The sequence below is a fragment of the Chiloscyllium punctatum genome, chromosome 36 (genome assembly GCF_047496795.1).
Source record: "Chiloscyllium punctatum isolate Juve2018m chromosome 36, sChiPun1.3, whole genome shotgun sequence".
Lineage (NCBI taxonomy): Eukaryota > Metazoa > Chordata > Chondrichthyes > Orectolobiformes > Hemiscylliidae > Chiloscyllium > Chiloscyllium punctatum.
Genome location: NC_092774.1, coordinates 65581088 through 65653176, shown reverse-complemented (window position 1 = coordinate 65653176; position 72089 = coordinate 65581088). Strand labels below are relative to the sequence as shown.

Below are 72089 nucleotides of genomic sequence, written 5' to 3'. Positions count from 1 at the left end.
CGTTGTTTTCCTGTAGACGCTGTTTTGAATTTACCATTGCCTGTTCGCTCTACTGTGACATCTAGAAACGGCATTTTGTTGTTCTTCTCCTCTTTTGTGAAATTTAGCGGACCCAAAGTTTGGGTTGGGTCGTTGGAAGGGCTGTTTGTTCGAGTCTCTACATTATTGCTTCTGCGAGGGATCCTCATACTGGTGGTTTCATGGGTGTTCCTATGATTTGTTTGTTGGGCTCGTATTGAATCTGAAGTGGGTGGTAAGGCACAGTTCCACGAGCTTGACAGTGCTATCTTTGGTGATGAAGTTGGTGCTATGTTTGTGTCTTTGGTTCTTCCAGCATTGTCTTCAGTTTTCTTTGGCCATGTTGATGTTAATGGATGTGAACAGGGCTGTTATTTCAAAGGACAGCATTATTCCATCCTCTTCTATCTTAGTGTCTTTGGTGTTCAGGAATTCTTGGATGGAGTAAATGGAGTGGCGTGAATCTTCGACTTGGTGTTTTAGTCTTCAGTGGAGGCCTTTGACTAGTCTGTATATTGGTGTTCCAAGTAGTGAGATTATGGCCTGAGGGGGGCTCCTGGTTTGAAGAGGAGGAGAACAACAATAAACTGCCATTCTGAGATGTCACAGTAGAGCGAACAGTTAATGGGGAATTTCAAAGCAGCGTCGCCAGAAAAACAACACACACAAACCAAGTACTTAACCACAGAAGCAATCATCCCAACACCCACAAACGAAGCTGCATCAGGACATTATTTCAATGAGCCACTACACACTGCAGCACAGAGAAACTACAAAGAGCAGAAGAGAAATACGTATATAGTGTATTCAAGGAGAACGGGTACCCAATAAACCCATTCTGCCGATTTCTCATTGATGCTTCCAAGCTGACTCTCAAAAATTCGGTTTGTCCCTCCATTCTTTCCTGTTTGTTTTTTGTGGGTTTTGAAAGCTTTCCAAATCCTCTGACCGAGTATTGGAGTTGGGAAGTTACGTTGTGGCTGTACAGGATATTGGTTAGACTACTTTTGGAATATTGCGTGCAATTCTAGTCTCCCTCCTATCAGAAGGATATTGTGAAATTTAAAAGGGTTCTGAAGCACCAATGGATCCACAGAGGGGAAGAGACCCTTCTGCTGTCCTGACTGCAGCAAGGGCTTTGCTCTTTCCTCCGACCTGCTGGCCCATTGGTGTGTCCACATGGGGGAGACGTCTTTCAGTTGCCGTAAGTGTAGGAAGGCCTTCAGCAGTTACTCAGCCCTGCTGAGGCACGAGTCCATTCACAGCAGGGAGAAGCCGTTCTCCTGCCACGAGTGCGGGAAAGCCTTCAGCAATTCCTCCGCCCTGCTGAAGCACCAGTGTGTCCACACTGGGGAGAGGCCCTTCAGCTGGCCCGAGTGTGGGAAGAGGTCCATGTTTTCTTGCAACTTGCAGAAGCACTAGAGCGGGCACTGCTACTCATTCAGCCAGGGACTGCACATTGCCAATGAAATGATCCAAACAAAAAACCTAAGACCGCAAGACCATCGGAGCAGAGGTTAGGCCATTCAGCCCGTCGAGTCTACTCTGCCATTCGTTAGTGACAAAAGTAGTGCAGATGAGATTAGCTACAGTGTGGAAACAGGCCATTTGTCCCAACAAGTCCACACCAACCCTCCGAAGAGTAACCTACCCAGTCCCATTTCCGTCTGACTAATGCACCTAACTCTATGGGCAGTTAAGCATGGCCAATCCACAAGACCTGCACATATCTGGTTTATGGCAGAAAACAGGATCACCCAGAGAAAGCCCACGCAGATACTGGGAGAATGTGCAAACTCCTCACAGACAGCCAACCAAGGCTGGAATCAAACCTGGGTCCCTGGCGCTGTGAGGCTGCAGTGGTAACCACTGAGCCACGACATATTGCAACCCGAAGCTGCAAGCAGGAGGTTGGGAGAATACAGCAAGCCAGGCAGCACCAGGATGTGGAGTAGTCAGCGTTTTGGGTATTAACCCTTCTTCATGACTGAAACGTTGACTTCTCTGTGAGAAACGATTTACAGGAATGTTGCTGGGGGTTGGAGGGTTTGAGCTACAGGGAGAGGCTGAATAGGCTGGAGCTGTTTTCACTGGAGCATCGGCGGCAGAGGAGTGACCTAATAGAGGTTACAAAATCATGAGGGACATGGACAGGGTAATAGACAATGTATTTTCCCTGGGGTGGGGGTGTCCAGAACTAGAGGGCCTAGGTTTAGGGTGAGAGGCGAAATATATTAAAGGGACAACTTCTTCATGCAGAGGGTGGTATATATATGAAATGAGCTGCCAGAGTATATGGGTCAGGTGCTGTCAAAAGGGACTAGATTAATTGAGGACATCAGGTCAGCATGGACAAGTTGGACCGAAGGGTCTCTTTCCATGCTGTACGTGTCTCTGACTACTGGTCCTGATGTCAGTTTAAATTAGAGTCCAGGTAACTTTGAATAGTTCAGTCTTGTGGCGCTCACCTCCTGAAACGTTTCAGATGAATCCCTCCAAGCGATACTCTTTAAACATGCTGAGTTGGACAAAGTATCCCATCAAGTTCAACACAAAACTAGAGTTGAAGATGTCAGAAGTCAGAACACCAAGGGGACCAAAACTGATCACAATATTCCAGGTGCAACCTCATCAACGTCCTGTATAACGACAACATAACTTGCCAACATCTATACTCAATTCCCTAATTGATGAAGGCCTGAGAGCTGAAACCTTGCTTCACTGCCTTGTGTACCGATGTTGTCAGAGATATAAGTCCTTCTTTAAACTGATCCACAATGCATCTGCTGGGAGCCCAAAAGCAGAGAAGTGCTGCCTGAGTGCGCTGGGTAGATAACCCAGAGGTCGATGGGTCAAAACCATGTGATGCTATTGCTCAATGTCTCCTCATTTCCTCTCCCCCACCTTGTCCCAGATCCAACCTTCCAATTCGACACCAACCTCTTGACCTGTTATACCTGTCCACCTTGCTTCTCACCTATTTGCTCCACCCTCATCTCTGATCTATCACCATCAATCCCTACCTCCATCTACCTATTGCACTCGCTGCTACCTTCCCTCCAGCCCCACTTCCTTCCTATTTATCTCTCAGCCCCCTTGGGCCACCCTTTATTCCTGATGAAGAGCTTATGCTCTAAACCAAGACTGTGATGAAGCAACATCCTCAACAAATAGGAAATAGCTCCCAATTCAGATTTCATCCCCTCTTCTGTTTCCCAGTTCCTTCAGAAATAAGAAATGTCTTTTTCTTCCACTAGAAAGTGGTCTTCCCCTTTGCGCTGTCCGAAGTGTTATCCCTCACCACTACTTCAGACACCTTTTAAGAATTCTTTCAACCTGTTTTTCTAACAATTGTGGAGGTGACCAAAAGCAAACATTTCACTTCTCCTCAATGTCCCATTTCTCCTCCTATGAGCCATTTTGTCATGTTGTCTATGTTACAAGCAGCCGAGTGCACTTGGTTTCTGAATTGAAATTTGGCCATTGAAGTGAACAGGATTAATATTATTGATGGCTAGCTGTGTTTGCACTAACTGTAATTATCCACCAATACGATGTCTTTTGTTCCACCAAAACTGAAAACAATGATCTGTGTTTATATTGCATCGGATGTAGAAAATCATCCCAGCGATCTTCACGTTATTCTAGTTTACTGAGGCCATAACTGCATTGCGTGGCAGTTTGATGTGACTAAAACTTGGATGGAAAGAATATAGATTGATGAGAAGTCACAATGACAGAGTGTGTGGCCACAATCGATCTGTCTGGCTTGATTATATGAGTGGCGGCTCTTCAAGAGCAACTTCCACTCCATCACTTCAACCAGCAAGAGGAGATAAGTGTGAACACACATTCCTACTGTGACATATACGCATTGCTTCGATGTTATTGATCAAGATCCTGGAACTCGCTCCTGAGCTTTTATTATAGACCACATCATATTTGTGAAGCAATTTAAGAGGCAGCTCACCACCACTTTTTCAAGGACGGTTTGGGAAGACTTGCTGGCAGAGCCAATGATATTCACATGATATTGGAGACGCTCTGATCATATGAATAGATGATTGGCTAACCAATGATATAGTAGGGGTAAGGGTTATGTTCTGGATCGCAAGTTGTAACTAGCAATGTACCACAGGGATCAGTGCTGGGGCCAAAATTATTTACAATATGGATATGAATGACTTGGATAAGTGAAGTGAATGTCCTATTGCCAAGACTGCAGTAGAGACAGTTGATTGGAATGCAGGTGATGAGGATGACATGGAGAGGGATATCGACAGGTTAAGGAAATGAGCAAAACCTTGGCCGATGGAACAGAATGTGGGAAAATGAGGTTGTGCACTTTGCCAGGAGGAAAAGTGCTGAATGTTAAATGGAGAAAGCTGCTGAATAGGAGGATTTGCAAGCTCGCATCCATGAACACTTCATCCAAGTTCAGTGAGTAATAGGGAAGGCAAATGGGATGTTGGTTTTTAAATGGAGTATCAAAGTGGGGAGGTTATTATGAACCGAAATCAGACACCAATTAGGCCACAACTGAACACTGGGAACAATTTTGGGCCTTTTAGCTAAGGAAAGATATACTGGCATTGGAGGCAGTCCAGAGAAGGTTGACCAGGATGGTATCAGGGATGGAAATAATGTCTTATGAGGAGAAATGAGTCGGTTGGGCCTGTGCTTAATAGCAGTTAGAAGATTTCGAGGAAACATTATTGTCACAAACAAGATTCTGAGGAGACGTGACAGGCTAGATGTGGGACAGTTTCCCCTTGTGTGTGAGTTTAGAACCAGAGGGAATAACCTGCAAATAAGGGATTGTATGTTTCGGACAGCTGTTGAGCCTGGATTGTTATGTGCATTCAAAACTAAGATATATATTTTTTTAAATGAGAAAGGGAACTGAGGATTATGGGGAAACAGCGGGAAAGTGAAGTTGATGTTTACCAGAACAATAATGGGATACAAAGTGCGACATCCCATGAATGAATAAAGGAAAATATTCAGGAAAAAATTGTCATTGAAGGGAAGATTGGGATCTAGTGATAATGGTTGAGCAACCCACAGATCTTCTGAGAACACAAATTCAAATCTCATCATGGCTGCTCGTGTTCAACTCATAAAAAGACCTGAAAGTGAAAGTTCCTCTCGGTCCTGGCAACTAGGAAACAGTTATTCACTAAAATAATGAATTGCAGATGTTGGAGATCAGCAGCAAAAGGCAAAATTGCTGGGGAAACGCAGCAGGTCTAGCAGCATCTGTGGAGAGAAACCAGTTAATCTTTTGAATCCAGCCAAGTTTTGAAGGACCACTGGACTCAAAGCAGTAACACTGTTGTCTCTTTATAGATGCTACCAGAATTATTGTGTTTCTCAACAAACTGTCCTTTTTAGGGCAGGAAATCTACCATTCATGAATCCTGCATGATTGTATGCACGTCCTGCGTGCCCCCCCCACTCCCCCCCCCCGCCCCCACACACACACGCACACACACACACACACCCCTTGTGTCTTCAGACCTACTATAATGTGGTTGACTCTCAACTGCCTTCTAGCATGTAGTCACAATTCCTCTGTTCAAGGGCCATGAGGGATAATGAGCAAATGTTGGATGTGCTCGCAATCATCACATCCCACAAAATATTTTCTCATTACTGAAAAAAAAATAGATTAATGAAGGACAGCCAAAACAAACTGCTATGGGAAAGTCATACCCAAGTAACCTGATTTGCCTGTTGTTATCTTTTTTAAAGTCATCTTCAGAGAGGACATTGATTACACCCCTGTTGGAATACTGCAGGCAATTCTGGGCTCTCTGGTACAGGAAGGAGGTTATGAAACTTGAAAGGGTTCAGAAAACATTTACAAGGATGCTGCCAGGGTTGGAGGGTTTAAGCTACAGGAAGACGCTGAATCGACTGGATTGTTAAGTGCATTTAAAAACTATTTTTTTTAATCCAAAAGGGAATTGATGATTATGGGGAAACAGCGGGAAAGTTAAGTTGATGTTTACCAGAACAATAGTGGGAGACAAAATGCGACATCCCGTGAATGAATAAAGGAAAATAGTTAGGAGAAAATTGTCATTGAAGGGAAGATTGGTTGAGCAACCGAGAGAACTAGGTCTTCTGAGAACGCAAATTCAAATCCCATCATGGCTGCTGGTGGAATTTATGTTCAACTAATAAAGAGATCTGGAGGTGAAAGTTTCTCTCTGTCCTGGCAACCAGGAAACAGTTATTTACTAAAATAATGAATTGCAGCTGTTGGAGATCAGCATCAAAAGGCAAAATTGCTGGGGAAACGCAGCAGGTCTGGCAGCATCTGTGGGGAGAAACCAGTTAATGTTTTGAATCCAGCCAAGTTTTGAAGGTTCACGGGACTCAAAGCAATAACACTTGTTTCTTCATAGATGCTACCAGAACTGTTGTGTTTCTACAGAAACTGTCCTTTTTAGGGCAGGAAATCTACCATTCACGAACCGTGCATGCATGTATGCACGTGCGTGCGCATCCAGACACGCACACACACCCACACACACACACACACACACACACACACACACACCTTGTGAAGGGCTCGGGAACCATAAGAAATAGGAATTGGAAAATGCCATTCAACACCTTGAGCCTGCTTTTCCATTGAATAGAATTGTATCTGATCTGACATTCCCCACATTCACTTTCCTGCCTTTTTCCTGTAACTGTTCATCCCCCGACTCTTCACGAATCTATTGATCCTCGTTTTAAATGTGACATGAAGGCTGTCAACAGAGTTACTGAGATGGGGGAGGGGGTGCTCAGGTCGAACTTGGGGACTAAAACAATGGCTTCACACTTCACAATATTTAACTAAGGGAATGTTTATAGTTTATAGATAAAAATTCCTGAAGAAGGGCTCATGCCCGAAACGTTGATTCTCCTGCTCCTTGGATGCTGCCTGACCTGCTGCGCTTATCCAGCAACACATTTTCAGCTCGGATCTCCAGCATCTTCAGTCCTCACTTTCTCCTAGAGAGGCCCATGGAGTCTCACAGAGTGACACAGATGTACAGCACGGAAGCAGACCCTTCGGTCCAACTCGTCCATGCAGCCCAGATATCCTAACCTAATCTAGTCCCATTTGCCAGCACTTGACCCAAATCCCCATAAAACCTTCCTATTCATATACACATCCAGATGCATTTTAAATGCTGTAATTATACAGCCTCCACCACTTACTCCAGCAGCTCATGCCGTACATGCATCACCCTCTGCGTGAAAAGTTTGCCCCTTAAGTTCCTTCTACATCTTTCCCCTCCCTTCCCTAAAACTATGCCCTGTAGTTCTGGACTCCCCCATCCCAGGGAAACTAACTTGTCTATTTGCTCTATCCATATCCCTCATGATTTTATAAACCTCTATAAGGTCACCCCTTAGCCTCCGACACTCCAGAGAAAACAGTCTATTCAGCCTCGCCCTATAGTTCAACCCTCCAACACTGGCAAAATCCTTGTAAATCTTTTCTGCACCTTTTCTAGTTTCACAACATCTTTCCTATAGGAAGCAGATCAAAATTACATGCAATATTCCAAACGTGGCCTGACCAATGTTCTGTACAGTGGCAACATGAGCTCCCAACATCTATCCTCGATGCTCTGACCAACAAAGGAAAGCATACCAAACGCCTTCTTTTCTATCCAATCTGCCTGCGTCTCTACTTATAAGGAACTATCAACCTGAACTCCAAGGTCTCTTTGCTCAGCAACACTTCCAAGGAACTTACCATTAATTGTAAAAGTCCTGCTCTGATTTGTTTTTTCCAAAATGCAGCACCTCATATTTATCTACATTAACCTCCATCTGCCACTCCTCAACCCTTTGGCCCATCTGATCAAGGTCCCTTTGTAATCTGAGGTAACCTTCTTTGCTGTCCACTACACCTCTAATTTTGGTGTCATCTACAAACGTACGAACTATACCTCCTCCGTTTACATGCAAATCATTTATAAAAATTACAAAAAGTAGCGGACCCAGCATCGATCCTTCTGGTACACCATTGGTCAAAGGCCTTCAGTCTGAAAAGCAACCCTCCATCACCACCCTCTGTCTTCTTTCTTCTAGCCAGTTCTGTATCCAAATGGCTAGTTGTCCCTGCATGCCTTGAGATTAAACCTTGCTCACCAGTCTCCCATGAGGAACCTTGATGAATGCCTTCCTGAATTCCATATAGATCACGTCCATCGCTCTGCCCTCATCAATCCACTTTGTACTTCTTCAAAAAACTCAACCAAATTCGTGAGACCTGATTTCCCAAGCATAAAGCCATGCTGACAATCCCTAATCAATTCTTGCCTTTCCAAATACATGCAAATCCTATCTCTCAGGATTCTCTCCAAAAACGTGCCCATCACCAATGTCAGGCTCACAGGTCTCGAGTTCCCTGACTTTTCCTTACCACCTTTCTTGAATAGTGGCAGCACATTAGCCACCCTCGAGCTTTCCGGCACCTCACCTGTGACTATTGATGATAGAAATATCTCAGTGAAAGGCCCACCAATCACTTGCCCAGTTTCCCTCAGAGTTCTAGGGTACACCTGATCAATTCCTCAGGATTTGTCCACTTTTATGCATTTCAAAATATCCAGCAATTTCTTATCTGTAATATGGACATTTTTTCAACATGTCACCATCTACTTTCTCACATTCTATGTCTTCCATGCCCTTCTCCACAGTAAACACTGATGCGCAATATCCGTTCAGAATCACACACCCCACCCCCCGCCCCCCATCTACTGCAGCTCCACACAAAGGCCGCCTTGCTGATCTTTGAGGGTCCCTATTCTCTCCCTTGTTATCCTTTTGTCCTTAATGTATTTATAAAAACCCTTTGGGTTATCCTTAGCTCTGTTTGCCAAAGCTATCTCATGTCCCCTTTCTGACCTCATGATTTCCCTCTTAAGTATGCTCGTACTGCCTTTATACTCTAAGGATTCATTCGATCTCTCTGTCGACACCTGATATATGCATCCTTCTTTATCTTTACCAAAATCTCAAATTCTCCAGCCATCCAGCATTCCCTACACCTACCAGCCTTTCCTTTCACCCTATCTGGAATATACTGTGTCTGGACTCTGGTTATCTCATATTTGAAGGCTTCCCATTTTCCAGCAGTCCTTTAACCTGCAAACATCTGCCCCCAATCAGCTTTTGAAAGATCTTGCCTAATACCTGAGTCTTGCTCAATTTTAGAACTTCAACTTTTAGATCTGATATATTATTTCCAATCTCTATTCTAATGTTAATTGAATTATGGTTGCTGGCCCTTAGGTTTTGCACCCTCGCCAGTATGTACATCCTCATTGTGAATTAGAAAATTTCCTTGTGCACTCTTTACAAATTCCTCTATTTGGCGGATAGGTAAATGGGCAGGAGTATACCTTGGTTCCACTCTTCCTTCATTTCCATCAACCCTACCCCTATTCCCACCACAACAGTCCAACGACACTTTCTCCTGCAACTGCCGAATGTGTGACACCAGCCCATTTACCTGCTCCCTCCTCACTACACAAGGACCCAAACGTACCTTCCAGGTGAAGGGGCACTTTACCTGCACTTCCCACAACCCAGTCTACTGCATTTGCTGCTCACAATGTGGTCTAATCCACATTGGGGAAAACGAAGTGTAAACTGGGTGACTGCTGCACAGAACATCTACGTTCTGCCCGCAAAAAAGACCCTGAGTTTCCAGTTGCCTGCCAATTCCACAGCCCACCCTGTTCCCTGGCCAATATCTCTGTCTCAGGTTTGCTATGGTGTTCCATCGAAGCTCAGCACCAGCAGAACGAAGAGCACCGAATATTACACTTGGGGACCATACATCCTCCGGTCCCAATATCGAATTCAATAATTCTAGGGTCTGCAATCCATAGTATCCTCGTCCCTTCCACACACACCAAGCCTTGTTAGAACATAGTCTTTCATTATACACTACGTATTCTTAGCCACGAACAGTCTCCATTTACCATCCCACGCGGATCGTTATCAACTCCCTTTTCTGACCAACAGTTCTTCCCTCGCTTTGGGCTCTGTCCTGATCTGTCATTTACTGCATCCGCCTTCCTCCCACGGTATTTCCTGCATATAAACCAACGTTTTCCCGATCACCATCAGTTCTGTAGAAGGGTCACCCGCAACTCCTGTGATTTTTGTTTCTGATATACAGCATCCACAGTTCTTTCACCTTTTTATTGAGGTGGAGTTAGAAATTGTTTCGAGAGAAAGAAGGAGAGGGGGGAGAGACAGAACAGACATGAACTGTTGATCTCGGTTGTTCGTCATGACGTAAAATCATTGTTGTACGATCATTTCCCTTAAGCATGAATAGTGGGTGAATGCCATCCGTGAGCTTGTGGCGCCATCGTAGCGCGTCTGATTCCTGATCTGAAAGTTGCTTGTTCAAATCACGTCCAGCGCACTAATATCCGCTTCTTACATTGCAAATTAAGAAAGGAGTATTTGTTGAGCCAAGCCTTCCTTCCATGAACTTTCAATCACACGTGAAGCTTTGCTGTCAGTTTGATTTGTGAACACAGTGTCTGGGAGGTGGTATGCCCATTGTTTGGGTAAATGCTCAGCTCCCCCAGTTCATCACGGGATTCAAACACAGCCGCCTCCCTCTGGGCAGCCGTTTCATTCAGTTGGTGACAGCACGGTGAGAATAACATAATACCAATTTTTTTACAACATAATCCAGAGACTCCCAGCTTTATGTTTCAATCTATCAGGAGAGTGAATGCGAGTTCAGATAGAAATGTTTCCCACCAACAGCATATCCTTTCCTCTCACTGGACTCAGTTAAAATTATCTTTATTCAACAGAAGGAGCGGAAACTACAGTCTGACAGCCCCTCTCCACATTAACGGTGAGCCTGAATTTTATAAACGGTGTCAGTAAAATCCAATGGCGGACATTGATTTGGTTCAGTCGATATTTTTGCCAAGCGTAATTCACCGAGAGGATGCTGCTGTGTGAAACTGTGGGAATTACTGCAGGGCCTCCTGCGCATGGAACACACCACAACTGAGGTGTTTCACCTTCAACAGTTTATTCCTGTCTCGGAGAAGAGGGGTTTGATGATTTGGATCACAGCAGCCAGACAGAGAACAGCAGAAGAGCACTCACACCTTCACAAGCTTGTCACCACAGCTGGGTCACCGTGGCCCGTGTATCAGTATGGGATAGTAATCTGCATCTTCTGACTGGAAGCACAGCAAATTGGAGTGCTGGTTGGACTATCACACAGGAGAAAACGGCTTCGACCTATCAACTGGAATGGCTCCCAATGTGCAACTCCGCTCACCTCAACTGAATAACTGGAAACAAATTACTCAGTGATTCAAAGGAATACTCGGTTTTGAATCTGCATTGTGTCATGTACCTTCGAGAATTATGTCAAAACACCTTCATTGCTGTGATGGAGTATCCTGTTGGGCAGAATATATCCGTTGTCAAATTTCCTACGTTTTCTTGGTCCAACTCCGATTTCACTCAGAATCACAAAATGTGTGACAGCGCAGACTGAGGCCATGCAGCCCACCTTAGCTCTGCTGGTTCAACACAATATGTAAATAAGTGTCTCATTCTGTCGCCTTCTCCCTGTAAATCTGCACATTGTTACATTGAACATGCCCACCGATTTCCCTTTTGTGTCCATTGAATCTGCCTCTTTGTCACTGTCAGACAGCGACTTACTGACCCCACTCCCTGTGCGAAAACGGTCTTCCTAATGTCACTTTTACTTATTTTCCTGATGACTTTCAATCTCTGCCAAATTGTTCTCGATCCTTTCAGGCCTGGGAGCATTTTCACTGCGTTATTTCCTCTGTTTTAAACCCTAAATGACGTGGAAAACTTCAATCAGACTCGCTTTCAGCCTTCTGTTCTCCAAAGAGAGCTGCCCCAAACTATCCAATCTACCTTCATGACTGACAATCCTCATACACGGTAACATTCACTTCAACCTGTTCAGAGCTGTCTGCAATGACTTCCCTCCCCGCTTCCTGAAGTATCACCCTCAGAATTGAGCGTAATACAGGTGGAGGATTCATTCAGACTCGAATTGCGCGGGCGAAAAGTCTGCAATACTTGTTCTCACTTTGAGCAAGTGTTTCCATTCGCCGTGTTCACTGCAATGATACCTCTGTCCCATTCCTAATTCAGGCAGTCCGATCTGATTTAACGAAGCGGCTTTTTGAGAAAACTGACCCGGCATTTTTGCTCAGGTCAATTTAAGAAATGAGGGTTTGCCTGGAATTGGAGCCCGGCACCTCCCACCCGTCTGTATAAGCTAGAAAACCCAAAGCTAGCATCACACCCCGAGACCAACGAGCCAAAAGTCATGCATGCGCCCAGCTCCTGAAGCAACTGGGAGTTGCTCAGTACGAAATACATTGTACATTGCTCCCAGAATTACAAGTAGTAATGAGTTTCAAGAACATCTGCTTCTCTTTCTGTCTCGCTGCTCCCAGGACACTGCTGTTTGCCCCGTCCCGAGGGACCGGGCTCTCTCCACTGGTGGATAATTGAACCATTTCGTTTCTCCTTGCCAGCTGTGCTGGTGGAAGGCAGAGCCCATTCGCTCTTCTGCTCTCTCTCACTATGACGTGAGGCAGGAGAAGTCAGTTACAGTCATGCGTAGGAAATGGGCAACTTTGAACTTATTCCAAAGATGCTGTGATGCCGGCACAGAGAGAAATGGACACCGGAGACTCTTTCCTCAGGCAAATTGATATGAGTGTATTTTGGTGCAGCCTGTTTGGTGTTCAGAATTTGTCTTGACACAGCAATCCTGCAGAAAGTCTTTTATTACACGGACGTTGGTTTATTTACAAGAATGGACCAAACCAGCAAGTCATGTGTTACAACTTCATCGGTTCATTGCCATCAGAGGGAAGAGGTTTAAAACTTGAGTTCAGAACACACCGACAGAAAACTGGACAAGACAACTCAGAGCTCCGAAAGTGTGCAAGCGCAACTGTATAAATTTGACTTGTGTATCAATGTGACATATTTAAATCAGATACCCGACGTTTTGGGAAGCAGATGACAAGGCAAGGAACAGAACAGAGCGCCGTTATACGGGAAAGCTGTTATAGACGACATTAAGTGAAAAGGAGAAAATGGTTTCGCTTCTGGGTTATGATCCCAGCATGCACCCGCTGTGCAATTCTCCTGCTTTTCCAGAGAAGTATTCAGCTTTTCATCTGGCGTGTGACTTGCATGTTCGAGAATGACGTCAAAAGATCTTCACTGCTGTAGTGTCACGTGCTGTTGTGTAGACATGTCGCCGATGTGCAAATATAAACTCAGAGAGCAATGTTCACTGGAGACTCTGAGCCAGCTGAACTTGCTCAGTGTGAAATACATTCTACTTTGCTGCAAGAATTGCAAGCAGCAGTTTCCAGAACATCTGCTTGTCATTCTGTCCCCGGGGAGCTGATGTTTGTCTCATCCCCAGGAACTGGACTCTCTCCACTGGCGGATAATGAAACCAATTTGTTCCTACTTGCAAGCTGTTCTGGGAGCGGGATGCGGGGGGTGGGGGGGGGGGGGGGGGGTTGGTGGGTGTTGGAGGGAAGAGTCCATTCGCTCTTCTGCTCTCTCTCTCAATCCCTTGCGGTGAGAGGTATCAGTTACACTAATGCGTGGGAAGTGAGCTTTGATTGTGAACTTTCTCCAAATGTCTGATATCAGAGAGACAGAAAGATGCTGTGCTGGCAGGACAGAGAGAAATGAACACCGAGGACTCTTCGCCCAGGTAAATTCACATTGATGTGCAGCCTGCTTGGTGTTCAGAAATCGTCTTCACGCAGCAATCTTACGGAAAGTCTATTGCAAAGTGGGCATCGCTTTCTTTGCTGCGACCGTGCAGCAGTTAACATCTGAGCCCCAAGTGTCCCAGGTGAAAAGAATCCGAGTGAAACCTTCACTCACTGACAGCTATCCCCACGACCCTGAGCTGCAGGCAGTCCCCACGGGACTGCAGGCGGTCCAACACGGAAGGGACGGTTAAAAATGAACGTTATTGCTCCCTCAGTCTGTCCCAGAGGCAGGCAGTGGGACGGCATAAACGCGTAGCAGCATTCTCCAGCCGACAGAGGCGTTCAGCCCATTGAGTCACGGCGACTGTCTGTCACTTGTCTCTCTCTGAGGTTACTCACAATAAGTGATATCTGTCCTAATAGTAAGGAACTGTATCTGAGTGGTGATACAGTTTATGAAATGCTGATCGTCTTGTCATTCTCGTCCGACCCAGCGTGGTGAATTACTGCAGGAAATGGATGAAGCTGCAAGGCATGTGTTTCAACTTTATCAGCTCATTGGCATCGCAGAGAAGTGGTTTTGCGAATCAGTGCATAGGAAACCGACTACGAACAGGAATAGACCACTCAGACCTCCAAAAAGCATGTTACTGGAACCGTGTGAGTTACGCGAGTGTATCGGTATGATAGAGGGCATTCAGACACTCAGGAAGTAGGTGCAAAGGCAAGATACAGAACAGAGCACAGCACCATTACAAAAGGAAGCTGCTCAAGGAAGCATCGAGCAACAGCAGAGGATGGTTTCAATCCATCGACCGCTGGGTTACTCCCAGCACGAAACCGTTTTCCACAGTTCTCTTCAGCTTTTCGTCTGGCATGTGGCATGCACGTTCGAGACTGATGTCAAAGATCTCCACTGCTGTCGTGTAATATGCTGTTTCACAGACGTATGGAGACTGTGTAAATATAAACTTGTTTTCTAAATTCCCACATTCTGTTGTTCGAACTGTGATTTCATTTTGAATCACATCATGTGTCACAGCGCAGACGGACGCCATGCGGCCCACCTTCGCTCTGCTGATTCGACACAGTAAGTAAACGTGTGTCTCTATTCGTATCATTCTCTTGCCTTCTCCGTGTAATTCTGCATATTGTTACTTTAAGCATGAACACCGAATTCCCCTGTGCAGCTATTGAATCTGCCTGTTTGTCAATGTTAGATAGGGATTTGCTGACCCTAACCACAGCCTTCCGAATGTCACTTTTAGTTCTTTTCCTCATTACTTTAAAACTCTGCCGAATCATTACTGATCCTTTCAGGTGTGGGAGCATTTAAACTGCGTTACTTTCTCTGTCTGGATCCCGCATGACTTGGAAAGCTTCAATCAGGCCAGATTTCAAACTTCTGTTCTCCGAGGAGAGCTGTCCTAATTTTCCAATCTACCCTCTTCGCTGACATTCCTTAAACACGGCACTACTGACGTCAACGCAATATTCCATCATTTCACTCCCTTGCTTTATGCTCAGTTTGTACTCCAAGCAGCCCAACCGAGTTTAGCGAAGGTGCTTTTTGAGAAAATTAACCGGGCACTCTTACACAAACCAGAAATTGCGGGCTCGTCCGAGATTTGAACCCTGGATTACTTGCAAGCCTCCGCAGTAGAAGACCAACATCAAGAATCATACCCAGATACCAAGCAGCCACACCAACACCACCCACAGACACCTACTCTACCTCTTCAACCAGCTGAGTCTTGCTCAGTGTGAAATGCATTTGACATTGCTCTGAGAATTGCAAGCGGCAGAGTTTCCAGAACAGCTGCTTCTCATTTTGTCTCCCTGCTGCTGTTTCTCCCGGCCCCAGGAACCGGGTTCTCTCTACTGGCAGAAAGTTAAACCGTTTTGATTCTAAACTTTTCTCTAACACCGGAGTGACCAGTGACAAGCATTGCTCTCCTCAGCATAGGATACAGAGAACAACAGAAGACCACTCAGACCTCCACGTGGGTGTCATCTCAACTGTGCACATTGGGCCAGTCTATCAATGTGAAATATTTATGTCGAAGTGTTTTGGGAAAGAGATGAGAAGGCGAGGTGCAGAACACAGCGCCGTTATACGGGAAAGCTGCTAAAGACGACATTGACTGAACAGGAGAGATGGTTTTCCTTCTGGGTGATGCTCCCATCACGCACCCGCAGACATATCGCCGTCGTGCAAGTATAAACTCTGTCTAAATTCCCACATTCTGTTTTTCGAACTGTGATTTCGCTCAAAAGCACAAAATTTCAACATTCGCAACGTTCAAACTTTAACGAAGTGCTCATAGATATATTTAGCGAACACCTGGAAGAAATTCTTCCAAACTTACCTGGGGAATTTCGGTTTGAGTGCTCTTGAACTTTAAGTAAAAGGACGGGAAATTTGCCTCGAGGCTGTGTAATGTGCAGATGTGTTCCCCATGTAAACTGATAGTGGTTGACCATCCCAGTGCTTCCCGGTGCAGGGCTGCCCTGACCCACAGGGAGGTTTCTTTGATAATCTGTCCCGGGAGCTTTCAGCCGCACCGTGACGTCATAGGGCGAGCCCCCGCTGATGGCCTACAGCTGCTGTGACACAATAATGATGCTGGCCCCGGAACATGAATACAAATTAGTTCGTGAGTCACGTGGTACTGAATCATTCTATGGAATGTTCTTTCAACTTCACGGATTTATATATGAGAGGAGGTAAATGGGCAGGGCTTACACCTCGGGTCCACTCTTCCTTCACTCTCAACACCCCACACCCACCTCCCCTTGTCCCAAGGTACTTTCTGCTGGAACCGCTGAATTTGTAACACCTGCCCATTCACCTGCTCCCTCCTGAATATCCAAGGGCTCGAACATACCTTCCAGGTAAAGCAGCACTTTACCTGCACATTTACCACAATGTAGTCTGCTGCATTCGTTGCTCACAGTGTCGTTTCCCCAAAGTAGCATGAAGCATAAACAGGGTGACTGCTTCGCAGAACATCTCGGTTCTGCCCTCAAAAATAGGCCTTGAGCTTCTGGTGCCTGTCACTTTAACACGCCACCCTGTTCCCTGGCCAACTTCTCTGTCTCAGGCATGCAGTAGTGTTCCAGCAAAGCTAAGCTCCTCATGGAAGACCAACGCCTCATTTTCCACTTGGAGATCCTATAGTCCTTCAGTCTTCAACATCGAGTTCAATATTGTTTGGACCCGAGCTCCCCCATGCCCTTGACCCCGACCTCACCCACACGAGGCCTTGTTATCACATAGTCTGCTGTTACACACGACTTATTGTTAGCCAGGAACAGTCTCTATTAACAGTTAGTCACTCTCCTACACAGATCGTTATTCACTCCTTTGTCCCTCCAATGTTCTCCCTCTGAACTGGCGGCAAAGAGAGCAATGTGCACTGATATCCCTGAGCCAGCTGTTTGTCCCGTCTCCAGGAACCGGGTTCTCTACACTGGCGGATAATTAAACCATTTTGCTGTTGCGTTGACGTGAGGAGATTGTGTAAACATAAACTTTTTCTAAATTCCCACCTTCCGTTGGTCGAACTGTGAGTTCACTCTGAACCACAACACGTGTCACAGCGCATTTGGAGGCCCACCTTAGCTCTGCTGGTTCTACACAGCAAGTAAATGAGAGTCTCTATTCGTATCATTCTCTTACCTTCTCCCTGTAAATCTCCACATTGTTACTTTGAACATGACCACCGAATTCCGTTTGGTGTTCGTGAATCTATCTCTTTGTCACGGTCAGACAGGCATTTACGGATCCGAACCACTCCCTGTGCGAAAATGTTCTTCCTAATGTCACTTTTACTTTTTTTCCAAATGCCTTGAAATCTCTGCCAATTTTTTGGGAAATTGAAAGGATTCTCATTCCTGCACAAGAGGCTGAATTGATTTAATTTCTAACATAGAGGACAACGGATGCTGAGAATCTGAGACAGAAAGAGGAACTGCTGGAGAAACTCAGCAGGTTTGGCAGTACCTGTGGGCGAAAACAGAGTTCTGAAATATTTTCTCTGATTCTCATTCCACCGATGGTGCCTGACCTCCTCAGTTGCTTCTGCAATTTCTGTTTTTACTTTTAACTGAAAGTTCATTTCATCTTTCGGGATGAAACAACCAGACTCTCCATTTGCAGATATTTAACCCTTTCGAAACCTGTGAAGTGATTGGATTCAAACAAACCCAGCAATAATTTACTCCTTCTCAGCTCCACAGGCAGAGAGACCTGAGAAATGAAACTGTCAGTGTGGTTCTTTATTCGTGGGCCGAGTGGTTAATACGACGGACTTTAAATCTATTGCAGTTTTCCCACGCAGGTGTGAACCCTGCCGACTACAAAATGAGAAATGTCGTCAAAACGAAAGGGAGACTGTTCCCCAGGTTCTTCTTTAAGATTCAAATCAGTGGAGGGTGAAAGATGTTTCACTCACATTGGGAGTGGTCGGGAATCTGCAACCCACTGCCTGTCAGGGTGGTACAAGCAGATATCCACAGAGCTGCTTTTGAGGTGATGAGTCAAGTATTTGGAAATGAGACGAGAGCAGTGAGGGGCGTGAAGTCGTGATCGAAATGAAGCAGGCACCTGAGGATTAATATGTTTTATTTGCCAGAAAAAGATACTGCTTCACAAAGTTGGGACAATGGAAGGGAAGCAGTGACGGTGATTGTCTTTGGCTGTTCACATTGTGAATGTTCCCATTGCTGCGCATGTCCGCGTTAATGTCAGATTTCTACAGCATGGCGGCGTCAGGTACGCACAGTGCCAGGGATGCAATGGATGACGCATCTGACTCCACATACCTGTTTGAAATGCAGCTCACAGCTTCTTCACACACCCCAATTAATCTTTCTCATTGTCCTGAAGCCGGCATACGGTTTGAATTCCTGATCTGCGGGAATGAGACTCTTTTCACTGTCTCGCGTCAGTAAATGTCCCTGAGAACATCAGAGACAAGTCACAGCGCTGTCAGAGGAGAGGAAGCTGAAAGAAATCCACACGCTGCTCACGGGCACATTTCACTTTCTCCAACTCACCGCCCCAACCACTGCGGATGTTGGGAGTAGAAAGGAACAAACACCAAAACCCAGTCTCATATTTGTGACTCTTCCAAAAATAAGGAAACTGTTCATCCCTTAGGATCTTCCATCCTGGGCTGATAGGGGTGATTGTACATGGCTGTCCAGTCAGTGTCGATTCTTTTTGGCTGAAAATATCTTCCTTATCTCATCCCAGCATTTCTTGCCACAGAGAACTGTGCGGCAGAGTTCATGTATATATTTCCTTGTATGGTATTTTGTGAAATAACATTCGTTTGCTGGTTGTTTGTATCGGGTATTTCAGGTTCATTAGCCGCTGTTCAAGTGTGTTGGTAGGATTGTGGGCGACCATGATGCTGAGGGGTTTGCGTTGTCTGGACATCATTTAACAGATGTATTTATTGTCAGGTAATGTGGCTAGGGTTTCTGCAGACGTTGTGTCTGCTTGTGTCAATTTGTTGATGTGAAATCGTCACACTGGGTGTATTGGGTAGGCAAAAGTGAGGACTGGAGATGCTGGAAGCCAGAGTTTAGATCGGAATGGTGCTGGAAAATCACAGCAGGTCAAGCATGTCGCGAGGAGCAGGTAAATCGACGTTTCGGGCAAAAGCCTTTCATCAGGAATAGAGGCAGGACGCCTTCAGGGTAGAGAGATAAATTCGGGGTGGGTGTGTGCTGAGGCGAAGGTAGCAATGAGTAAAATATGTGAATGGTGGTGCGGATGGAGGTGACAGGTCAGAGAGGAGTGTTTAGCGGATAGGTGGGAAGGGAGATTGGCCAGTGGGACAGGTCATGAGATCAGTGCTGAGCTGGAAGGTTGGAACTGAGGTAAGGTGGGGGAAGGGGAATGAGGAAACTGGTGAAGTCCACATTGATGACCTGGGGTTGAAGTGTTCCGAGGCGGAAGATGAGGTGTTCTTCCTCCAGGCGTCGGGTGGGGAAGCAGCAGCGACGAAGGAAGCCCAGGACCTGCATGTCCTCGGCCGAGTGGGAGGGGGAGTTGAAATGTTGGGGCACAGGGCGATGGGGTTGATAGTTGCGGGTGTCCCAGAGATGTGAACTTGACTCTCCAGTCTCCCCAATGTTGGAGTGATCGCATCGGGAGCAATGGAGACATAAAATTACATTGGTGGCTGTACCGGTGAAAGTCTTCTTCCGACCCTGGCCTGGGTTTGATTCCCGGGCAGCGAAACAATTTTCAGCAGAGATACCAACATGTGCACATGTTTCCCTGGTGGTCTAGTGGTTAGGATTCGGCGCTCTCACCGCCGCGGCCCGGGTTCGATTCCCGGTCAGCGAAGCCATTTTTCGTGTTCGGGTCACTACTGTCGTGTGTGGGTGTGTGAGACTCTGAGTTTCCAGTCACATTGACGTTTAAAACCTAACTCAGCAGACCGACCGCCTCCTCCTTGTTGTCAAAGCCAACAATATCCAAGTCCTGGTGAATCAATCGACTGTCAGACTTCGATGTGATGTTTGGTCTGAGATTTCTGCCTCCAAATTCTTCTCTTGTAATATTCCTGTGGAAAGAGATTGCAAAGGTCACCGCTTTCAGTCCACAATAGAAAATCAAAACACACAATTCTAATTTCTGTGGATCATTCTGACCTCTCTTAATAACCAAGATCTTTGTGCTGATCTATTTGTAAATATATTCAGCAGGGAAATGTGGTGGATTGCATACTCCATGAAGAGTTCACATGGACTCAAGTTGTTGAATGGACATCTATCATGCTGTATTGACGTTCTTACTGAAGATATACAATATTCTGCGGTTAAATATTACGAGCCCAGAACCAACTGCAAAACAGGCTTTTAGAGCCACAAACATTCCATCAAATACGTACCATATACCCCAGACTTATCTGTCTTATATTAATGCACGGTTGTCTTAGATTCCCAGAAGACTCGGATTTAAGTATCAAGTGTGAATTTTTATAAAAGAAGCCATGTTGTTGGACTCCTTCCATGTCATACTAACTCTATTACTGGAAATACATCCATACTACACCGGGATTCGTGGATCAATGACGTGAGGCTTATCTTTACCCGCTTGTAATTTTCTGCTGCATAAATGTTTCGACAAATGCCAATATTTTTCACCAGCCATTGAGTCGGAGACATAAAGCACAGAAACAGACCCTCAATCTAAATTGTCCATGCCGATCGGATATGCAAAATTCATCTTGTCCCATTTGCCAGAACTTGGTCCATATCCCACTAAATCCTTCCTATTCATATACCCATCCAGATGCCGCCACCAGCCTCCACCACTTCCTCTGGCAGCTCATTCCATGCATGCACTTCTATATAAGTGGGCGGCACGGTGGCACAGTGGTTAGCACTGTTGCCTCACAGCGCCAGAGACCCGGGTTTATTTCCCACCTCAGGCGACTGACTGTGTGGAGTTTGCACGTTCTCCCGTGTCTGCGTGGGTTTCCTCCGGGTGCTCCGGTTTCCTTCCACAGTCCAAAGATGTGCAGGTTAGGAGAATTGGCCATGCTAAATTGCCCGTAGTGTTAGGTAAGGAGTAGATGTAGGGGTATGGGTGGGTTGCGCTTCGGCTGGGCGGTGTGGACTTGTTGGGCCGAAGGGCCTGTTTCCACACTGTAAGTAATCTAATGCACAATCCTCTGCATAAAAAGGTTGACTGCAAGGTCCCTTTTAAATGTTTCCTCTCTCGCCCTCAACCTATGCCCTCTAGTTCTGCACTCCCCCATCCCAGGGAAAAGACATTGTCTATTCACCCCATCCACGACCTTCAAGTTTTTATAAACCTCTTTGACAAAAATCACTCATCCTGCGATGCTCCTGGGAAAATAGCCCCATCCTATTCAGCCTCTCCCTGTGGTTTTAAACTCTTACCCTGGCAAAATCCTTGTGAATCTTTTCTCAATCCTTTCAAGTTTCACAACATTGAAAGTCCCCTTCTCGTCTCGAACCTGTTCCCTATTTTAGTTGACCTTTTCACCCTGGAGGGAAAAAAGCCTCTGACGATCATAGAATCCCTCCAGGGTGGAAACAGACGATTCAGCCCAACAAGTCAACACTGACTCTCCAAAGACTAACCCACAGGGACTCATTCTCCTACCCCTATTACTCTATATTTATCCCTAACTAATACACCTACGTACACATCCCTCAACACTGGGGCAATTTACACGCAGACAATCCAACTTAACCTGCTTATCCCTGGACACGATGGGTAATTTAGCATGGCTAATCCACCCAAACCTACACATTTTTGGAATGTAGGAGGAAGCCCTTGCAGACACGAGACGTGGCGTGCAGGAAGAATGTGCAAACTCCACACAGACAGTCACCCGAGACTGAAATTGAAACCGGGTCTCTGGCACTGTGTGGCATCAGTGCAAACCACTGAGTTACCCTGCCACCCCAGTCCAGCTATTCTGTGTCTCATCATTTTTTCGAGGTCTCCCCTCAGCCTCTGTCTTCCAAGAGAAAAAAAAATCAGGTTTATGCCACTTCTCCTCATAACTAGAGCCCTTCAGACCAGGCAATGTCCTGGTGAACCTTGTCTGTACCCTCTGCCAGAGCACCCACATCCTTCCGGTAGTGTGGCGACCAGAACTGAACGTAGTATTCCGAATATGGCCTGCATAAATAGCTGTAACATAACTCGCCAACTCTTAAACTCAAGGAAGCGTGCTGTGTTTCTTCTTGACCACTGTACCGACCTGCTTTACCACTTCCACGGATCAATACGCCCAAATCCTTCTGTATGCCAGTGCTGCTATGAGTTGTGCCATTTATCATACAATTCTGACATTTCCCACGTCTCTAGCTTTGGACTTCCTCTACCGTGGGGAATAGACATATAAAGTTGAGCAGCAAGACAAATTTCAACAGGAATAAAATGTCAAGCCACAGGGAAAAATAAAATTATGGCTCCAGCTTTTTTCTCCTATTGACATTTGGATGATTAAAACCTGTCAGTAACACCAGCCTCTCCCAGTGCGTATTGCACATGCTTCGTGGTGTCAGCTAGCACTGTGCATGTGCTGCGGTGTCAGCAAAAGCACTGAGCCTGCTCGTCACTGTCCGCGGAAACCACCCCTGACTTTCTTGTGGAGGACCAATGGTGAGACCTGGAGGACCGGCAGAAGCCTGGTCCTCCTGCCAATCAGAGAGACCCCTTTGTCTGAATGCGGAATGTGGGCCATGAGCTTCTGAACCTGCTGTTGCTCCTCTCTCTCTAAAGAAGATTGAACTTAGTCCCAGACTGCAACATCTTTCCTCTGTCCAACATCTGTGGGTACGGCACACTCTTTTCTCACCCACTTTTCCATTTATTTTTCATTCCAAGGCTATGTTTCAATTGGCAAACGCATGGCAAATGCAGTACCACAATGTAAAGTTATAGACTTTGCTTTGGGAAAAAATAAGCATGAAGGAGGTGCATGGTTTAAATGTTCAGATACTGGGATGTGGAGGAAGTGAGGACTGCAGATTCTGGAGATCAGCGTCAAGTGTGTCTCTGGAAAACACAACAGGTCAGGGAGCATCCCTTTGAACATTAAAGAAGTGGATGGTTATGGGGGAAAGCAAAAAAATGGTTTTGAGACTGGGATAGAACAGTTACAGAGTCATACAGTGCAGAAATAAACACTTCAGCCCAACAAGCCCAATGCTATGTTCTCATACTTAACCAATCACACTTGCCAGTGTTTGGCTCATATCCCTCTGTCACAAAGCTGGTCCGTTTTACTAAAAGCTGGACCTTCTTCTCAAGGATACTATGTCCTTGGCTTCATTTGGAGGGGTTGTAAAACAGTCCCGGGCGCCAAAATGACTGGTTTAGTACAGAGATTAAAAGTTTATCGGGAGGCCTTTTTGTTTTTATGTAAACAGATAAGACTTAATATCAAAGCTTTTATGTTTTTGAATTGACGTGCATAATAAAAGCGGAGGGGTCAGTTGTGAGAGCTGAAATCTTGTTTGAGTGAGTTCAGCAGTGGACTGTGTGGAGAAAAGCTGTTAAACCCTCTTTCCTTCCATCTTCCTAACTCTGACCTGTAAGCTTCTGTTTCAGTTTTACTCTCTGTTTAAGAGGTTTGTTTATTGGGACTGTTGTGTACATTTGGGACAGCATATTTAAGTCTAGTTTCGATAGACTGAGTTCTGTGGGTATTCTCTATTCTGTTCTTTGTGTTTCCTTCCACAATCTTGTGAATACATTTCTGTTTTAAAACCTGGCAGTCAACTACCTAACTTACTCTGGGTAATTTTCACTGTGAACGTACCGAAACAAATAGCAAACTTACGGTCTGGGCTACCTGCTTAAGAATGTTTTGAGTGGTCTAGCCTAGGCCATAACACCTCAGAATCTTTCCCATTCATGTCCTTATCCAAATTTAAACATTGTTACTGTGCCAGCATCCCATGCTTCCTCTGGATATTCATTCCACACACAAACCACTATTTGTGGAGAAAAAAAAATCGTGTGCCTCATGACTTTTTAAAATCTTTCTCCATTCACCTTCAAAGTTTGCTTCCTAATCTTGAAAACCCCGCTCTAAGGAAAGGACACCCGTCATTCACTTCATCTGTAGCCCCCATGATTTTTTTCAGTTTCAGGTCACCTCTCAACCTCCTATGCTCCGGTGACAAAGATTTCAGTCTATCCATCTAGATGTAGATATATTCATATCCAGTTATGATCTGTTCAATGTTGGTGCAGGCTCGAAAGACCGAATAGCCTATTCCTACACCCAATTCTCTCACATTGTGTCCAGGACATCAAGACACCATAAGAGATAGAAGTAGAAATCAGGCCATTCAGCCCATTGGTCTGCTCATACAATTTAATCAAGACTGATAAGTTTCTCAGCTGGAATATGTGTTGCTGGAAAAGCGCAGTAGGTCAGGCAGCATCCCAGGAGCAGGAAAATCGACGTTTCGGGCATATGCCCTTCTTCAGTAATGAGGAAATTTTGTCCAGCAGGCTAAGATAAAAGGTAGGCAGGAGAGACTTGGGGGAGGGGCGTTGGAAATGCGATAGCTGCAAGTAGGTCAAGGTGAGCGTGATAGACCAGTTTGGGGGTGGAAGCGGAGAATTCAGGAAGAAGATTGCAGGTTAGGAAGGCCGTTCTGAGTTCAAGGGATTTGACTGAGACAAGGTGGGGGGAGGGGAAATGAGGAAACTGGAGAAATCTGAGTTCATCCCTTGTGGTTGGAGGGTTCCTCGGCGGAAGGTGAGGCGTCCTTCCTCCAACCGTCGTTTTGCTATGGTCTGGCGATGGAGGAGTCCAAGAATCTGCATATCCTTGGTAGAGTGGGAGGGGGAGTTGAAGTGTTGAGCCACTGGGTCGTTGGGTTGATTGGTCCAGGTATCCCAGAGGTTTTCTCTGAAACGTTCCGCAAGTAGGCGGCCGGTCTCTCCAATATAGAGGCCACATCGGGTGCAGCGGATGCAATAAATGATGTGTGTGGAGGTGCAGGTGAATTTGTGGCGGATATGGAAGGATCCCTTGGGACCTTGGAGGGAAGTAAGGGAGGAGGTGTGGGCACAAGTTTTGCATTTCTTGCGGTTGCAGGGGAAGATGCTGGGAGTGGAGGTTCGGTTGGTGGGAGGTGTGGATCTGACGAGGGAGTCACGATGGGAGTGGTCTTTTCGGAATGCTGATAGGGGAGGGGAGTGAAATATATCCCTGGTGGTGGGGTCCGTTTGGAGGTGGCGGAAAAGACGGCAGATGATACGCTGTATATGGTGGTTGGTGGGGTGGTAGATGAGGACCAGTAGGGTTCTGGCCTGGTGGCGGTTTGAGGGGCGGGGCTCAAGGGCAGAGGAGCGGGAAGTGGAGAAGATGCGGTGGAGGGCATCGTCGATCACGTCTGGGGGGAAATTGCGTTCTTTGAGGAAGGAGGCCATCTGGGTTGTACGGTATTGGAACTGGTCCTCCTGTTTTGGAATTGGGAATATGGGATGGCGTTTTTACGGGGGGCAGGGTGGGAGGAGGTGTAATCTAGGTAGCTGTGGGAGTTGGTCAGTTTATAGTAAATGTCCGTGTTGATTCGGTCGCCCGATACTCTTCACCAAACACTGATTACTTTCCATTTCAGTTTCATTAACCAACTCTCTTTTGAATGCCATAATTGAATCTGACTGCAACACTCTCTCTTGCAGACCATTCCAAAGGTCGAAGATTTTCAATCATTAACGAAATAAGTTCTGGATCTCTCCCAAAACACAATTCATATAGATCTTGCTTCGAATCATTTGCAGGAAGTTCTTCACATGGACAAATTTGCAGCTTAGAGCATTTGTTCAAATTTAATATCATATTGGGGTGGCACAGTGCTTGGCATTGCTACCTCACTGCATGAGGGACCTAGGTTCAATTCCAACCAGAGGTCTGTGTGGAGTTTGCATGTTCTCCCTGTCTGCATGTGTTTCCTCCAACAGTCCAAAGATGTACAGGTTCGGTGGATAGAAATGGAAAGGTCTAGGAAGGGAAGGGAGGAGTCTGAGACGGTCCAGGTGATTTTGAGGTCGGGGTGGAGGGCTGCACGTTCCGAGATTGAGAGGTTGGAGTGGGTGAGAGGGGTGGAGAGTTTTAGGCGGTTAATGTCGCGGCAGCAGTTGGCTATGAAGTGATCGAGGGCAGGTAAGAGGCCAGCACGGGGTGTCCAGGTGGATGGGGTGCGTTGGAGGCGTTGGAGGCGGGAGAAAGGGTCGTCAGAGGGTGGGCGGGAATCCAGATTGAAGAAGAAGGCGCGGAGGTGAAGGCGGCGGAAGAATTGTTTGATGTTACGCCACGTGTTGAAGAGTAGTACTGGGTATTGTCGTGATTGTAATTATGTCAGTCAGCTGAGTTCCCTTATTGGGGTGTTCCCCTACTTTTGTTAACATTTCACATCGATAACGTTTAGATTCCCAATATCTGCAGGGTTCTTTCTCTACTTGAGTGATTCAGTGACTTTTTTTTTATGAATTGCTCCTGTGATATCTGATGAGAGGGTTTATGATATTAACAGTGCCATATAAATTGTTCTGGGTCACAATGTGCCCAAGTGAGAAAGAACTGACCATCCTTAAATATTTGTTTTTAAACAATGGACATAAAATTAATGATTGGAAAACACACAACTTGTCATATATTAAGATCAGAAGTAGGAATGGGAGTAGGCAGTTGACTGTTGAGATGCTCTGTCTTTCTTCACCAACCATGGCTGAATTCTCTCTCCATACTTTCCCACGACTTCATTTGATGAATGGTCTACGCTCCAAGAGCTTGTGAATTTAAAATAAACCTGTTGAACTATAATTTGGCGTTGTGTGACTTATGACAAAAAAAAATTTGATTGAGGATGTTATTACACATACTGGAGCAGTGGGATTTGAACCTGGGCCTCAGAGGCAGGGGCACGACCACTGAACCATTAAAAAAGCCTCTCTGCTGAATGAATGGAAACACCTTCCTCCTCAACATAGGACACGACCATTGTTCCCTCCGAGCCCATTATAGTAAATTGAGCCATTGTCTTGTTGAATGAATGATTGAGAACACCTTCCTCCTGAACATGGGACGTTACTTCTGTGCTCTTCGATCCCTTTGTAGTAAAGGGGCGGGGACAGTGAAGGGCCTGCGAACCTCTCCACCAATCCCCAAGCCTGAGGTCCGTGCGGACGAATCGGAGAGCGACATTCCAATATTGTCCGCATACCCGGTCGCCATTGGTCAGGTGGAATAACGTGCGCTCTGATTGGAGGGAGCGCGGATGACGCGAGTCACTGAAGGAGGAGACGGAAAGAAGAAGAAAAACAAAGATGGCGGCGCGAGGCTGCGGTTTTCTCATCGACTCAGCTGGCGGTTTCTGACGGAGGGAGGGTGGCAGACAGGCATCGTTTACCTCAGAAAATACCTTTAAAATACATTTCAAATTAAAGCCGGAACTTTTCAAGCAAAAGTTGTGAAGAAAAGGAGACAGTCCCCGGTGGGGTTTATTGTTCATTTTTGTATAATTTCCGGGGCCCGGGAAGGGGGAGGTGACGGTTACCGGGTGAACGAGAAAACAAATTAAAAATGTCGGCGGTGGAGGAGAGAGAGCCGGCGCCCGCGGCTTCTTCGGCGGCGGCCGGAGCCCAGGAGCTCAACAACCCCCTGGAGCTGGAGGAAGGTTCGAGAAGCCGGTCATGGTATTGGATCCGGGCGGGATAAAGGTCGAAACCAAAGTAAAAGTAAGAGATGTCCAACTGCATTCAACAAAATATTGTATTGGTGTGTGAGAGAGGCCGCTCACGGGAGTCTGATCCCTGAAGCTTTGCGACCTTGCCTGTAACCCTTTATTTTGTAAATATATTTATAAATATCAGTATAATAAAAAGATAAAAACACAAATCACAATACAACTACTGTCCATTAACTACTAACCTACCCTATAATACAAAACAAACCCGAACACTGTGCAAAGCAACACCAATAAATATATATATATAAATAATAGAGCAAAAAAACACAAGAATACAGAACAGCTGTGCTCGGCGCAATGCTCCCAAATAAAGGAACGGGAGCATTGTATATATAGCCGTATTAACTCAGGAGACCTCCTCCAGGGCCCAGGGTGACAAACCTAAACATCTTGGTTCAACAAATACCCTACTTAAGATAACTGACAAATCTATATCCAAATAACTCAAGTCGGGCAGTCATGTCTTATAACAGTGGTCCTTGGATTCTGGATTAGTGGTGGTGGAAGAGCACAGCAGTTCAGGCAGCATCCAAGGAGCAGCGAAATCGACGTTTCGGGCAAAATCCCTTCATCAGGCATAAAGGCAGTGAGCCTGAAGCGTGGAGAGATAAGCTAGAGGAGGGTGGGGGTGGGGAGAAAGTCACATCGAGTACAATGAGTGAGTGGGGGAGGAGATGAAGGTGATAGGTCAGGGAGGAGAGTGTGGAGTGGATAGGTGGAAAAGGAGATAGGCAGGTCGGACAAGTCCAGACAAGTCATGGGGACAGTGCTGAGCTGTAAGTTCAGAACTAGGGTAAGGTGGGCTAAGGGGAAATGAGGAAACTGGTGAAGTCTACATTGGTGCCCTGGGGTTGAAGTGTTCCGAGGCGGAAGATGAGGCATTCTTCCTCCAGGCGTCTGGTGGTGAGGGAGCGGCGGTGAAGGAGGCCCAGGACCACCATGTCCTCGGCAGAGTGGGTGGAGGAGTTGAAATGTTGGGCCACGGGGCAGTGTGGTTGATTGGTGCAGGTGTCCCGGAGATGTTCCCTAAAACACTCTCCTAGGAGGCGCCCAGTCTCCCCAATATAGAGGAGAGCGCATCGGGAGCAACGGATACAATAAATGATATTAGTGGATGTGCAGGAAAACTTTGATGGATGTGGAAGGCTCCTTTAGGGCCTTGGATAGAGGTGAGGGAGGAGGTGTGGGCGCAGATTTTACAGTTCCTGCAGTGGCAGGGGAAAGTGCCAGGATTGGAGGGTAGGTTGTAGGGGGACGTGGACCTGACCAGGTAGTCACGGAGGGAATGGTCTTTGCGGACGGTGGAAAGGGATGGTTAGGGAAATATATCCCTGGTGGTGGGTTCTGTTTGGAGGTGGCGGAAATGTCGGCGGATGATTTGGTTTATGCGAAGGTTGGTAGGGTGGAAGGTGAGCACCAGGGCGTTCTGTCCTTGTTACCGTTGGAGGGGTGGGGTCTGAGGGCGGAGGTGCGGGATGTGCACGAGATGCGTTGGAGGGCATCTTTAACCACGTGGGAAGGGAAATTGCTGTCTCTAAAGATGGAGGCCACCTGGTGTGTTCTGTGGTGGAACTGGTCCTCCTGGGAGCAGATCCGGCGGAGGCGGAGGAATTGGAAATACGGGATGGCATTTTTGCAAGAGGTAGGGTGGGAAGAGGTGTAATCCAGGTCCCTGTGGGAGATGATGGGTTTGTAAAAAATGGCAGTGTCAAGTCGGTCGTCATTAATGGAGATGGAGAGGTCCAGGAAGTGGAGGGAGGTGTCAGAGATGGTCCAGATAAATTTAACGTCAGGGTGGAATGTGTTCGTGAAGTTGATGAATTGCTCAACCTCCTCACGGGCGCAGGAGGTGGTGCCAATGCAGTCATCAATGTAGCGGAGGAAGAGGTGGGGAATGGTGCCTGTGTAATTACGGAAGATCAACTGCTCTCCGTCGCCAACAAAGAGACAGGCATAGCTTGGGCCCATCCGTGTGCCCAGGGCTACCCCAGCACACTACTGCTGCACCACTCTGAGCCCACGCGCCGAGTGCTATCCACAGGTCCCTTCGAGATTGATGTCGAAGATCTCCACCGCTATCGTATCATCTGGTGTTGCGCAGACGTATGGAGGCTGTGTAAATATAAACATGTTTTCTAAACTCCCACATTCTGTTGGTTGAACTGTGATTTCATTCTAAATCACAGCATGTGTCACAGCGCAGACTGAGGCCATGCGGCCCACCTTCGCTCTGCTGATTCGACACAGTAAGTAAACATGTGTTTCTTGCCTTCTCCGTGTAATTCTGCACATTGTTACTTTAAACATGACCACCGATTTCCCTTTTGCGTCTATTGAATCTGCCTCTTTGTCAGTGTCAGTTAGGGATTTACTGACCCCAACCACTCCCTGTACGAAAGCGTTCTTCCTCATGTCACTTTTCGTTCTTTTCCTCATGACTTTAAAAGTCTACCTATCCTTTCAGGCGTGGGAGCATTTTGACGACATTACTTTCCCTGTCTAGAGTTCGCATGACTTGGAAAACTTTAATCAGGCCAGATTTCAAACTTCTGTTCTCCGAGGAGAGCTGTCCTAATTTTCCAATCTTGTTTCATTGCTGACATTCCATCAACACGGCACCACTCACGTCAACGCAATATTCCATCATTTCACTTCCTTGCTTTCTGCCCAATTTGTACTCCAAGCAGGTAAAATCAATGACTGCAGATGCTGGAAACCAGATTCTGGATTGGTGGTGCTGGAAAACACAGCAGTTCAGGCAGCTTCCGAGGAGTAGTAAAATCGACGTTTCGGGCAAAAGCCCCGACTTTAGAGAAGGTGTTTTTTGAGAAAGTTAACCGGGCACTCTTGCACAAGTCAGAAAACGTGGGCTCGTCCGGGATTTCGCGCATGTCTACGTAGTAGAAGACCCAACGCGAGAATCACACCCCAAGACCAACGAGCCACACTGAGAGCACTCAAGCAGCCCCGCATCATCTCTTTAACCAGCTGAGTCTTGCTCAGTGTGAAATACATTTGACATTGCTCTGACAATTGCAAGCGGCAAAGAGCTTCCAGAACAATTGCTTCTCATTTTGTCTCCCTGCTCCCGTTTGTCCCGGACCCAGGAACCGGGCTCTCTCCACTGGCAGAAAATTAAACCGTTTTGTTTCCACACTTTTCTCTGACACCGGAGTGACCCGTGACAAGCATTGACCTCCTCAACATAGGGTACAGAGAACAACAGACGATCACTCAGACCTCCACAAGGATGTCATCTTAATTGTGCACATTGGGCCAGTATATCAATGTGAAATATTTATGTCGAAGTTTTTTGAGAAAGAGATGAGAAGGCGAGGTGCAGAACAGTGCGCCGTTATACGGGAAAGCTGCTAAAGACGACATTGACAGAATAGAAGAGATGGTTTCCCTTCTGGTTGATGCTCCCATCATGCACCCGCAGACATATCGCCTTCGTGCAAACATAAACTCTGTCTGGATTCCCACATTCTGTTTTTTCAAACTGTGATTTCGCTCAAAAGCACAAAATTTCAACACTCGCAACGTTCAAACTTTTCTAAATTCTCATAGATATATTTAGCGAACACCTGGAAAAAATTCTTTCAAACTTACCTGGGGAATGTCGGATTGAGGGCTCTTGAACTTTAAGTAAAAGGACGGGAAGTTTGCCTCGAGGCTGTGTAATGTGGAGATGTGTTCCCCATGTAAACTGGTAGTGCTTGACCATCTCAGTGCTTCCCGATGCAGGATTGCTCTGACCCACAGGGAGGTTTCAATGATAAACTGTCCCGGGGCTTCCTGCCGTACCGTGACGTCATAGGGCGGGCACCCAGTGATGGCCTGTAGCTGCTGTGACACAATAACAATGTGGCCCTGGAACATGAATACGAATTAGTTCATGAGTCACGTGGTACTGAATCATTCTATGGAATGTTCTTTTAACGTCACGGATGTATATATGAGAGGAGGTAAATGGGCAGGGCTTACACCTCGGGTCAACTCTTCCATCACTCGCAACACCCCACACCCATCATCTCCCATTGTCCCAAGGCACCTTCCGCTGCACTCACCGAATGTGTAACACCTGCCCATTTATCTGCTCCCTCCTGAATATCCAAGGGCTCGAACACATCTTCCAGGTAAAGCAGCACTTTACCTGCACATTTGCCACAACCTAGTCTACTACACAGTGTGGTTTTCCCAAAGTAGCATGAAGCATAAACTGGGTGACTGCTTCGCAGAACATCTCGATTCTGCCCGCAAAAACAGGCCTTGAGCCTCTGGTTGCCTGTCAATTTAACATGCCACCCTGCTCCCTGGCCAACATCTCTGTCTCAGGCATGCAACAGTGTTCCATGAAAGCTAAGCTCCAGATGGAAGACCAACGCCTCATTTTCCACTTGGAGATCCTATAGCCCTCCAGTCTTCAACATCGAGTTCAATATTGTTTCGACCCGAACCCCATGCCCTTGACCCCTACCAAACCCACACGAGGACTTGTTATCACATCGTCTGCTGTTACACACGACTTATTGTTAGCTAGGAACAGTCTCCATAACAGTTTCCATTAACAGTTAGTCACCCTCCGATACAGATCGTTATTCACTATTTTGTCCCTCCAATATTCTCTCTCTGAACTGGCGGCAAAGAGAGCAATGTGGACTGATATCCCTGAGCCAGCTGTTTGTCCCATCTCCAGGAACAGGGCTCCCTCCACTGGTGGATAATTAAACTATTTTGCTGTTGCGCTGACGTGAGGAGATTGTGCAAGTATAAACTTTTTCTGAATTCCCACCTTCCGTTGGTCGAACTGTGAGTTCACTCTGAATCACAACACGTGTCACAGCGCAGTTGGAGGCACCTTAGCTCTGCTGGTTCTACACAGCAAGTAAATGAGAGTCACTATTCGTATCATTCTTTTGCCTTCTCCCTGTAAATCTCCACATTGTTACTTTGAACATGTCCACCGAATTCCCCTTTGTGTTCTTGAATCTGTCTCTTTGTCACGGTAAGACAGGGGTTCGCGGATCCGAACAGCTCCCTGCGCGAAAATGTTCTTCCTTATGAGAATCCGAGATAGAAAGAGGAACTTCTGGGGAAACTCAGCAGGTGTGGCAGTACCTGTGGGAGAAAAGAGATTTCTGAAATATTGTCTCTGATTCTCTTTCCACCGATGGTGCCTGACCTGCTGAGTTGCTCCTGCAATTTCTGTTTTTCCTTTTAACTGAAAGTTCATTTCATCTTTCGGATGGAACAACCAGAATCGCCATTTGCATATATTTAACCCTTTCGAAACCTGTGAAGTGATTGGATTCAAACAAACCCAGCAATAATTCACTCTTTCTCAGCTCCACAGGCAGAGAGACCTAGGAAGTGAAGCTGTCAGTGTGGTTCTGTATTGGTGGGCCGAGTGGTTAATGCGATGGACTTGAGATCCATTGCGGTTTCCCAACGCAGTTGTGAACCCTGCCGACTAAAGTTGAGAAATGTCGTCAAAAAGAAAGGCAGATTGCTCCACAGTTTCTTATTTAAGATTCAAATCAGTGGAGGGGGGTTGAAATATTTTACTCACATTGGGACTGGTAGGAATCTGCAACTCACTGCCTGTCAGGGTCGAACAAACAAACACCCACAGAGCTGCTTTTGAAGCGATGAGCCAAGAGGTTGGAAATGAGACTAGAGCAGTGAGGGGCTTGCATTGTGATCGAAATGAAGCAGGCACCTGAGGATTAATATGTTTTATTTGCCAGTGAAAGATAATGATTCACAAAGTTGGGACGATGAAAGGGAAGCAGTGGTGGTGATTATCTTTGGCTGTTTCTCTTGTGAATGTTCCCATTGCTGCGCATGTCCGCGTTAACGTCAAAAATCTGCAGCATGGCGGCGTCAGGTACGCACAGTGCCAGGGGCGCAATGGATGACGCATCTGACTCCACCTACCTGTTTGAAATGCAGCTCACAGCTTCTTCACACCCCCCAAATAATCTTTCTCATTGTCCTGAAGCCGGCATACGGTTTGAATTCCTGAGCTGCAGGAACGAGAATCTTTTCACTGTCTCGCGTCAGTAAGTGTCCCTGAGAACATCAGAGTCAAGTCACAGCGCTGTCAGAGGAGGGGAAGCTGAAAGAGCTGAAACAGGCTGCTCATGCGCACATTTCACTTTCCCCAACTCACCGTCCCAACCACTGCGGCTCCTGGGAATGGAAAGGAAACTAACACCAAAACCCAGTCTCACCTTTGTAAATCTTCAGGAAATAAGAAAACTGTTCATCCCTTCGGGTCTTCCATCCTGGGCAGACAGCGTTGATTTTAAATGGCTGTCCAGTCAGTGCCGATTCGTTTTGGCTGAAAAAATCTTCCTTAACTCATCCCAGCATTTCTTGCCACAGAGAACTGTGAGGCAGAGTTCATGTATATATTTAATTGTATGATATTTTGTAAATAACATTCGTTTGCTGGTTGTTTGTATCGGGTACTTCAGGTTCATGAGCTGCTGTTTAAGTGTGTTGGTAAATCTGTGGGCTACCATGATGCTGAGAGGGTTGAGTTGTCTGGACATCATTTCCCAGATGTCTTTAATGTAAAGTAATGTGGCTAGGGTTTCTGTAGACGTTGTGTCTGCTTGTGTCAGTTTGTTGATGTGAAATCGGCACACTGGGTTTATTGGGTAGGCAAAAGTGTGGACTGCAGATGCTGGAAACCAGAGTTTAGATCAGAGTGGTTCTGGAAAAGTAAAGCAGGTCAAACAGCTTCCGAGGATCAGGAAAATCGACGTTTCGGGCAAAAGCCCTTCATCAGGAATAGAGGCAGGACGCTTCCAGGGGTGGAGAGATAAATTGGAGCGTGCTTGGCCGAAGGTAGCAAAGAGTACAATAGGTGAATGGGGGTGGGGATGGAGGTGACAGGTCAGAGAGGAGGGTGGAGCGGACAGGTGGGATGGGAGATTTGGCAGGTAGGACAGGTCATGGGGACAGCGCTCAACTGGAAGGTTGGAACTGAGGTAAGGTGGGGGGGGAGGGGAAATGAGGAAACTGGTGCAGTCCAGATTGATGTCCTGGGGTTGAATGTATCCGAGGCCGAAGTTGGGGCGTTCTTCCTCCAGGCATCGTGTGGTGAGGGAACGGCGATGGAGGAGGCCCAGGACCTGCATGTCCTCGGCAGAGTGGGAGGGGGGTTTGAAATGTTGGGTCATAGGGTGATGGGGTTGATTGGTGCGGGTGTCCTGGAGATGTTCCCTCAAGCGCTGTAACTTTATTCTGCGAGGAGTCTCCAGTCTCCCCAATTTGGAGGAGGCCGAATCGCGAGCAATGGATACAAGAAATGACATTGGTGGACGCACAGGTGAAAGCCTTCCACTTACGACGGCCCGGGTTCGATTTCTGGACAGAAATGTAATTTTCTGTAGAGCTGACCGCGCGCGTCCATGTCTTCCTGATAGTCTAGTTTTTAGGATTCGGCGCACTCACCGCCGCATCCGGGGTTCGATCCCTGGTTAGGGAAGCAATGTTCAAGGGGACTATTCGCTGCCCATCCTTTCTCAATGCGTTCTACTGTTGCTTATTGGTCTTCTTAGTTTCTGGCTGCTGCAGTGTGCAGTGGCTCGTTGCAATAGTGTCCTGATGAAGATGTGTTTGGATGTGCAGCGATGATTGCATCTGTAGTGAAGTCCTTGGTTCATGTGTGTTGCTTTCCTGTATACACTGTTTTGAATTTACCATTGACTGTTCGCTCTACTGTGACATCGAGAAATGGCACTTTGTTGTTGTTCTCCTCTTTTGTGAATTTTATGCCAGTAAGGAGATTGTTGATGGTGTTGTAGGTTTCCTCTAATTTGTTTCATTTTGTGATGACAAAAGTGTCATCTCTGTAGCAGACCCAAAGTTTGGGTTGGATCGTTGGAAGGGCTGTTTGTTCAAGTCTCTGCATTATTGCTTCTGCTAGGAATCCTGATACTGGTGGTTTCATGGGTGTTTCGTTAATTTGTTTGTAGGGCTTGTTACTGGATATGAAGTGGGTGGTAAGGCACAGTTCCACGAGGTAGACAGTGATATCTTTGCTGATGAAGTTGATGCTGTGTTTGTGTCTTTGGTTCTTCGAGTAGTGTCTTCAGTTTTCTTCGGCCACGTTGATGTTAATGGATGTGAACAAGGCTGTTATGTCAAAGGACAGCATTATTCTATCCTCTTCTATCTTAGTGTCTTTGGTGTTCAGGAAATCTTGGATGGAGTAAATGGAGTGGCGTGAATCTTCGACTTGGTGTTTTAGTCTTCAGTGGAGGCCTTTGACTAGTCTGTATATTGGTGTTCCAAGTAGTGAGACTATGGCCTGAGGGGGGCTCCTGGTTTGAAGGTGAGGAGAACAACAACAAAGTGCCATTCCTAGATGTCACAGTAGAGTGAACAGTCAATGGGGAACTTTAAACTAGCATCGAGAGGAAAACAACATACACAAACCAAATACTTAACCATAGAAGCAATCATCCAAACACCCACAAACGAAGCTGCATCAGGACATTATTTCAACGAGCCACTACACACTGCAGCACAGAGAAACTACGAAGAGCACAAGAGAAATACATATATAGTGTATTTAAGGAGAACGGGTACCCAATTAACCCATTCTGCCGATTTCTCATTGATACTGCCAAGCTGACTCTCAAAACCTAGGTTTGTCCCTCCATTCTTTCCTGTTTGCTTTTTGTGGGTTTTGAAAGCTTTCCCAATCCTCTGACTGAGTATTGGAGTTGGAAAGCGATGTTGTGTCTGCACAGGACATTGGTTAGACCACTTTTGGAATATTGTGTGCAATTCTGGTCTCCCTCCTATCAGAAGGATATTGTGAAATGTGAAAGTGTTCTGAAGCACCAATGGGCCCACAGAGGGGCAGAGGCCCTTCTGCTGCCCTGAGTGTGGGAAGGCCTTCAGTGATTCCTCTGTCCTGCTCACGCACCAGATGGTCCACACCGGGGAAGGCTGTTCTCCGGCCCCAAGTGCGAGATGGCCTTCAGCAGTTCTTCCCACCTGCTGAGACACCAGTGGGTCCACACAGAGGTGAGGCTGTTCTTCTGCCCCGAGTGCAGGAAGGGCTTTGCTCTTTCCTCCGACCTGCTGGCCCATTGTTGGGTCCACATGGGGGAAGATGTCGTTCAGTTGCCCTAAGTGCTGTAAGGCCTTCAGCAATTCCTCAGCCCTGCTGAGGTACCAGTCCGTTCACACCAGGGGGAAGCCGTTGTCCTGCCCGAGTGTGGGAAGTGCTTTACCCTGTCCTCCACACTGCTGAAGCACCAGCTGGTCCACACGGGTGGGGGAGGGGGAGGCCATTCTGCTGCCCTAGGTGTAGTCGTTCAGTTGCCCTAATTGCAGGAAGGCCTTCAGCAATTCCTCCGCCCTGCTGAAGTAACAGTGTGTCCACACCGGGAGAGGCCTTTCAGCTTGCCCGAGTGTGGGAAGAGGTTCATGTTTTCCTGCCACTTGCGGAAGCACCAGCGGGGGCACCAGCGCTCCCAGCAATCACATCCCACCAGTGACGCTGCCTTCGGTCACCTCCCAGGACTGAACATCCTGCCAGTTCTGACGGTGGGTGCAGTGGGAGAATAGGTGGGCTGTTTTTGTTTTCTGCTGGACTGCAATTGCCTCCCGTGCACCCCACAACCACAACCCCATGGTAGCTCAAGGTTAGCACTGCTGCCTCATGGCACCAGGAACGCAGGAATAATTCCACTCTTGGTGTCTGTATGCAATTTATGGAGAGTAGGAAAATGGATCTGAATGGGTTAGTCTTCGGAAGATCAGTGCAGATATGTTGGGCTGACGGACCTGTTTCCACATTGTAGGAGTTCTACGATCCTATGAGCTTTGCTTTCGGTGGACACTGCTGCTCATTGAGCCAGGGATAGCACATTGCCAATGAAATGAACCAGAGAAACCTAAGACCGCCAGACCATCAGAGCAGAAGTCAGGCCAATGGGCCCTCGAGTCAACTCTGACATTCGTTAGATAAAAAAGGAGTGCAGATGAGATTAGCTACCGTGTGGAAACAGGCCATTCGTCCCAACAAGTCCACACCGACCCTCCGAAGAGTAACCCATCCAGAACAATTTCCCTCTGACTAATGTACCGAACTCTATGGACAATCAAGCATGGCCCATCCACATGACCTGCACATCTTTGGTTTATGGAAGAAAACAGGACCACCAGACAAAACTCACTCAGACATTGGGAGAATGTGCAAACTCCTCACAGACAGTCACCCAAGGCTGGAATCAAACCTGGGTCCCTGGCGCTGTGAGGCTGCAGTGGTAACAACTGAGGCACGACATATTGTAACCTCAAGTAGGTAAGCAGGAGGTTGGGAGAATTCAGCAAGCTAGGCAGCACCAGGATGTGGAGTAGTCAACGTTTTGGGTATTAACCCTTCTTCAGGACTGAAACGTTGACTTTTCCATGAGAAACGATTTACGGGAATGTTGTAGCGGGTTGGAGGATTTGAGCTACAGGGAGAGGCTGAATAGGCTGGGGCTGTTTTCACTGGAGCATCGGAGGCAGAGGAGTGACCTAATAGAGGTTACAAAATCATGAGGGGCATAGACAGGGTAATAGACAAGGTATTTTCCCTGGGCTGGGGGAGTCCAGAACAAGAGGGCATAGGTTTAGGGTGAGAGGCGAAATATATTAAAGGGACAACTTCATCATGCAGATGGTGGTACATATATGAAATGAGGTGCCAGAGTATATGGGTCAGGTGTTGTCAAATGGGAGTAGATTAATTTAGGATATCAGGTCAGCATGGACAAGTTGAACAGAAGGGTCTTTTTCCATGCTGTTAGTGTCTCTGACTACTGGTCCTGATGTAAGTTTAAAATACAGTCCAAGTAACTTTGAATAGTTCAATCTTGTTCAGCTCACCTCTTCAAAGGTTTCAAATGAATCCCTCTGAGAGATACTGTTTAAACATGCTGAGTTGGACAAAGTATCCCATCAAGTTCAACACAAACCCAGAGTGGAAGAAGTCAGAAGTCACAACACCAAGGGGACCAAAACTGATCACAATATTCCATGTGCAGCCTCATCAACGTCCTGTATAACTACAACATAACTTGCAACATCTATACTGAATTCCCTAACTGATGAAAGCCAGTGTGCTGAAACCTCTCTTCATTGCCTTGTGTACCGATGTAATCAGAGGTATAGGACCAACATTAAACTGATGCACAATCCAGCTGCTGAGAGCCCAAAGGCTGAGTAGTGCTGCGTGAGTGTGCTGGGCTTGAGATATTGACACCACCTCCCCACACTTCTGGAGACCTCAGGTCTGTAGCTTACCTTCTTATCCTTGAGGGTTTTCCACCTGTTTGAAACAGCCTGTCCTGCAATTAACCCCTTTACGCCAAGGCCTTCCTTCTACAGGCAGAATTAATTGTCCTTTTGTCACACAGTTATTAAACACCATTATCTCATCTGTCCAAAGGAACAGCTCATTGTTTTGCCTCCTCCTGCCGAGCGATGGTTAATGTATGTTATTTATTAACTCCCTTGTAGCAGTTTCTCATTGGCCCTTTTGTTTCTTGGCCCAGAAGGAGTTATTGCTCACTCATGAAGTTATCAATGTTCTGGAGTTTACAGGACCACACCACATTCCTCTCTGCCTCCTCCAGGAATAACGATTGGTCCTGAGATACTCGCAGTTCCTGACATGCCTTGGTATCCCCAAATACAATTCATATGTCAGGAAATTACTGGTGCTGCCCTGACATACATAGTCACTGTTGGAACAGAAGGATTATTGGGAGAAAATGCAGAAATCCGAAGTGCAAAGAGACTTGAGAGTTCAAGTCCAGGATTTTCTCAAAGTAAACTTGCAGGTTGAGTTGCACTTTCCCCTGCAACTGCCGAAAGTTTGACACCAGCCCATTTACCTATTCCCTCCTCGCTATCCAAGGGGTCAAAATTACCTTCCAGGTGAAGTGGCACTTTACCTGCACTACCCACAACCCAGTCTACTGCATTTGCTGCTCATAATATGGGCTCATCTACATTGGAGAAACCGAAGCATAAACCGGGTGACTGCTGCACAGAACATCTACGTTCTGCCCGCAAAAAAGACGCTGAGCTTCCAGTTGCCTGCCAATTCCACACCCCATCCTGTTCCCTGGCCAACATCTCTGTCTCAGGTTTGCTGTAGTGTTCCAGCAAAGCTCAGCACCAGCAGAACGAAGAGCACCGAATATTACACTTGGGGACCATACATCCCTCCGGTCCCAATATCGAATTCAATAATTCTAGGGCTGAACTCTATAGTATCCTCGTCCCTCCCACACACACCAAGCCTTGTTATCACATAGTCTGTCATTCCACACTATGTAGCCACGAACAGTCTCCATTAACCCTCCCACGCAGACCGTTATGAACTCCTTTTTCTGTCCAACAGTTCTGCCTTCTCTTTGGGCTCTGTTCTGATCTCCACCTTCCTCCCACAATATCTCCTAAATATAAACCGACATTTTCCCAATCACCATCAGTTCTGTGGAAGGGTCACCGGCAACTCCTGTTTTTTGTTTCTGATATAAAGCATCCGCAATTCTTTCAGATTTTTATTGAGAGAGAGTTGGAAAGTGTTTCGAGAAACAGAAAGAGAAGGGGGAGAAACAGAACAGACATGAACGTAAAATCATTGTAGTGCGATCACTTCCCTTAAGCATGAATAGAGCTTCCGGGTCATCAGTGAGCTTGTGGCGCAACGGTAGCGCGTCTGACTCCAGATCAGAAGGTTGCGTGTTCAAATCACGTCAGGCTCACGACAATCACTACATTTCGAATTAAGAAAGGAGTACGTTCACTCCGTATGTCGGTTGTGTCAAAAGTTCTTTGTGGAAACTTTCGATCACACGTGAATCTTTGCTGTCAGTTTGATTTGTGAACACTGTGTCAGGGAGGTGGTGTGCCCATTGTTTGGGTCAATGCTCAGGTCCCCGCAATTGAGAAGTCAAACACAAACTGTTCATCACGGGATTTAAACACACAGCCGCTTCGTTCAGTTGGTAACAGCGCAGTGTGAATAACATTATACCGATTTTTTTACAACATAATCTAGAGATTGCCATCCAGGTTTTAGTCACATCAAACTGCCACGTAATGATGTTATGGTCTCAGTAAACTATAATAACGTGAAGATCGCTGGGATGATTTTCTACATCCGACTGCAATATAAACACAGATCATTGTTTCCAGTTTTGTGGAACAAAAGACATCATATTGGTGGAAAATTACAGTTAGTGCAAACACAGCTAGCCATCGATAAATATTAATCCTGTTCACTTCAATGGCCAAATTTCAATTCAGAAACCAAGTGCACTCGGCTGCTTGTAACATAGACAACATGACAAAATGGCTCATAGGAGGAGAAATGGGACATTGAGGAGGAGTGAAATGTTTGCTTTTGGTCACCTCCACAATTGTTAGAAAAACAGGTGGAAAGGATTCTTAAAAGGTGGCTGAAGTAGTGGTGTGGCATAACACTTCAGACAGCACAAAGTGGAAGACCACTTTCTAGTGGAAGAAAAAGACATTCCTTATTTCTGAAAGAACTGGGTGACAGAAGAGGGGATGAAATCTGACTTGGGAGCTATTTCCTATTTGTTGAGGATGTTGCTTCATCACAGTCTTGGTTTAGAGCATAATCTCTTCATCAGGAATAAAGGGTGGCCCAAGGGGGCTGAGAGATAAATGGGAAGCAAGTGGGGCTGGAGTGAAGGTAGATGGGAGTGCAATAGGTAGATGGAGGTCGGGATTGATGGTGATAGGTCAGAGATGAGGGTGAAGTAAATAGGTGAGAAGCAAGGTGGACAGGTATGACAGGTCAGGAGGTTGGTGTCGAATTGGAAGGTTGGATCTGGGACAAGGTGGGGGAGAGGAAATAAGGAAACTGATGAAATCTGCATTGATAACAAGTAGTTGGAGGGTCCTAAAGCAGACGTTGAGGTGTTTTTCCTACAAGTGTCGGGTGGCAAGAGTTTGGCAGTGGAGGAGGTCCAGGACTTGCAGGTCCTTGGTGGAATGGGAGGGGGAGTTAAAGTGTTCAGCCACAGGGCGGTGTGTGGGTTAGAATTAGAGTCCAAGAGTTGTTCCCTGAAATATTCGGTTAGTTGGCGTCCAGTTTCCCCAATGTGGATGAGAACATATTGCGAGAAATGGACATAATCTTACAAATAGATTGCATAAGTATTAGCCTGCCAGAATTATTTTCTTTTATTAAATTAAAGAAAATTTTTATTCAATTGGATGACTGCATGAAACGGTTTGTTGGTCAGATTTGAATCATCACTCCCAAATGAGACGATGCCATGAATAACAGTGAACTGCTCTTTTTGTTAAAAACCACAAGTTCTTGATTTATTTTCACAACTTATTGGTATTCACACCTGCACATTCAATGTCAAACTCTGACATCAGAAATTAAATTACAGCATTAATTTTGACTTGAACTATTCGAACAAACAAATTAATAGCACACAGTGAATCGCAAGTCTGATTAATCTGAAATGAAATTTGACCAAAAAAATATAAAATCAAGATGGGAGATAAGAAATGGGGGAAGGGCAGAAGGCAAGAAATGCAGCATCATAGAAAGTGCTCCTCCAGAAAGTGCATTTTACCAACCACCACTGCTAAATATAAACACTCTGATATGATCCTTCGGTTTTAATGTAAACCATAGCCCCATACAGTAGGTACCATTTAAATGAGTTAAAAATACAAGCATTGAGCAGATCCAGCTTCCAGCCTTACACCCCCCCCCCCCCCCACCCCGCTTCTTGGAGCTTGGACCTTCCTCCAGCTCCAGGGGGTTGTTGAACTCCTGGGCTCCAGCGGCCACGCCTCCACTGAAGAAGCTTTGGGAAGCAGATGCAAAGGCAAGATACAGAACAGAGAACCTTTGTATATGAAAGCAGCTTACAGAGACATTGAGCAATAGAATCACATGGTTTTTACCCATCGACCTCTGGGTTATCTACCCAGCCCACTCACGCAGCAATTCTCTACTTCTGTGCTCCCAGCAGCTGGATCGTGGATCAGTTTAAAGTAGGTCCTATATCTCTGATTACATCAGTACACAAGGCAGTGAAGAAAGGTTTCAGCACACTGGCCTTCATCAGTTAGGGAACTGAGTATACATGTTGGCAAGTTCTGTTGTAGTTCTACAGGACGTTGATGAGGCCGCACCTGGAATATTGTGATCAGTTTTGGCCCCCTTGGTGTTCTGACTTCTGACTTCTTCAACTCTGGGTTTGTGTTGAACTTGATGGGATACTTTGTCCAACTCAGCATGTTTAAACAGTATCTCTCAGAGGGATTCATCTGAAACATTTCAGGAGGTGAGCTCAACAAGATTGAACTATTCAAAGTTACTTGGACTCTATTTTAAACTTAGATTAGGACCAGTAGTCAGAGATACATACAGCATTGAAACAGACCCTTCGGTCCCACTTGTCCATGCTGACCTAATATCCTATATTAATCTACTCCCATTTGACAGCACCTGACCCATATACTCTGGCAGCTCATTTCATAGGCATACCACCCTCTGAATGAAGAAGTTGTCCCTTTAATTTGTTTCGCCTCTTACCCTAAACTTATGCCCTCTAGTTCTGGACTCCCCTGCTCAAGGAAAGGACATTGTCTATTATACTGTCCATGCCCCTCATGATTTTATAACCGCTATTAGGTCACTTCTCTGCCTCCGATGCTCCAGTGAAAACAACCCCACGCTATTCAGCCGCTCCCTGCAGCTCAAACCCTCCAACCCCCAGCAACATTTATGTAAATCTTCTCTCATAGTTAAGTCACTCTTTCAGTCATGAAGAAGGGTTAATACCCAAAACGCTGACTACTCCACATCCTGGTGCTGCCTGGCTTGCTGTATTCTCCCAACCCCCGGCTTGCCAACTTCGGGTTTCAATATGTAGTGGCTCCGTGATTACCACTGCAGCCTCACAGTGCCGGGGACCCAGATTTGATTCCAGCCTTGGGTGGCTGTCTGTGAGGAATTTGCACATTCTCCCAATGTCTTAGTGAGTTTTCTCTGGGTGGTCCTGTGTTCTTCCATAAACCAAAGATGTGCAGGTCATGTGGATGGGCCATGCTTAATTGCCCATAGAGTTAGGTACATTAGTCAGAGGGAAATGGGTCTGGATGGGTTACACTTCAGAGGGTCGGTGTGGACTTGTTGGGACAAATGGCCTGTTTCCACACTGTAGCTAATCTCATCCAATACTTTTGTTACTAACGAATGGCAGAGTAGGCCAAACTTCTTCACCGATGGTCTTGCGGTCTTAGGTTTCTCTGGATCATTTCATTGGCAATGTGCAGTCCCGGGCTCAATGAGCAACAGTGTCCACTGAAGGCAAAGCTCATAGAATCATAGAACCCCCACAATGTGGAAACAGGTCCTTCAGCCGAACACATCTGCACTGATCTTCCGAAGACTAACCCACTCAGATCCATTTCCCTACCCTCCATAACTTGCACACAGACTCCCAAGGGTGGAATTATTCCTGGGTTCCTGGTGCCATGAGGCAGCAGTGCTAACCTTGAATCACCATGGAGCTGTGATTGTGGGGTGTCGGGAAGGCAATTGCAGTCCAGCAGAAGTCTAAAACAGCCCACCTACTCTCCCACTGCACCCACTGTCAGAACTGGCAGGAGGTTCAGACCTGGGAGGTGACTGAAGGCATCATCACTGGTAGGATCTGATTGCTGGAAGCGCTGGTGCCCCCGCTGGTGCTTCTGCAAGTTGTAGGAAAACATGAACCTGTTCCCACACTCGGTCCAGCTGGAGGGCATCTCCCAGGTGTGGGCACATTGGTGCTTCAGTAGGGCAGAGGAATTGCTGAAGGCCTTCCCGCACTTAGGGCAGCAGAATGGCCTCCCCTCCTCCGCCACTGTCACCCCCCCCCCCCCAAATCCCCGTGTGGTCCAGCTGGTGATTCAGCAGTGTGGAGGAGCAGGTAAAGACCTTCCCACATTCGGGGCAGGAGGATGGCTTCTCCCCAGTGTGGATAGACTGGTGCCTCAGCAGGGCCGAGGAATTGCTGAAGGCCTTCCTGCACATAGGGCAACTGAACGACCTCTCTACCATTTGGACACACCAATGGGCCAGTACGTCGGAGGAAAGAGCAATGCCCCTCCTGCAGTTGGGGCAGAAGAACGGCCTCTCAGTGTGGACCCACTGGTGTCTCAACAGATGGGAAGAACTGCTGAAGGCCATCTCGCACTTGGGGCCGGAGAACAGCCTTCCCTGGTGTGGACCAACTGGTCCGTCAGCAGGGCAGAGGAATCACTGAAGGCCTTCCCACACTCAGGGCAGCAGAAGGGCCTCTTCCCCTCTGTGGACCCATTGGTGCTTCAGAACCCTTCAAATTTCACAATATCCTTCTGATTAGAGGGACACCAGAATTGCACACAATATTCTAAAAGTGGTCTCACCAATGTCCTGTACAGCCACAACATAACTTCGCAACTCCAATTCAGGCAGCATCCAAGCAGCTTCGAAATCGACGTTTCGGGCAAAAGCCCTTCGTCAGGAATAAAGGCAGTGAGCCTGAAGCATGGAGAGATAAGCTTATCTCTCCATGCTTCAGGCTCACTGCCTTTATTCCTGACGAAGGGCTTTTGCCCGAAACGTCGATTTCGAAGCTACTTGGATGCTGCCTGAACTGCTGTGCTCTTCCAGCACCACTAATCCAGAATCTGGTTTCCAGCATCTGCAGTCATTGTTTTACCTTCCCAACTCTAATAATCAGTCAGAGGATTAGGAAAGCTTTCAAAACCCACAAAAAACAAACAGGACAGAATGGAGGGACAAACCGAATTTTTGAGAGTCAGCTTGGAAGCATCACTGAGAAATCGGCGGAATGGGTTTATTGGGGACGCGTTCTCCTTAAATACACTATATACGTATTTCTCTTGTAGTTTCTCTGTGCTGCAGTGTGCAGTGGCTCGTTGAAATAATGTCCTGATGCAGCTTCGTTTGTGGGTGTTGGGATGATTGCTTCTGTGGTTAAGTATTTGGTTTGTGTTTGTTGTTTTTCTGTAGTTGCTAGTTTGAAGTTCCCCATTAAGTGTTCACTCTACTGTGACATCTAAGAAAGCAGTTTATTGTTGTTCTCCTCTTTTTCAAACTAGGAGCCCCCCTCAGGCCATAGTCTCACTACTTGGAACACCAATATACAGACTAGTCAAAGGCCTCCACTGAGGACTAAAACACCAAGTCGAAGATTCATGCCACTCCATTTACTCCACCCAAGAATTCCTGAACACCAAAGACACGAAGATAGAAGAGGATGGAATAATGTTGTCCTTTGACATAACAGCCCTGTTCACATCCATTAACATCAACGTGGCCAAAGAAAACTGAAGACACTACTCGAAGAACTAAAGACAAAAACACAGAACCAACTTCAGTAGCAAAGATAACACTGTCAACCTCGTGGAACTGTGCCTTTCCACCCACTTCATATTCAGTAACAAGCCCGACAAACAAATCAACGAAACGCCCATGAAACACTTCTGTCATCAAAAAATGAAACAAATTAGAGGAAACCTACAACACCATCAACAATCTCCTTCCTGGCATAAAATTCACAAAAGAGGAGAACAACAACAAAGTGCCATTTCTTGATGTCACAGTCGACCGAACAGTCAATGATAAATTCAAAACAGCCTCTGCAGGAAAGCAACACACGCGAACCAAGTACTTAGCTACAGAAGTAATCATCCCTACACATATAAACAAATTTGAACGAGGGCACGATTTCAACGAACCACAACACAGTGCAGCACCCAGTAACTACGAAGACCAATAAGTAACCCTGCAGCGCATTTAAGGAGAATGGGAAGCCAAAATGACACACTGCAAATAGCTTCCCTGACCGGGAATCGAACCCAGGCCGCAGCGGTGAAAGCGCCGAATCCTAACCACTAGACCACCAGGGAGACAGCAGCAGAGTTTGACAGCTCTACTGAAAATTGCTACCCTGCCCGGAAATCGAACCCGGGTCACGGTATTTAGAAGGCTTCCACAAAAGTTGTTTCTTGTATCCATTGCTCCCGATGAGGTCTCCGCTCCAGTGGGGAGACTGGAGCCCCGTCGCAGAGTCAAGTCACAGCGTTTGAGGGAGCATCTCCAGGACACCCGCAATAATCAACCCCATCGCCCTGTGGCCCAACATTTCAACCTCCCCTCCCACTCTGCCAGGGACATGCAGGACCTGGGCCTCCTCCATCGCCCCTCCCTCCCCACCCGATGTCTGGGGGAAGAACGCCCCAACTTCTGCCTCGGATACATTCAACCCCAGGACATCAATGTGGACTGCACCAGTTTCCTCATTTCCCCTCCCCCCACCTTACCTCAGTTCCAACCTTCCAGCTGAGCGCTCTCCTCAGGACCTGTCAATCTCCCTTCACACCTATCCGCTCCACCCTCCTCTCTGACCTGTCACCTGCGTCCCCACCCCCATTCACCTCTTGTACTCTTTGCTACCTTTGGCCCAGCACCCCCCAATTTATCTCGCCACCCCTGGAAGCGTCCTGCCTCTATTCCTGATGAAGGGCTTTTGCCCGAAACGTCGACTTTCCTGCTCCTCGGAAGCTGTCTGACCTGCTGTGCTTTTCCAGCACCACTCTGATCTAAACTCTGGTTTCCAGCATCTACAGTCCTCACTTTTGCCTACCCAATAAACCCAGTGTGCCGATTTCACATCAACAAACTGACACAAGGAGACACAACGTCTACAGAAACCCTCGCCACATTACTTTACATTAAAGACACCTGGGAAATGATGTCCAGACAAATCAACCCTCTCAGCATCATGGTAGCCCATAAACCTACCAACACACTTAAACAGGGGCTAATGAACCTGAAATACCCGATACAAACAACCGGAAAACGAATGTTACTTACAAAATACCATACAAGGAAATATATACATGAACTCTGCCACACAGTTCTCTGTGGCAAGAAATGCTGGGATGAGATAAGGAAGATTTTTTTTAGCCAAAACGAATCGGCACTGACTGGACAGCCATTTTAAATCAAGGCTGTCAGCCCAGGATGGAAGACCCGAAGGGATGAACAGTTTTCTTATTTCCTGAAGATTTACAAAGCTGAGACTGGGTTTTGGTGTTTGTTTCCTTTCCACTCCCAATAGCCGCAGTGGTTGGGGCGGTGAGTTGGGGGAAAGTGAAATGTGCCCGTGAGCAGCGTGTGGGGCTATTTCAGCTTCCTCTCCTCTAACAGCGCTGTGACGGGACTCTGATGGTCTCAGGGACATTTCCTGACGCGAGACAGTGAAAGGATTCTCATTCCCGCAGATCGGGAATTCAAACCATATGCCGGCTTCAGGACAATGAGAAAGATTAATTGGGGTGTGTGAAGAAGCTGTGAGCTGCATTTCAAACAGGTAGGTGGAGTCAGATGCGTCATCCATTGCGCCGGCGCCATGCAGCAGGGGTCTGATGTTGACACGGACATGGGCAGCAATGGGAACATTCACAAGAGGAACAGCCAAAGATAATCACCGTCAATGCTTCCCTTCCATAGTCCCAACTTTGTGAAGCAGTATCTTTCACTGGCAAATAAAACACCCTTGTCCTCAGGTGCCTGCTTAACTTCGATCACGACTTCACGCCCCTCACTTTTCTAGTCTCATTTCCAAACTCTTGGCTCAGAGCCTCAAAAGCAGCTCTGCGGGTATCTGCTTGTTCCACCCTGACAGAGAGTGGGCTACAGATTCCCGACCAGTCCCAATGTGATTGAAATATTTCAACCCCTCCACTAATTTGCATTTTAAAAAAAACCGTGGAGCAATCTCCCTTTTCTTTTGATGTCGTTTCTCAACTGTAGTCGGCAGGGATCACACCTGCGTGGGGGAACCGCAATGGATTTCGTGTCCATCGCATTCACCACTCGGCCCATCAATACAGAACCACACTGACAGCTTCATTTCCCAGGTCTCTCTGCCTGTGGAGCTGAGAAAGAGTGAATCATTGCAGAGTTTGTTTGAATTCAATCACTTCACAGGTTTCCAAAGGGTTAAATATCTGCAAATGGCGATTCTGGGTGTTTCATCCCGAAAGATTAAATGGACGTTCAGTTAAAAACAAAAACAGAAATTGCAGGAGCAACTCAGCAGGCCAGGCAGCATCTTTGGAAGGAGAATCAGAGACAACATTTCAGAACTCGTTTTTTACCTCATCCAAGTACATCCAAACCTGCTGAGTTTCTCTTTCTGTCTCGGATTCTCAGCATCCGCAGTCCTTTACGTTACAAATTCAATCAATTCAGAAACCCCTTTGCACTGCCTCAGTGGAAAAGATTTCCGTTTGGGAAACATTTTCCTGAAACCATTAAAAACGTGCAGTTTCGCAGCCAAGAAAGTGGTAGAAGCGAGAACAAGAAACACACCGCCCCTGGGTGGTCTCGAACCACCAACCTTTCGGTTAACAGCCAAACGCGCTGACCAATTGCGCCACAGAGACAGGCCCGAGAGCTGCCCGCACAGTGTCTTTGAGGAATCTACTCTTCAATTCATAATTCAACCCGCCGAGCCAAAAATTACCATTGTCTTCTATCAGTTTTACTTTCCATAATAAAGCCTTGGACATTCATTATGGAGACATGGGGACAGCCTGATCCCACCATCTGCAGGCACATCCATGTCATGAGGAACGAGCTCTCCTACACCGGGGCCATCGCCCTCCGAGCCTTTTAGTGTTTTGCCTCTTCCCGAATTTTCTCATTGGCCCCGAGCCGAGAATGGGTTTGAATTCCTGATGTACAGAGAATTCTTTCAATGTCTCGGGTCAGTTCATGTCCCGAGAACATCAGAGTCAATCAGCCTCTTAAACAAGGAGACGGTGTGTGGACTATCTTTGCTCAGTCCGTCAGTTCATCCTTCATTCTCCTCTAATTCCACTTCCCAAAGAGTTTCTAAAGATTCACAAAGCTGGAGACTGGGATTTGTGTTTTACTTCCTGAACACTTTTCCACCTGCTAACTGACAATATTTTGCCAAAACCTCTTCCCCATTGTAACATTTGCATCATGTCCAGGGATGAGCAATTTCCATTTTGTGGAGACATTCCCAAGTTTGGGAATGTTCTCTTTGGAGCAAAGAAGGTTAACTGGAGATTTCCAGGGGCTGTTGGCAATGATGGGAGAAGACGTGGTGGGAATGGGCAGGTTAATGATCAGAAGAACCTATTGCCACTGATTCGGGTCAGTTACCAGAGGACAGGAATTAAAGTTCTTTAATGGAAAGCAGCATTTGTGTCGAATAAACACAGCGAATACTGCAGAAAGCCAACGGGTCGAGCAGCATCTGTGGAAAGGTAAACAGAGCCGACGTTTTGAGTGTGCTACGGTTTTTGTTCAGAACTCAGTCTTTTACCTCTTCCCGAAGTTGGTCCAGGCCTGTGTCTCAATTGGCAAACACATGGCAAGTGCAGTGCCGCAATGTGAAATTATAGCCTTTGCTGTTTAAAAAAAAAGCAGTGCATTGTTTAAATGGTGATACATTGGAATGTGGAGAAAGTGAGGACTAGAGGTGAAAGTCGAAAAATGTGGCACTGGAAAAGCACAACAGGTCAGGCAGCATCTGAGGAGCAGGACAGGGGACGTTTCGGGCACAAGCCCTTCATCAGGAATGATGTATGGATGTACTAAGGGGTCTCAGAGTCCCCCCACACCAGTCAATGCCAGTTGTCGGGCAGATGCAGCAGGCAATGAGCGAGGCAAGTGATATATTACGAAGAGGAATTGAGTTCAGAAGTGGGGTCATTGAACATATTCAAGGCGAAGTGCATCTGAGTTTTGAACAACAAAGAATTGGATGCTTATGGGGGGAGGTAAGAAAATGGTTTTCAGACCAGTACAGATCAGTCACAGAGTCAGACAGCACTGAACAGACCCTTCATCCAACTAGTCCATGCTGAGTATGTTCTCAAACTAAACTCGTCCCACCTACCAGTGTTTGGCCCATAAACCTTCGAACCTTTCGTATTCATCTACTTATCCAAATGTCTTTTAAACGTCGTAACTGTACGTGTATAAAATCATGAGGGGCATGGATAGGATAAATAGACAAAGTCTTTACCGTGGAGAGGGGGAGTCCAGAACCAGAGGGAATGGGTTTCGCGTTAGAAGGGAAAGATACAAAAGAGATCTAAGGGTCATCTTTTTCACGCAGAGGATGGTACATTTATTGAATGAACTGCCAGATGAAGTGTTGAAGGCTAGTACGATGGCAACATTTAAAAGGCATTTGGGTAGGTGTATGAATAGGAAGGGTTTGGAGGGATATGGGGCCGTGTGCTGTCAGGTGGGACAAGATTGGGTTTTGATAGGTGGTCGGCATGGACAAGTTGGACCAAACAGTCTGTTTTTCTGCTGTACATCTCTATCTCAATGTGAAACATACTCAGTGACCTGGCCGCCACAGTTTTCTGTGACAATGAATTCCATAGATTCACCACTCTCTGGCTAAAGAAATTTCTCCTAATCTCCATTCTCCCTTTATGCTAAGGCTATGCCCGGGGTATTAGTCTCTCCTCCCAATGAAAACATCTTCCCAATGTCCACTCTGTCCAGACCGTTCAATGTTCTGTACGTTTCAGTTAGATCTCAAATATTGATTGGAAGCTCTTTAGATCAAGTAGATTGGATGGGGCGGTGTTTGTGCAGTGTGTCCAGGAAGCTTTTCTAACGCAGTATGTAGATTGTCCAACCAGAGGGGAGGCCATATTGGATTTGGTACTCGGTAATGAACCGGGACAAGTGGTGGGCTTGTTAGTGGGTGAACATTTTGGTGATGGTGACCACAATTCTGTGACTTTCACCTTGGTTATGGAGAGAGATAGGTACGCACAACAAGGTAGATTTTACAATTGGGGGAAGGGAAATTACGATCCTGTAAGACAGGATTTGAGGAGCATAAGTTGGGAGCATAGGCTGTCAAGGAAGGATGTGGTGGAAATGTGGAACTTTTTCAAGGAGCAGATACGACGTGTCCTTGATATGTATGTACCTATCAAGCAGGAAAGAAATGGTCGTGTGAGGGAGCCTTGGTTGACGAGGGAGGTTGAATGTCTAGTAATGAGAAAGAAGGAGGCTACATAAGGTTGAGGAAACAAGGTTCAGACAGAGCAGTGGAGGGATACAGGATAGCCAGAAGGGACCTGAAGAAAGGGATTAGGAGAGCTAAGAGAGGGCATGAAAAATCCCTAGCGGATAGGATCAAGGAAAACCCCAAGGCATTCTTTGCGTATGTGAGAAACCTGAGAATGACGAGAACGAGGGTAGGTCCGATCAAGGACAGTGGTGGGAGACTGTGTATTGAGTCGGAAGAGATAGGAGAGGTCTTGAACAAGTACTTCTCTTCAGTATTTACGAACGAGAGGGACCGTATTGTTGAAGAGGAGAGTGTGAAACGGACTGATAAGCTAGAAGAGATACCTGTTAGGAAGGAAGATGTGTTGGACATTTTGAACAACTTGAGGATAGACAAGTCCCCCGGGCCTGACGGGATATATCCTAGGATTATGTGGGAAGCAAGAGAGGAAATTGCAGTACCGTTGGCAATGATCTTCTCGTCTTCACTGGCAACTGGGGTGGTACCAGGGGACTGGAGAGTAGCGAATGTTGTGCCCCTGTTCAAAAAAGGGAATAGGGATAACCCCGGGAATTACAGGCCGGTTAGTCTTACTTCTGTGGTAGGCAAAGTAATGGAAAGGGTACTGAGGGATAGGATTTACGAGTATCTGGAAAGACACTGCTTGATTAGGGACAGCCAGCACGGATTTGTGAAGGGTAGGTCTTGCCTTACAAGTCTTATTGAATTCTTCGAGGAGGTGACCAAGCATGTGGATGAGGGTAGATCAGTGGATGTAGTGTACATGGATTTTAGTCAGGCATTTGATAAGGTTCCCCATGGTAGGCTTATGCGGAAAGTCAGGAGGCATGGGATAGAGGGAAATTTGGGCAATTGGATAGAAAACTGGCTAACCAGTCGAAGTCAGAGAGTGGTGGTAGATGGTAAATATTCAGCATGGAGTCCAGTTACAAGTGGAGTTCCGCAGGGATCAGTTCTGGGTCCTCTGCTGTTTGTAATTTTTATTAATGACTTAGATGAGGGAGTCGAAGGGTGGGTCAGTAAATTTGCAGATGATACAAAGATAGGTGGAGTTGTGGACAGTGAGGAGGGCTGTTGTCGGCTGCAAAGGGACTTAGATATGATGCAGAGCTGGGCTGAGGAGTGGCAGATGGAGTTCAACCCTGCCAAGTGTGAGGTTGTCCATTTTGGAAGAACAAATAAGAATGCGGAATACAGGGTTAATGGTAGGGTTCTTGGTCAGGTGGAGGAATAGAGGGATCTTGGGGTCTATGTACATAGATCTTTGAAGGTTGCCACTCAGGTGGATAGAGTTTGTAAGAAGGCCTATGGAGTATTATCGTTCATTAGCAGAGGGATTGAATTCAAGAGTCGTGAGGTGATGTTGCAGCTGTACAGGACTTTGGTTAGGCCACATTTGGAGTACTCTGTGCAGTTCTGGTCGCCTCACTTTAGGAAAGATGTGGAAGCTTTGGAGAGGGTACAGAGAAGATTTACCAGGATGTTGCCTGGAATGGAGAGTAGGTCGTACGAGGATAGGTTGAGAGTTCTCGGCCTTTTCTCGTTGGAACGGCGAAGGATGAGGGGTGACTTGATAGAGGTTTATAAGATGATCAGAGGAATAGATAGAGTAGACAGTCAGAAACTTTTTCCCCGGGTACAACAGAGTGTTACAAGGGGACATAAATTTAAGTTGAAGGGTGGAAGGTATAGGGGAGATGTCAGGGGTGGGTTCTTTACCGAGAGAGTGGTGGGGGCATGGAATGCGCTGCCCGTGGGAGTGGTAGAGTCAGATTCATTTGCGACCTTCAAGCGGCATTTGGATAGGTACATGGATGGGTTCTTAATCTAGGATAGAAGTTCGGCACAACATCGTGGGCCGAAGGGCCTGTTCTGTGCTGTATTGTTCTATGTTCTATGTTCTATGTTCTATCTCCCTTGAATGTGGGCCTGTTAATCAGCATGAACCAAACCCTTCAGGATGAGGACATCCGTGATTAGATTCAACAAAGTGAGAATGGAGAGTGAGAGTGTGGGATGGAGATTTTCAGCTTTTAGGGAATAAGGTAGGAAAGAAAGTTTAATATAAATTATAATTGATCAGATGAGCCGATCGGCCAAGGAGTAGTGGATCGAGATTAATTGAGACAAATATGAGCTGTTGCATTTTGATGAGGCAACTCAGGGCAGGACCAATGTGGTGAATGGTCAATGAATGAAATTCTGTGCTCAAGGAAGCAGTAGAGGCAGTTTCATTAAGACACTGTTGGATGGGTTGTCTGCGTGGTAAGGGAATTAAAGGAAGTTGGGATAATGCAATTCGGAGGAGCTGAGTCGATTGATCGATCCGCCATGATTTTAATGAATGGCGGAGCAGAGTCAATGGTCCAAATGGCCTACTCCCTCTATTACTTTGAAACTATAACCCTGCGTTTCCCATGGCTAACCCACCTAACCTGCACATCCCTGGACACTGGGCAATTTAGCATAGCCAATCCAAATCAAGGCCAGTGAGCAATGTCGTGATTTGGAAACCAAATACCAGAGAATGATAGAAAGGGACAAGGAGAATAAATGTCCTAGCAATCAAAACTGGATTCTAACCATCACAAAAAATAAAACTAAAATCTCAGTATGTGAATGTGTGCTGCATTGTAACAAAAGCGAATTAATTGACAGCACACATTGAAGAGAATAATTGTGATCTGAGACTCCTCACAGAGATGTGGCTTCGGAATGACAAGGATTGGATTAGGAATATCGAGGGGATACGTGGCATTCAAGTCGAGTGAGGAGCTCAGTAACGGTAGAGGGTGGGCACTGCTAATCAAAGCACTGATAGCATGGTAGTCTGGTGTCAGCTCGGATTTCAGGTCCTGATTTCTCTGTCCTCTGATCTCCCTGTTCCCACAGAATTAAATGTTGTATGTTCTCAGCTCTGCTCGATTTCTGCTGAAGCTTTGACCCCCTTTTACACCTTCCGGAGCAATAAAATATTCTGAGCCTCCTGGAAATGACACCTGATTAAAAAATCTCGAAAGTTGTCTGTCAACTTCCTCGGCTCCATTGGAAAAATGTCCCAGCTTCTTCTTAATTCAAACCCTTCATTCCCAGCAACACGCTGGTAAAGTCGGGAATAGGGAATTGCATCAAATCACATCAATGTACTGTCTGAAACAATCTAGCTGTGTTCTGGCCTGAGATATTGAGAGTCCCTGGTGTAACTAATTACGAATGCAATAAATTTGGTCACAGAATTTTACAATCATTTTGCAACAAAGGGGTCTACTTTGATAAGGAGGTAGTGGTCATTTCTAGGGTAAGTGAACAGTTTGTAGATCAGGGAGATGAAGTTCCAGACACTTGGGAAGGGCAAGAAATGAATTTGATAAATAAGACATCGAACTGTGGATGCTGGAAATCTGAAAGAAAAACTGAGAACACAGGAAAAACTCAGCAGGACTGGAAGCATCTGTGGAGAGAAAGCAGAGTTAAAGTTTCGATTCCAACAACTCCTCTTCGGGATTCTGAAATAGTTTGTGAGAACCCCTTAAGTCATCTGCCCAGCTTTAAGACCATAATACACAGGAGCAGGATGAGGCCATTTGGCCCATCGAGTCTGCTCCACCAGTCGATCATGGATGATATGTTTCTCCATCCCATTCTGCTGCCCTCTCCTCATAACCCTTGACACCTTATTAATCAAGAACTTAATTCTGTCTTAAATGCCCTCAATGACTTGGCATCCTCAACCCTTCTACTAGTGGAAACATCATCTCCACATCCACATTGTCCAGGCATAGAGTAGCACAGCGCGGCCTGACCCACTGTCCACTTCCTGTTGTTTTCAGGAAGGATTTCAGCATCTCCAACAACGCGCTTCTAAATTTTGTGCCCAGTTGGTTAGCTCTCCCTGGATGCCGTGAGATTTAACCTTACACAACAATCCACTGCGTGGTACAATTAACAAAGTTCCCAGCCCCCACCTCTTTCCGCACACATGGGCAGCACGATGGATCAGTGGTTCGCACTGCTGCCTGACAGCGCCAGGGATCCGCTTTCGATTCCAGCCTTGGGGCGACTGTCTGTGTGGAGTTTGCACATTCTCCCTGCCGTGTCTGCTGGATTTCCTCCGGGTGCTCTGGTTTCCTCCCAAAATCTAATGATGTGCAGTTTCGGGAGAAGTGGCCATACTAAATGGGCCCATAGTGTGCAGTACTTTTGGTGGAATGGGATAGGGGAAAGTGTCCACATAGGTTACGCTTTGGATGGTCGGTGTGGACTTGTTGGGCTGAATGGCGTGTTTCCACATTGCAGGAATTCTATGTGGCATTCCCCCAACTCCAGAGTCTCAGCACTCTTGGTTTTTCCCATGAACAGTGTGGGGGAGGGAAACAATGTTTTACATGGGAGTAAGGTTCCGTGAGTGTGAAGTTAAAAATAAACGCATTGCTTCAGCTGTTTTCCCCGGTATACCAGAGGGTGAGGGGTGATCTTACAGACGTTTATAGAATCATGAGAGGCATGGATAGGATAAATCGACAAGATCATTTCCCTGAGATGGGAGAAGTCCAGAAAAGGAGGATAATATGTTTGGGGTGAGGGAGGCAAGTGTAAGGAATGATCTGCCAGAGGAAGTGGTGGATGTAGGTCCAATTATAATATTTAAAAGGCATCTGGATGGGTATATGAATAGGAAGAGTTCAGAGGGATATGGGCCAAGTGCTGGTAAATGAGACGAGATTAATTTAGGCTATCTGGTCGGCACGGATGAGTTGGACAGAAGGACCTGTTTCTGTGCTGTGTATCTCTATGACTCTGGCTTGCCCGTAATGTTTGCCATGCCTGTGTGTTCAGTTTCTATCTGGTGTCGGTGTCAATGCCTTGATATCTCATTTCCTCCATCTCCCCACTTCCACCTCCCCAGATATTAACCATTTCGTGTCTGGTTGTCTCTCAAGAAGCTGCATTGAAGGTTCATCCTGAATTGACACTTTTTTTTGCTCCCCAAAATCAGACTTACTCACTCCTTCATATCGTGAAAGATACTAACTTTCAGGTGGAGGCATCCAAAATTCAGAGGTCTCTGTCTTGATGTTTTCATTTTTCGGTCTCTGTAAGATCCTGAATCAGTACCGTCGGGAGGATTAGTTTGAGCGGTGTGAGAATAGAGGGGTGAGAGGGGGTGGGATGGTGCTTTCAATTTTGTGGAAAAAGAAAAGAATGTTCTGCGGAAAGTAGAATTGCTTTTTTTGGAATTTCTAACCTGGACTGACAGTAATGACTTTTGTCATCTCTTTTTACAGATTCTTTGAAGATTTGAAGACGGACGTTTCAATATCAATAGATGAAGAGCTTTGCCTGAAACATTGACTCTGCTGCTCCTCAGATGCTGCCTGATCTGCTGTGCTTTGACTCTGACTCTCCAGCATTTGCAGTCCTCAATTTCACGTCAATGTCTGGCAGTCACTGAATCCATCTGGACAATAACAATTTTCGACTATGATTCTGTGAGAAGGAACCAAGCTTTTTGGTTCCTCTTTCAGTACGTTTTCAGCATCAGTGAGACTGGAAGAGAGACCCGACTGTTGCAGCACTCTGACTGTGGAGCCAGTAAAAGTTATACGGACTGGGAAAAGGAATTCACGGCAGGGAGGTGCTGTACACGCGTTTGTGTGCAGCTGAAGCTTCGGTCATGGAGAAACCCGAGGAATCCCGTCCTGTGGAGAAACCATGAAAATGTGGCAACTGTGGGAAAGGCTTCCATTTCCCATCTGACCTGGAGACTCATGGGCGCAGTAACACCGGGGTGAGACTGTTCTCCTGCTCTGAGTGCGGGAAGACCTTCAGCAATTCCTCTGTAGTGCAGAGGCACCAGGGGGTCCACACAGGAGAGAGGCCATTCTCCTGCCCCGAATGCAGGAAGGCCTTCAGCTATTCCTCCGTCCGACTGATCCACCGCCGGGTCCACATATTAGAGAAGCCCTTCAGCTGCTCCAAGTACGGGAACTCCTTCAATGATACCTCTGCCCTGCTGAGGCACCAGCAGGTCCACACCGGGGAGAGCCCGTTCTCCTGCCTCAAGTGCGGGAAGGGCTTTACCCAGGCATCCCACCTTCGGGTCCATATGGGGGAGAGGCCCTTCTCCTGACCAGAGTGTGGGAAGGCCTTCAGCAATTCCTCCCAACTGCTGAGGCACAGGTGGGGCCATACCGGGGAGAGGCCGTTCACCTGCCCCGAGTGGAAGCGGAGGTTCTCATCATTCCGCACCTTGCAGAAGCACCAGCAGGCGCACCAGTGCTCCCAACAATCTGATTCTGCTGGTGAAGCTGCTGTGGGTCACTGAAAGGACTGAACCCCTGCACATTCTGACAGTGCTTATAATGGGAGAGTCGGTCGTTTTTTTTTTGTTTTATGCTGACGTGCTCCCCCACCCCTGCAACTTTGCTTCCAGTGGGCGCTGCTGCTCATTGATACCAGCAGTTGTTCTCTCTTGCATTTTTCTGTCCAGTTAAATAATTATTGACTCTGTCTGGGAACGAGCTCTAGTCTGTAAGAAATAGCTGAATACTTCAGGGTGTCCATTCGCATTCAGCAGTGACTTAGAAATTAAATTTACGGTTATGTGCCTGTGAACAACGCATCATCGAAGGATTGCCCAATGGCTTGGCAATCCATTATTGGAAACTGTTTGCTTGAATTGATAATTTTAAAAATTCTCTTCCTTAATTTACCCCTTAAGTTACTATCTATGAGATGGTGGAGGACTTGATCAAAGGGATTAAATCATTGCTATTAACTGGATTATCTTGTTTAACTTTACCCTCGTAAATTTGCCGGATTCAGAATTGTTTGTTTTTGTTTAAATTCTCATTCTGGTGTGCAAGATCTGTTCATCAAGTGTGGTTCACTTCACGAAACTGCTGTGGGTCATTCCCAGGACTGAGCCCCTGTGCATTCTGACAGTGCGTGTGCTGTGGGAGAGTCAGTGGGATTTTTTGTTTTATGCCCTTGCCCCGCCCAGCCCCGCCGCCAACTGCTTCCATTGGGCGTTGCTGCTTGTTGAGCCCAGGAGCTGTTCTCCCTAGATTCTACTGTCCAGTTAAAGAATTGTTGGCTCTTTCTGGGAATGAGTCCCAGCCTGTAAAAAATGGCTCAATATGTTGGGATGTCTGTTCACATTCAACAGTGACTTTTAAATTAGATTTACAGTTCCGTGTCTGTGAAACAGTAAATAGTCCAAGGATTGCACAAAGGCTTGGCAATCCATTGTTGAAAACTGTTTGTTTGAATTGGTAAGTTTAAAAAAAATTCTTTCTTAATTTGCCACTTAAGTTTAAGTCTCTGAGATGGTAGGGGACATGATCAAAGGATTTGAATCATTGCTATTAATTAGATTATCTTCTTTAACTTTGCCCTAGAAAATTTGCCATATTTATAATTGTTGGTTTTTGTTTAAATTATAATGTTGAGGTGCAAGATCTGTTCTTCATCAAGTCTGGTTAGGAACAGTTGAGAAATTGAGGGACATTGCATGTTTTAATTTCACTCTGTTGTGAATCTAGTGACAGTGACATTCATTTGTATTGGGTTGCTTACCCTTAGTTGTAGTGTCTTCCACCCCAAGTATTCACTATGGTAGTGAGTTCCGCAGTCTCACCACACTCTGAGGTTTTTCATGAAATCCTTAGTAGAGAATTGTAAGGGAAAATGTTGACAAGGGCAGAATATAGGGTCTTAACTGCAAAAGCCAGGAAGACATTCGACAAAGTAAAACCATGACAATGTCGGGATAAATAAGGAACTTTGACAGCAATGAAGAGGTCACACGTCAGAGTTCAAGATAATGGTCGTGACAAAAAGAAAAAATACTCTGCAGATATTGGATATTGTAATTAAGCAAGTTTCTAGATGCTGTAGTTGGTTGAATACGATAATGTAAGAGATGAAATAACCAAAACCATGAATGTAATTTGATGTCGGTAACCATAAAGCAAGTGCATACTATTGATTGCTTTGGCCAATTCCTAATGGGAATGACAGCAACAGAAAATCATGTCGTGACACACAGATAAAACACACACAATGTACAACAAAACTAGACTGTTATTGGGATCAAAGACATTTAAATGACAGGATACATAGTCCCTGCAGTGATCCGAATGTGAGCTGAACAAATTTCACACTTGAACAATATTCTGTGGGAATGCAATGTCCACCTCATTCGGTCATTCAGGCCATCGAGTCAACATTGAGTGACCGTCCCACCCAGACCCAGTTCGTTACCCAATCCCTGTAACCCTGCATCTCCCATGGTCAATCCACCCTCATCTGCACATCCTTTGGACTGTGGAACGAGGCCAGAGCACCAGAGGAAACCCACGCAGACACAAGGGGAGAATGTGCAAACTCCACACAGACAGTCGGCCCGAAAGTAGGATCAAACCCAGGTCACTGATGCCGTGAGGCAGCAGTGCTAACCACCGTGACACCACCACATGCTGCTATCTTAAAAAGTGAATTTCAAACACTCGAGAACATTTCAGAGAAAAAACAAAACTCTCCTATCTTAAATGAGAGACGAGTCTCTGGCTAGATTTGAGTTGACATTACATTTACATGAAGTACTCTCCAGATGTTATACAGCTCCATCGAATCAACTGTTTCTTCTAAACTCAAACTGATACAAGCCCAGCCTGACATCCCCTTGTCCCCGATTATAAGTTGAGTAAATGACCGACCCTCGACCTCACTGGCATGACAAAGGATGGCCTCAATCCAAGTTAACTGTCCAACCTCTTGACCCCCACGCCACAATGTGGTCATCCGCAACTCAGCCCTAAACGAGAGCAGAGGAACTGAATAGACAGCGGTGAGGTGGACATTGCATTCCCAGAGAATATTGTTCAAGTGTGAAATTTGCTCAGCTCACATTCGGATCACTGCAGGGACTATGTCTCCTGTCATTTAAATGTCTTTGATCCCAATAACAGTCTAGTTTTGTTGTACATTGTGTGTGTTTTATCTGTGTGTCACGACATGATTTTCTGTTGCTGTCATTCCCATTAGGATGTGTGAATTCAGTACCAGATTGCAGTCACAGTTCTGAATTTTCCTTGTGGATTGTTGTAGGACGTACTAAATGTCAGTCAGAATATAAGAAGCTCTACTGTTTATTTAACCCTCTGCTGTCATTGTCCTGGGACTGTATGAATGGGGAAGTGGAGAGGAAGTTTTACTCTGTATCTAACTCAATGCAGTCTCTGTCTTGGTAGTGTTTGTTGGGGACAGTGTTGAGGCAGCTTCACTTGAAATTTAAGAGTAGAGGAAGCTTTATTCTGATTGTCATCCCATGCTGTCCTTGTCTTGGGAGGTTTAGATGGCATCAATAATTGAAGTGAATGCAGACTTGGCTGTGGGAGTGGAGGGTACTTCTACCTGAGCACACCCATCTTTGAGATTGCTGTGCTGATCAAGACAATCTGAGACATCTTCATGCACTTTTCCAACCAACCACAGGGTGGTTAAGGATGGGTATAAATGCTGGTATTGCCAGCGATGCCCACACCCCGTGCATGAATACATACTTTCTGTTTAAAAGTTACATTCACGTTCCAAACCCTCTAATGTATGATTACTTACATGGAAAATTCTTGTCTGTTTGCAATTTCATTTTAAAACATAGGAATGTGTCAACCATGTAGAAATATAACAAGAACAACAAATGGAGAATTTAACAGGTAATGAACAGGACCAGAATGCTGAGTCAGCCTGACCCCCATGGCTGAGAGAGTTCTCCCAGATGATGAAGTTGCACCAATGCCTTTTATTCTTGCAGCTTCCCCAAAAGTTTGTCCCTGATATAAGATCATTCAATGACCCGAAGGACGAACTCTTTTTATCTCCATTGCTGATGCCAGACTTGCTGAGTAATTCCAGCCCTTCTGCTCTACCCTCTTATGGGATTTGAGCTTTCCTCATTCAGTGTAATGAAGAACTGAGGATGCTGGAGATCTGAAACACAAAAATGCATCAAATGCTGGAGAAACTCAATAGGACTGGCAGCACATGTGGAGAGAGAAGCAGAGTTAGCATTTCAAGTGCTGTATCCCTTCTTCACAACTGTTCTGGACTCAAGCCAGGATATTGTCTTTGTTTCTTTCTCTCTCTCTCCACCAGTGTTGCCAGACTGGCTGAGTTTCTCCAGCAATTTCTGTTATGACACTTTCACAAGGTTGATGTATGTTATCCATCCCTAAGTGCAAGGTGTCTTACTTGTGCCAATTCAGAGGGCAGTTTAAGAGTCAACCACATTGCTGTGGGTCTGGAGTCACATGTAAGTCAGACCATGCAAGGATGGCAGTTTCCCTCCTGAAAGGACATTGATGAACATGGGTTTTTAGGACAATTGACGTCAGTGCCATCGAGACCATACCGAGACTAACTTTGTGTTCCCCATTTATGATTTGAATTATTCACATCTTACCTCTTGCTGTGGTGGGATTTGAACTCATGTTCCCTGGATTACTCATCCTGTGACATTATGACTACACTGTTGTTTCCCATTCTTTGCTATTTTGTGTTTGTTGTTCACGTCTTTGTCCTTTGATGTTTGGGAAATTGAACCTGTTTAAAAGATTGCCCTAAACTTGTCCCTTTGACCAAGTCTTTGGTCACCTGTCTCAATCTGTGCTCCGGTCTTGTGATTTTGAAAGGAATTCTCATTATGTTCATGTGAAGCACTTTGACATAATTAACTGTTCACAGGTAGTATTTGAATGCAGCTTGTGTCCCTATCTTAATATCTGAAAGTACAGGGTCATATTTTAAATGTAGAAGACAAAAATGAGGATGATTTCTTTTTTTTACTGAGGGTTGTGTGTCTTCTTCAAAAGGCAGTGGATTCAAAATCTTTAAGGCAGAGGCAGATAGGTTCTTCATAACCAAGTGGATGAAAGATTGTCGGGGATGTGTTGGAATGTAGAATTGAGGTTGAATTCAGATCAGCCATGATCGTATTGAATATTGCAGCAGGCTCGAAGTGCCGAGTGGCCTACTCCCGCCTTGATCAGGGTTAATGACAGTACTGACCCTCTCCAACATCACTCTATCCTCTGGGAGGGTCTGCTTTTAGCGTCTTCCGTTCTGATTTGTTTAACTGTAGCTGCTGGTGTTGGCATCTACACTGATGATATCCAACTGTGCCTGAACACCACTTCTCTCCCGACTCCTCTGTCATTCATAATTTACCAATAATTTCATCTGAATGCCTGCCCAATTTCCAGCATTGGATAACCATAAACATTCCCTTAGTTAAATATTGTGAAGTGTGAAGCCATTGTTTTAGTCCCCAAGTTCGACCTGACCCCCCGCTCCCCCCAGCCCAGTCACTCTGTTGACAGCCTTCATGTCACTTTAAAACGAGGATCGATAGATTCGTGAAGAGTTGGGGGATGAACAGTTGCAGGAAAAGGACAGGAAAGTGAATGTGGGGAATGCCAGATCACCTAGAATCCTACTGAATGGAGAAGCAGGCTCAAGGGGCTGAATGGCATGTTCGTGTTCCTACATCTTCTGGTTCCCGAGCCCTTACCTCTGATACAGAACACAGACTTCAGTGTGTGCCATTACTGAGAGTGCTGATATTCCCTTGTGTAATATCAACAACTTAGCAGCTGCTGAAACCTCTTGCTCCTTTATTACCTCGAAACAGAATAAGCCAATGTGTTCAGGGGAGGCGATGGCCGACTTTATTGTCACCAGACTATTCACCCAGGTAATGTTCTAGGGACTTGGGTTCAAAACCTGCCACGGCAGAAGGTGGAATCTGAATTCAATATAAATCTGGAATTAAGAGTCGACTGATGAAATCGTTGTGGTTTGTTGTAAGAACGTGTCTGGTTTCCTGCTGTCCGAAACTGGTCTGATCTGCATGTGATTCAGATCCACTGTGAGCTGATTGAACTGATTCAATCAAAACCTCCACTATAACCTCCCTACTTTTATACTCCATTTAAAGGCCAATCTCCCTTTTGCCTTCCCTATTAGTCACTGTGCTCCCAGAAGCAGGATTGTGGATCAGTTTAAAGTAGGTCCTATATCTCTGATTACATCGGTACACAGGGCAGTGAAGAAAGGTTTCAGCACACTGGCCTTTTTCAGTTCGGGAACTGAGAAGAGATGTTGGCAAGTTATGTTGTCGTTATACAGGACGTTGATGAGGCTGCACCTGGAATTTTGTGATCAGTTTTGGTCCCCTCGATGTTCTGACTTCTGACTTCTTCAACTCTGGGTTTGGTTGAACTTGATGGGATACTTTGTCCAACTCAGCATGTTTAATCTTTTCAGGAGGTGAGCACAACAAGATTGAAGTATTTAAAGTTACTTGGACTCTATTTTAAATTTACATCAGGACCAGTAGTCAGAGACACATACAAAATAGAAACAGACCCTTTGGTACAACTGGTCCATGCTGACCTGATATCCGAAACTAATCTAGTCCAATTTGACAACACCTGACCCAAATCCTGTGGCAGCTCATTTCATATAAGTACTACCGTCTGCATGAAGAAGTTGTCCCTTTAATATATTTCGGCTCTCACCATAAACCTGTGCCGTCTAGTTCTGGACTCCCCCATCCCAGTGAAAAGACCTTGTCTATTACCCTGTCCATGCCCCTCATGATTTTGTAACCTCTATTAAGTCACTCCTCTGCCTCTGATGATCCAGTAAAAACAGTCCCAGCCTATTCAGCCTCTCCCTGTAGCTCAAATCCTCCAACCCCCAGCAACATTCCCGTAATTCGTTTCTCACAGAGAAGTCAACGTTTCAGTCCTGAAGAAGGGTTAATACCCAAAACGTTGACGACGCCACATCCTGGTGCTGCCTGGCTTGCTGTATTCTCTCATCCTCCTGCTTGCCTACTTCGGGTTGCAACATGAAGTTGCTCAGTGGTAACCACTGCAGCCTCACAGTGCCAGGGACCCAGGTTTTATTCCAGCCTTGGGTGACTGTCTGTGAGGTGTTTGCACATTCTCCCAGTGTCTGCGTTGGTATTCTCTGGGTGGTCCTGTTTTCTTCGAGAGTCCAAAGATGTTCAGGTCATGTCGATTGGCCATGCTTAAATGCCCATAGAGTTAGGTATATTCGTCAGAGGGAAATGGGTCTGGATGGGTTACTCTTCGGAGGGTCGGTGTGGACTTGTTCGGACAAATTGCCTGTTTGCACTCTGTACCTAATCTCATATACACTACTTTTGTCACTAACGAATGGCAGAGTCGATTTGACGGGCCGAATGGCCTAACTTCTGCTCAGATGGTCTTGCAGTCGTAGGTTTCTCTGGATCATTTCATTTGGCAACGTGCAGTCCCTGGCTCAATGAGCAGCAGTTTTCAATGAAACCAAAGCTCATTTGATGGTTGAACTCCTGCAGTGTGGAAACAGGTCCTTCAGCCCAACACATCTGCACTGATTCTCCGAAGAGTAACCTACTCAGATCCATTTTTCTACGCTCCATAAATTGCACACAGACCCCCAAGGGTGGAAGTATTCCTGGGTTCCTGGTGCCATGAGGCAGCAGTGCTAACCCTGAGTCACCATGGGGTTGTGGTTGTGGGGGGTGGGGGAGTCAATTGCAGTCCAGCAGAAAACAAAAACAGCCCACCTACTCTCCCACTGCACCCACTGTCAGAACTGTCAGGAGGTTTAGTCCTTAAGGGTGACTAAAGGCAGCGTCACTGGTAGGATCTGATTGCTGGGAGCACTGGTGACCCCGCTGATGCTTCCGCAAGTTGCAGGAAAACATGATCCTCTTCACACACTCGGGCCAGCTGGAGGGCATCTCCCCGGTGTGGACACACTGGTGCTTCAGCAGGGCGGAGGAATTGCTGAAGGACCTCCCGCACTCAGGGCAGCAGAAAGGCCTCCCCCCCTCCAACCACCATCCCCCCATGTGGACCAGCTGGTGCTTCAGCAGTGTGGAGGAGCGGGTAAAGCCCTTCCCACACTCGGGCAAGAGAACGGTTTCTCCCCGGTGTGGACTGACTGGTGAGTCAGCAGGGCTGAGAAATTGATGAAGGCCTTCCTGCACTTAGTACAACTGAATGACCTTTCCCCCATGTGGACCCACCAATGTGCCAGCAGGTCGGAAGAAAGAGCAAAGCCCTTCCTGCACTCGGGGCAGAAGAACGGCTTCTCCTCAGTGTTGACCCACTGGTGTCGCAGCAGGTGGGAAGAACTGCTGATGGCCATCTCGCACTTGGGGCCAGAGAACAGACTTCCCTGGTGTGGACCAACTGGTGCGTCAGCAGGGCAGAGGAATCACTGAAGGCCTTCCCGCACTCAGGGCAGCAGAAGGGCCTCTTCCTCTCTGCGGACCCATTGGTGCTTCAGAACCCTTTCAAATTTCATAATATGCTTCTGATAGGAGGGAGGCCAGAATTTCACACAATATTCCAAAAGTGGTCTAACCAATGTCCTGTACAACCACAGCAAAACCTCCCAACTCCAATACTCAGTCAAACCCACAAAAAACAAACAGGAAAGAATGGAGGGACAAACCGACTTTTTGAGAGTCAGCTTGGAAGCATCAATGAGAAATCGGTGGACTGGGTTTATTCGGTACCCGTTCTCCTTTAATACACTATATATGTATTTCTCTTGTGCTCTTCGCAGTTTCTCTGTGCTGCAGTGTGTAGTGGCTCGTTGAAATAATGTCCTGATGCAGCTTCATTTGTGGATGTTGGGATGATTGCTTCTGTGGTTAAGTACTTGGTTTGGGTGTGTTGGTTTTTCCGTAGATGCAAGTTTGAAGTTCCCCATTGACTGTTCGCTCTACTGTGACATCTAGAAATGGCACTTTGTTGTTGTTCTCCTCCCCTTCAAACCAGGAGGCCCCCTTAGGCCATAGTCTCACTACTTGGAACACCAATATACAGACTAGTCAAAGGCCTCCACTGAAGACTAAAACACCAAGTCGAAGATTCACGCCACCCCATTTATTCCATCCAAACATTCCTGAACACCAAAGACACTAACATAGAATAGGATGGAATAATGATGTCCTTTGATATAACAGCCCTGTTCACATCCATTAACATCAACGTGGCCAAAGAAAACTGAAGACACTCCGCGAACAACCAAAGACACAAATACAGCCTCAAATTCATCAGCAACGATAACGCTGCCAACCTCATGGAACTGTGCCTTACCACCAACTTCATATTCAATAACAAACCCTACAAACAAATCATAGGAACACCCATGAAATCACCAGCATCAGGATTCCTAGCAGAAGCAATAATGCAGAGAGTCGAACAAACAGCCCTTCCAATGATCCAACCCAAAGTTTGAGTCCGCTACAACGATGACACTTTTGTCATCAAAAAATGAAACAAATTAGAGGAAACCTACAACACCATCAACATTATCCTTACTGGCATAAAATTCACAAAAGAGGAGAACAACAACAAAGTGCCATTTCTAGATGTCACAGTAGAGCGAACAGTCAATGGTAAATTCAAAACAGCCTCTGCAGGAAAGCAACACACGCGAACCAAAGGTTAACTACAGAAGCAATCACCACGACACATACAAGCAGATCTGAATCAGGACACGATTTCAACTCGCCACGAAACACTGCAACACCCAGGAACTCCGAAGATCAATAAATAACTGTACAGCGCATTTGAGAAGAGCGTGTATCCTATAAACCCCAAGAAAACTGCTTCCCTAACCTGGAATCGAACCCGGGGCGCGACGGTGAGAGCGTCGATTCCTAACCACGAGACCACCAGGGAGATGCAGATATGCTCTGATGGCTCTACTGAAATTTTCTTCCCTGCTCGGAAATCGAATCCAGGCCACAGCAGTTGGAAAGCTTTCACCTGTGCATCCAACAATATCATTTCTTGTATCCATTGCTCCCGATGGGGTCTCCTCTTCATTGGGGAGACTGGAGACTCCTCGCAGAGTCAAGTCACAGCACTTGAGGGAACATCTCCAGGACACCCGCACCAATCAACCCCATCGCCCTATGGCCCAACATTTCAACACCCCCTCCCACACTGTCGAGGACATGCAGGTCCTGGGCCTCCTCCATCGCCGCTCCCTCCCCACCCGATGCCTGGAGGATAGACGCCTCATCTTCCGCTTCGGGTAAATTCAACCGCAGGCCATCAATTTGGACTTCAGCAGTTTCCTCATTTCCCCTCCACCCACCTTACTTCAGTTCCAACCTTCCAGCTCAGCGCTGTCGTCATGACTTGTCTCACCTGCCAATCTCCCTTCCCACCTATCCGCTCCACCCTCCTCTCGGACCTGTCACCTCATCCCCACCCCCATTCACCTATTGCACTCTTTGCTACCTTCGGCCCAGCACCCCCCAATTTATCTCTCCACCCTGGAGGGGTCCTGCCTCTATTCCTGATGAAGGGCTTTTGCCCGAAACGTCGATTTTTCTGATCCTCGCGGAAGCTGTCTGACCTGCTGTGCTTTTCCAGCACCACTCTGATCTAAACTCTGGTTTCCAGCATCTGCAGTCCTCACTTTTGCCTACCCAATAAACCCAGTGTGCCGATTTCACATCAACAAACTGACACAAGCAGACACAACGTCTACAGAAACCCTAGCCACATTACTTTACATTAAAGACATCTGGGAAATGATGTCCAGACAACTCAACCCTCTCAGCATCATGGTCGCCCACAAACTTACCAACACACTTAAACAGCGGCTAATGAACCTGAAATACTCTATACAAACAACCAGAAAACGAATGTAATTTACAAAATACCATACAAGGAAATATATACATGAACTCTGCCACACAGGTCTATGTGGCAAGAAATGCTGGGATGAGATAAGGAAGACTTTTTTCAGCCAAAACGAATCGGCACTGACTGGACAGCCATTTAAAATCAACGCTGTCTGCCCAGGATGGAAGACCCGAAGGGATGAACAGTTTTCTTATTTCCTGAATACTCACAAAGCTGAGACTGGGTTTTGGTGTTTGTTCCCTTTCCACTCCCAAGAGCCGCAGTGGTTGGGGCGGTGTGTTGGGGAAAGTGAAATGTGTCCGTGAGCAGTGCATGGGGTCTTTCAGCTTCCCCTCCTCTGACAGCGCTGTGACTTGACTCCGATGTTCTCAGAAACATTTACTGACACGAGACAGTGAAAAGATTCTCATTCCTGCAGATTAGGAATTGTACCCAAACGCCGGTTTCAGGACAATGAGAAAGATTAATTGGGATGTGTGAAGAAGCTGTGAGCAGCATTTGAAACAAGTAGGTGGAGTCAGATGCGTCATCCATTGCGCCCATGATCCTGAGAGCACCGAACGCCACCATGCTCTGACGTTAACACGGACATGCGCAGCAATGGGAACATTCACAAGGTGAACAATCAAAGATAATCACCGTCACTGATTCCCTTCCACAGGCCCAACTTTGTGAAGCAGTATCTTTCACTGGCAAAGGAAACACCCTTGTCCTCAGGTGCCTGCTTCATTTCGATCACGATTTCCGCGGATATCTGCTTGTTCCATCCTGACAGACAGTGGGTTGCAGATTCTCATCGTTACCAATGTGAGTGAAATATTTCCCAACTCCAGTGATTTGAATCTTAAATACGAAACCGGGGAACAGTCTCCCTTTGTTTTTGACGACATTTCTCAACTGTAGTCGGCAAGGGTCACACCTGCGTGGGGAAACTACAATGGATTTCATGTCCATCGCTTTCACCACTCGGTCCACTAGTACAGAACCACACTGACAGCTTCATTTCCCAGATCTCTCTGCTTGTGGAGCTTAGAAAGAGTAAATCACTGCTGAGTTTTTTGAGTCCAAACACTTCACAGGTTTCGATAGGGTTAAATATTTGCACTTGGCGAGTCTAGGTGTTTCATCCCGAAAGATGATATGGACTTTCAGTTAAAACAAAAACTGAAATTGCAGGAGCAACTCAGCAGGTCAGGCAGCATCTGTGGAAAGAGAAGAAGAGACAAGATTTCACAACTTCTTCTGAACTTTGCCTTCTCCCACAGGTACTACCAAACCTGCTGAGTTTCTCCAGCAGGTTCTCTTCCTGTCTCGGATTCTCAGTATCCGCAGTCCTTGACGTTGGACATTGAATCAGTTCAGAAACCCCTTTGTGTTTCCTCAGTGGAGACGATTTCCGTTTGGGAAACATTTTCCTGACCCAATTAAATACACGCTACATTGCAGCTAAGAAAGCGGTTGGAGTGAAATCACCTTGGGTGGTTTCAAAACACCAACCTTGCAGTTAATAGCTAAGCGCGCTGACAAAATGCGCCACAACGACAAGCATTTGGGTGGCCTCCACAATCTCTTCGAGGAAGCTAGTACTGAAGTAATGCATAATTCAGTTTGCCCCGCCATCAGTTTTATTTTTCCATAATAAAGCCTGGGACATACATTGTGGAGACATAGGGACAGTCTGATCCCACCCTCTGCAGGCACATCCATGTCACTAGGAACTAGCTCTCCTACACTGGGTCCATCGCCTTCGAGCCTTTCAGTGTTTTGCCTGTTCCCGAGCTTTCTGATTGGCCCGGAGCCGAGAAGAGGTTTGAATGCCTGATGTGCAGGAACTGTAATTTCACTCAGAATCACAAAGTTTCAAAACTTTCAACATTCAAACTTTAACAACGTCCTCATTGAAATAATTTGCGAAAACCTGGAAGAAATTCTTCCAAACTTACCTGGATCAGTTCGGTTTGGAGGATCTTGATCTTAAATTAGAAAGAGGCTGTTGAATGTGGAGATGGGTTCCCCACGTTAACTGAAAGTGGTTGGCCAATGCTTCCCGATGCAGGGCTGCCTGACTCACCGGGCGGCCTCTTTCCTAAACTGTTCCTGGCGCTTCCGGCCGCATCGTCAAGTCATAAGGCAAGCCCCCAGCGATGGCCTGCAGCTGTTGTGAATCAATAATGATGCTGGCCCCGGAACATGAATACAAATCAGATCATGGCTCACGTGGTACTGAATCATTCAACGGAACGTTCTCCAAACTTCAGGGATTTATATGTGGGAGGAGGTAAATGGGCAGATGTTACGCATCGGGTCCACTCTTTCTTCACTTTCATCATCTCCCATAGTCCCAACAGTCCCAAGGCATCCATCTCCCATTGTCCCAAGGCACTTTCCCCTGTAACCGCCAAATGTGTAACACTTGCCCATTTACCTGCCCCCTCTTGAATAACCAATGGCTCAAACATACCTGCCAGATGAAGCAGCACTTTACCTGCACCTTTGCCACAACCTAGTCTACTGCATTCGCTGCTCGCACAGTGTCGTTTCCCCAATGTAGCATGAAGCATAAACTGGGTGAATCTTTGCTCAACATTTCGGCTCTGTCCGCAAAAAAGGCCCTGACCTTCCTGATGCCTGCCACTTTAACACATCACCCTGTTCCCTGACCAACATCTCTGTCTCAGGTTTCCAGCAGTTTTCCAGCTCCAGATGGAAGAGCAACACCTCATTTCCCACTTGGAGCCCCTACCGCCCTCCGGTCTTCAATATCGAGTTCCATAACTTTAGGGCCTGAAATCCCCCATGTCCTTGACCCCTACCACACACATACGAGCCCTTGTTATCACATAGTCTGCTACGACACACTACTTATTGTTAGCCACTAACAGTCTCCATTAACAGTTGTTCACCCTCCCACGCAGATCGTTATTCACTCCTCTGTCCTTCCTATTGGTCTCTCTCTGAGCTGGCGGCAAACAGAGCAATGTACATTGGAGACTCTGAGGCAGCTGAAACTTGCTCAGTGTGAAATACATTCCACATTGCTTCAAGAATTGCAA

At 46.3% G+C, this 72089-nt stretch overlaps 4 non-coding genes across 4 annotated transcripts; 2 read left to right on the top strand and 2 right to left on the bottom strand.

Moving 5' to 3' along the window:
- Positions 1 to 20112: 20112 nt before the first annotated feature.
- Positions 20113 to 20184, top strand: trnae-cuc (transfer RNA glutamic acid (anticodon CUC)). The gene has a single exon. It is a non-coding gene; the product is annotated as a tRNA-Glu (tRNA).
- A 20635-nt stretch (positions 20185 to 40819) lies between these two features.
- trnaw-cca (transfer RNA tryptophan (anticodon CCA)) lies at positions 40820 to 40891 on the top strand. Its single transcript has one exon. It is a non-coding gene; the product is annotated as a tRNA-Trp (tRNA).
- A 6124-nt stretch (positions 40892 to 47015) lies between these two features.
- Positions 47016 to 47087, bottom strand: trnae-uuc (transfer RNA glutamic acid (anticodon UUC)). Its single transcript has one exon. It is a non-coding gene; the product is annotated as a tRNA-Glu (tRNA).
- A 2470-nt stretch (positions 47088 to 49557) lies between these two features.
- trnan-guu (transfer RNA asparagine (anticodon GUU)) lies at positions 49558 to 49631 on the bottom strand. The gene has a single exon. It is a non-coding gene; the product is annotated as a tRNA-Asn (tRNA).
- Positions 49632 to 72089: the final 22458 nt, after the last annotated feature.